The sequence below is a fragment of the Abrus precatorius genome, unplaced genomic scaffold (assembly GCF_003935025.1).
Source record: "Abrus precatorius isolate BTA unplaced genomic scaffold, Abrus_2018 Scaffold2, whole genome shotgun sequence".
NCBI lineage: Eukaryota > Viridiplantae > Streptophyta > Magnoliopsida > Fabales > Fabaceae > Abrus > Abrus precatorius.
The window spans coordinates 18,701,142-18,773,230 of NW_020874362.1; the positions used below are offsets into that span (position 1 = coordinate 18,701,142).

Sequence of the window (72,089 nt, forward strand, 5' to 3'; positions counted from 1 at the left end):
TCATTAACAATGTTCCAGCGTACTTGCCATACAAGTGTGTTCCATCGATCGAAATCAGTTTTTTGCAATATTTGAATACCTCTATGCACAGTGGATAGGTCCAGAAAAGACGCTGGTACATAAAGCTACCATAATCAACATCACCAACATAATATGGTCCTGTTTGCATTTGGACAATAGTACCTGGCATATACTGTAAGCCACCCAACCATCTAGGAAGTTTATTATACAATTATTCCTAATCTCCATATATCATATCATTAGCTTTATGTTTCGCATCTTTCTATATGTTGTCTTAAACTTCAACTTTGACTCCGCTGATGCTTGTAGAGATTTAATGGAGATTATCGAATTTGCTTGAATCATGGGGTATATTGGGCACATATAATATGATAATTCATCTGAATATGCTGATTCATAGACTTTGGAAAAATATATGTGTGTGGTCTTGTCAACTTTCGCACTTCCCAAAGCTGCAATTTTTGGCAGAAAATGACACGTATACTCTATTTACAGTCAATGCCAAACTTCGCACACTTGTAATGAACTTTAATGTGGTCAGACTCATAAACTTTATATTGAACGCCTCTTCGAATGTTGTAATGTTTAACAGTAAACGTCACTTTATCCTTGGTGCGAAAACTTGACCAAGTGCCAAATCATTCTCTCCCTATGCTCGAACTTGAACTAGACCCACCGATATTACAATGCATTGCATCTAAATCAACCATTAGGTAGTGACTAGGATATTGTCTTGATTGAGAATTATAATGAGATCGACATCAAATGTTCACCAAAGTCCTGCACATCAGAAAATTGTTCACCTTCTTCATGCTCAAGGTCCTCTCCTCTTCATCATTTTCAGCATTTTGTTGCCCCACAATAAAATCAAAATATCCAATCAAACAACCTTGTGTCATTTTCTGTGCATTTTGCAATAGTGGCTTTTCAATCTGTCTAACAAGGTCTTCAAAACTTGGAGAACGTACCTCAACATGTGAATTGTACACATCATGGCAGGATTCCTCAACTAATGGGGCTAGATTTGATGGAGAAGGTGATGGATTTGAGCTAAACCTCCAAAGCTAAAATGATCAAATTGTAGTTCAACAAATATCTCTATTGTATGAGCTTTAACAAATGAGTTAAAATAACTAAACATGTGATTAATGTGCTCATCTTTCCATAGTTGCCACTTTTTATATCGAATACCATTTGGTCCAATATCAATTGGCATCCTATAGAATATTTTTGAAACTTGTGTGTTGTTTCCCTCATACTTCTCCAATATTCGACTTTTCAATTGTAGCAAAGTAATCGATGGACGGATAACCAATCAAGCTTGATTGTCACTACAAAAATCTCTCCCTCCACCATGTTTACAATCTCACCATGATAATATATAAAGACATAAATATAACCCTTTGTCATCTCACTACAATTTTCAAACTCAATCTGAAATTTTGTCAAAAATAATTGTGCAAAGTCAAGAGTTGTATACATTGATTTATATCGAATGTATTAAAGTTGACATATGTTTAGGATAGAAATATATTAAAATCGACTTTTGTTTTAAGTAAAAATCTATTAAAATTGACTTCTGTTTTAAATAAAAATATATTAAAATCGACTTCTATTTATAAAAAAAGAAAAAAAAATATAAACAGAAGTCAATTACAATAGACTTCAACGTTACCGTACATCAAATTGTGAAGGAAAGTTGATTTGAATTGACTTCTTTGTATGCATAAATTTTAAAATGGTAGCAAGTTGATTCAAATCCTTTTATTTAAGTTACGTGCAAAAATTACAAGAAAATCGGTTAAAATTGATTTCTATTAAAACAAAATCAGGACATATATGTAAACAAATCCGAAAAGTGGCATTTATGTAATATTAGCCATAAATTAATTTATTTAAGTAAAAAAACCTAAATATGATTTCTTAAGGTATAAATATTTTATAAATATCATTATATTTTCATAAAAGTATATATAGTTAAATACGTCACAAATTATATAATTAATTAAGACTTTAACATAACATACTGTGGGAAGATATAATTTGAATCCTATGAATGTTGAGGAACACTATGCAATGAGTCTTGTGTGAGGCAAGCAAGGTCGTTTGGATGAGAAGGAATTGGAGTCTCATAACTTTATATTGCAAGACTGATAAGAGACGTAAAAGTTTATAAAGACTCGTAATAAACCATAAGAGACTTGGTATGAGTGGTTGAGACAGTCATTATTTGCATAGAAATAATGAGGTTGCGGAAACTACAATTTGGTTTAAAAAGTTATAATTTGGTACAAATGTCAGATGTTGAGTGTTCAGTTTCTACAATTTATCATAAACCCCTTTGCTCTTACTTAGTAATTTTAGTTTTCAGAGGTATTATGGTATATAATGTAACCATGGTCTTCATTGAAAGGTTACCAAAGTCAAATGGTAAGGACACCATTTGAGTGATATAGATAAGCTCAATTTATATGCACATTTCATTGCACTTGCTCATCCATTTTCAACTTCACTTCTAACCCAACGCTTCTTGAAAGAAATTTATAAACTTCATTAAGCCCCATCGAATATAATTAGTGATAAAAATTCATTGTTCACTAAGTAGGTTTTGATTAACTTTCCTACATTAGTTGAATGTTAGTTAAAACCTTTCCTCTACTTATCATCCTTAATTTGATGGGTAGAGTGAGGTCCTTAATTGATGCCTAGAACATTATTTAAGGTAAATGGTCCAATGACTTCCTTTAGCAGAATGTTGGTACATCCCCACCTTCCACTCTTTATATGGGCAGCCACAACCCTTGCACATTCCCTACATTCTACAATCTTGTTCAGTTGATACAATTGATAGAAGTTTTGCAGCCAGAGAAGGATAGATGCAAAAATTAAAATATCATTTGGAGAAGGCAATTCAACGCATGAAAACATTGACTGACAGAAGAAGAACAAATGAAGAATTAAAAAATTAGGAAACTAAGTCATGCTTAAGCTACAGTCATGTTGCCAACAGTATCAACACCTTAAAAGTTTTATAAAAATTAGCCCCATCGAATATAATTAGTGATAGAAATTCACTCATGTTTAAAAAAATTAGCCCCAAGATATTTTGGTCTATTTGAGGTTATTCAACTTGTTGGCAATGTTGCTTACACTCTTAGGCTGCCTCCAGAATGCAGAATTCATCCTACATTTCATGTCTCATTACGTAAACTGTATAAAGACCCCACCATCCCCCTTACATAATTGCCTGCTCAATGGGGTAGTTTAGAAATACCACGTGAGCCTAAGAAGATAGTGGATCACAGAACCGTACAAAGGGGTCAGAGCAATCACTAAAGTGCTCATATAATGACATGGAAAATGGCTAAAGAACCAGCTACATAGGAGGTCTGGTATGAATTACAAAGAAAGTTTCCAGAATTTGTTAAAACACAGCACCCTTGAGGACAAGGGTGATCTAAAGGGGGAGTGTTGATACATAGTTGTTTTAGAATAGGGGCATATATGAAAATAAGTGCATTACCAAAATCAGTTGGGGGTTTTGAAATGTATAAATAGATGTTTCTATAATTGAAGGTATCTCTTGTCTATTCTGAATCTTTTTCTCTTCTATCAATTCTTTCTATTCTTCTTAATTTCTCCATTCTAACAACTTACTTCGTTGTATATAATATTGAATATCTCAGACTAAGAGAAATGAAAAAGGGATATCATATCAGAGATAGTACAGATGTGTCAAATAATTATTTGTCATTGTATTGCCACTAAGTACACAGAATCTTTAAATATTGGTGACTAAAGATATTGCCACTAACACACAAGCTGAGTTACAAAGGCTCATTAGCTATCCACCTAGTGAACATGGCGAAACCTTCATCAGGCTTGTACTCGGGAGCTGTATGTCCTGAACCCTGCAATTAATTACAAAAGAATCAAATTTTGGCAACGCCCTAAAGAAAATATGTCACCATATTATGTATTTTCTTTAAAAAGAAAGAAAAGAGCACTACTGGTTAACAAATTGAATGCCCTTACCTTCACAGTTGCAAATGTCATTTTATTCGAGTAAGCCCTTGTGTATCTGCAAGGAAGGAAAATTATCACAAAGATTTGGATACATGCTGTCTTAGGATGTTCTTGTAAGGAAATGTGAGATATAAAAAATAAATAATGGTATAATAGGATTGAAAGTTTTGGATTTCTTCTTAGTTTATAGTGAGTGGAAAACAAGAATAAGGTGTATCTCCTTTTCTAATATTAATCTTTTCCCTGTACTATATAGAATATACTAATAAAGATTGTTTTCAAGGTATCCCTTACCCAATGATGTTTCCTCTATTTTCTCTATACACAGAAATCCTGGAATCAAGCTCATGGTCCCATATGCTTAAAGGGACCCAAACTTTTCCCACTAAGAACAGTATACATGATGGTGTAGAAGCAATGGTCGGATTCTGAGATTCTCTTTGGGGGTTTGACATGTAAAACAAGTTTTGTTTTCTTTTTCTGGATAAGCAAAAACATGTAAAACAAGTCAAATTAATTTATCAAAGCTATAAGTTTCATGCCTACCCTGCAACTTGGCCATTTAAAAACCATGGTCTCCAATCGTCCACAATGGAGTAGTTTAGAGCCCTTATCCATGCTTGAGTCGATGTGAAAGGAACAACAAGGTCATGATCCCCACTGTAATAAAACACCAATTCCCATAAAATTCACTGAAGATAAGTAAATAATAATAGCCTAAATCGAGTTAACTTTTCACAAAGAATAAAATGAATTAACCTTCTACCTTAAGTTAAATTTTACTTATACTCCATTTTTTCAGGTCATAATTTGATTTTAACTTATAAGGGAAATTTTATTCATTTTACCTCCTTATTTTCTTTTCTACAAGTGCTTATTTAAGAGTTTATTCAAATTGAGCTTAAATCTTCACCTGTATATTAAGGAACGATAGCCTTTTGCACTGAGATTTACATGAAACTCAAAGCTACTCTGGATCTGATGGTCAAAATCAGTAGTGTAACATCGTTCCCATTTGTCTATAGTTCCCTGCAGCACATTGAGCTAAGTACATTAATATGTATGATATCCACTAACTACTAAGGCTTCTTGGTCTATGTTTGACTCAAATTTAAAGTAGAACTATTTAGAACTAAACATAGACCTGATGTGAAGCCACATTAACCAATCCATGAAATAAAATGAAGTACATATTATATCAAACCTCTCGAATATGCAGCGCCTTGCGAACACTCTCATCATTGGCCCATTGAGTGGCAAGGAAAAAACTATAAATCTACAATAATGTAAAATGAGGAAAAATCAACTTGAAACATTATGGACAAAACATGTGACTGCCTACATGAGGTATGCAAAATTACTTGGCATTTTATGTCTGGTATTCTGAGATAAGAATTAAGAGAGGCCATCGACTTCTGAGTCAGAGATCTCCTCCACAAAGCCGAATCATCTTTGCAATAGATATCCAAAATGAAGAACTTATTAATTCCTGAAAGGCACTGAAGATAAGAAATAACAGTTTACCAATAAGGTGAGTATACTCAACGGATCTGAACAACAAGAGTAGAAGGGATTATCATAATAAAATTGGGATAGCCATTACTTGCCTCATCAAAGTAGTCGAGATCTCTAAGACAAATTTCATTTGAGGTATCTATATCTATATACTCTCCTTTACAATTTCTCTGTAGTAACTGTCCATAGATGGTAGATGATTAAGAATCGTTGTCTTTTCATTTTAAAATTGGTTTAAATGAACATCACATAAATTGCTGATATGATTCCACTGAAATATAAATAATAACCAAATATTTTCATGCAAAATTTGAATACCAACATATCAACATTATGTACTAACACAAGAAAATACAATGTAGTAGCTATTATGAAGTAAAAAAGTAATATTCTTACAGCATAGAGTTCATCAGAAATAAGTCCCATTCCATGAGCATAGGGGATTTGATAATTTTTTTCTCTCCGGGTTGTTATGGGGTTCCCTAGCAGATATCCCTGAATATATTAAAACCAATTAAGGCTTTATAGTCCATATAACAAGAGAGTACTTGTTAGCATTAAAATTTCTAAAAGTTGAAAAACCTTATTCGTTTTGGAGTTTTGAATATTGGACTCCAAAACCCACTTTCTTGATTTTTCTTTTGTCAGTAAGTATTGAAAGCATAGACAGAGAAATTGAATCAAACCTGGAGATTTATCCATGGTTGGAGACCTATTTCATTTCCTGTTAATCAAGGAAATTGAAGAATAACAGTTAGCTTTATCATAATTATGTGGATGTTAAACCTTTTATATGTTAGTTACGTGTAGAATGATCTAGTCTGTTTGATTCTATGAAAAAGTCTTGGAGAAACCAATGTTTAAATTTGAGAATTATATTTGATGCTTTTCTGATAGTTATTATATTTTAGAGGATGTGAGAAGAAATCAAATTTTCAGTTAAAACTGAAGATTAAGTTAAACATTAATTTATGGCAACATAGCTAAGTATGAAAAAGAAATAAAATTCTGAAAATCATTGTTTGATAATTAATATACAAGTGACTCACACACGTGAGGACATAAAAACATTAATGCAAAATTTATTAAATTAAAAGTAACGTAAAATTATTTTCTTTTACTATTTATCTGCAAAATGAATAGAATGAGGGAAGACAAAGGCACAAGTTCACAAGCTAATTGTAAGTTGTTAATCATTCGCTAATCCAAATATATGTAAACTATATACAAAAAATAATTTCCATGCATGTTCTTGCTTTTCAAACTTACAACAAGCAATTACTTTTGAAAGGAGTCAAATTTTGTAAGCTTAGGCAGTATGAACTAGTGTGAAAAGTCAATTTCGACTCCTTTTAGTTTTCTTTCTATTAAGTTTATAAGGGGAGAGAGAAAATCAGAAATGAAGATGAGGGAGTAATTAAGTAATTGATATGGATACAGTGAGTGAACAAGTTATATAAATACACGTAATCTCAATTGAAATTTTTGTTATGCTAATTTGCAGATATACTTAAAATGATCACAAAACAATGTTTGCTACATTGTCATGATAAATTATAAAGACATTAGTTATTACTTGAATACTTCATTCATCTTATAAATTGAGACAGTTAAAATTTCTTACCGATTGAAATTTCATGAGCAATAGCAGGGCCAGGAATGCCAGAGTATGAATCAGCTCCAACGTAAAATTCATTTGAAAGAAATTCTGGGTGATCAATCAGCCACTACAAAGATTATAAAATATGCAGCTTAATAACAAAATGATCAAATTTAAATAGCTTGTTTTAAGCTTTGGTTATGAGACAAAGAAATTAGAAAACTTGGCATGAAATATGATGACAGTGACGTGATCACATGCATAGTGCCTGTACCTTCCTAATAAATTGATAGGAATGGTGAACTAAATTCCAGTCATTTCTTTGAGCTCTGACATTTTTCGCATAGGAGAAGCCAGTTCCAAAAGGTAAATCTACAAAAATAATGCTACAAGCCTGACCAAAGAAATCAATAACATTAGTAGCACCACATCACCCTCCAACAACAAAATAATCAAAAGAAACATATAAAAAGAACAGGTATTACTAATTATAGAGTTATCTCAACACAAATTACACACATATAACAACCACACGCTTAATATAACTATTAATTAATTATAAATTTTGTGTTAACTTTAACAAATGAAATCAAAGTGAAATTCTAGAGGACAAATTCTATAATTAATACCTTGGTCCAGGACTGTGGCCTCAAGACCAAATTTGGCAAGCTCCCGTCATACTCCTCAATTTTAAATGCAAATGGACCTATTTACATCCAATTGATGACAAAAGTCATTTGGTGAAAGTTGTTGAGTGAATCACTTTCAGAAGGATCATCAGTAGTGAAAGGCTAAACCAAAAATAGAAAAATCACAACATTGGTGTCCACATTTTGCTGCAGAATGATTCTGCAAGAGGCAAATTTATGCCAAACTGGCTACAATATTGTTCTATCTTTTCAATTATTACCTTATCTCTACAACCTTCTTAAATATTTTACATACTTATCATTAATGAGAGAGAAATGATAATGGAGGTCACATTAAGAATAATCTTAATATAAGTAAGAATTTTAATTGCATTTCCTAATTTGAGTGCTATTTCTAATGGATAAAAATGAGTAGTATTCCTTTTTCTACCTTCCTACGAGAGCTTTAAGAATAAATTCCTGAAATTGACCTCATACGAGTAGTATACAGTTTGGTGTCATAGAAGGGAAATACAACCTAAATCTATTGCTTTTATAGAAACTATATTAGAAGCATAACTCCAAATCTTTCTACCCTTTTTTCCCCTATAATCTTCCTAATTATTAAATAAAAAACTATTAAATGTTTTTCATGTTTTCAAGATAATAGATTCATATACTTTTTCATGTAATATTTATTTTATTTAATAGCAGGAGGTCTGTTGAGAAGATAATAAATGCATATACTTTCTCAATAATATTCTCCTATAAATATAGCAGAATATTATTGAAAACTGAAAACAGAAAGTTGGTGCCTCAACATTACCTATTTGAAAAGCAAGGCCAGAAAATGAAGAGCAACCGGGGCCCCCAGTTAGCCAAAGCATAAGAGGGTCTTTCTCAGGGTCCTTCTCTGACTTAATAAAGTAGTAGAAGACTTGCATATCATCATCTGACTCTCCCAACCCCACATACCTGTGAAACATGCACATAACTTAATACAACAATAGTCCTCACAACACAACAGCATCTATCTCCTTCGCATGTCTCACTTAAAAAGTAACACATGACAAACAAAGGGTGAAGAACAAAAAACCTTAAGTTGCCCAACAAAATTCAAATCTTGAAACCAAAAGAGGGAAAATGCTGTTGCTTACCCAGTTTCAAGTTCAAAGGGAAGAGGCCCTTGTAAGCCAGGAAGCAGTTCTACCTTGTGAGAAGTTTCAAGCTGAGATGATATCTGTGGAAAAAGTGCAAGACCAAGTAGAAGAGGAAAGAAAACATAGCAACATAGATTAGAAAACATGTTCATCCTCGGAGACCGAAGTTTCTTCTTGTGAAGTTTCAGAAAGCGGTGAATTGTGATCTTTGAAAAATAATTGTATTTGATTGTCACTTTTCAGAATTAAGTTAATAAAGTTGCCTTTTCAGAGATAAAGAATGTAATTTCTATACTAAAGGGAGAATTTACATTAAAATTGTTTTCAACATAAATAATAGTATTACTTTAAATTTAATTTTAAGAAAACTAATTTTATAAATAAAAAAAATCAAGTGTTGAAATTACGGTTTATAAAAAAGCCATAATGATTGCACTTGTCAGCGGTTACGTAATGAACAAGCCTGGCCATGTGTTCCAGGCAGTAATAAGATATGACTGGAAATTTCAATCTGATATATATATAATAACGCGTGGATATGGTTATTAAAAATAAACAAATACTTTTATTTTGATTATAACTATGTATTTATTAGATCCAGTTAGATGGCACATTTAATTTATCTTTTAAACTCAATTGGAATATTATTTAATATAATCAATTATTACCTTTAAATTTTTATCGGTAAGTTAATTTAAATTGATTAACTAAGTTACTTAAAATCGATATCCTTAAAATTTAATTATATAAATAAATGCGAAAAATGTGAGCCAATAAGTTTGAGTGAATATCTATAACTTGTGTGGGATTCATAATTTATAAATATCCATTCTCAACTATATTTAAATTGACCAAAATAAAATGGAAAAAAATAGAATTAAGGACTTGTTTGTTTTTATTTTTATTTTTAAAAATTATATTTTAATATTATTTTCAAAATTATATTTTAATATTATTTTCAAAATTATATTTTAATATTATTTTCAAAATTATTTTTAAGAAGAACGTGAAATAAAACTTTTTTGTTAGTTTAGTTTTTAAAACCGTTTTTAAGATGAGAAAAAAAAAAAAAACTTGTTTGATAATTTTTTTAAAATAAGTTTTAAAAATAAAAAAATATGTTTAGTTTTATTTACTTTTTTATATTTGGAATTTTAAATTATATATATATATATATTTGATATTTACTTTTAGTATTTTTTTTATTTCTTTAAATATATTTTTTATATTTAAAATAAAATATTGAATTGAAAAATTATTAAAACATCAAAATTTAATTAATATTAAACTGAAAGTTATTCTTATTTATAAGATAATACTAATAATTTATACAAAGCTTAATAAATTACAAAATAAAAATTAATATTAAACTAAAAATAATGATTAATTTTAAAAATAAAATAATTTTTAATAAATAAATATAAATATTATTAATAGTTAATATTACAAAGAAAAACAAGTGAATAATACTGATATACTAAAATAAGTGAATATATCTATATATATATATATATATATATATATATATATATATATTAAATTTTTTTAATTATTTTAAAAATATATATAAAAATCAAACACAAAACACTTTAAAGGCTATTTTTATTTTAAAAAATGAAAATATTTTTTTAAAATAAATTTTAAAAACTTAAGTTGACAAATAATTTTTAATTATTTTCTATTATTAAAAATAAAAACTACCTTTAAAAAGGAAAATTAACGGATTTTAAGTTTAATAATTTTATTTTTTTTATTCTATTGAATATATTTATTTTTCTCATTTAAATTTGAAAACATGGATCGAACAACTTCTATAAAGATATGGATCTTAATACCATTTTTTTTTTTTACTTACTAACAGAATTGAAATATTATTATATATTATAAAATATTCAAGCAGAATGCAGATAGACGATAATTTTATGTTATTTTATTTCTTTTATTTTATTTTAACAACCATTCAATTCCAAAATTAAGGATAAAGTACATCCACTAAAACAAACTTTAAATTATGTTAAATTTATTATTGACAATTTTTTACATGACGCTCATTTACCTAATATTATTGTCATAGTTCAAAATTAGATTCATGTTATTTAGTTTGGCCACTTTATTTTAAAATAAACACACAAAATAATTAATTATTTTAAATAAATAATCTCATAAATCTATTAAAAATTTGATAAAAAATTTTCTATAATTTTATTACATCAGAAAATATTACAACTTGTTAAAATTTATTTGTAAAGTAACAATACTTAATGAGACTTAAAATCTATATAATATCAATATTAAAACATTTGTTATATAACCAAAATAAATAGATCTAACTCCTTAAAAATTATAGAAAGACTAAATTATAAGTAGTAAAAGATGTTTTAAGCATGGTAACATTCATAGTTTATTTTTTAATTTGTGTCATAAATCATAACAAAAGAAAGCAAATAGAGTAAATGTTTTTATTTTTATGATTTAAAAAATTAAGGAAAAGTCAAACTCACATTTCCATTATTTAATTTATGAAAGCTTGAACGTATTCAAATTTTTAAAGAAAATATTATCTTAGAATTTAAATTTGTAAATAGAGTGAAAACTAAAATTTTCATTTCAAGAATTTTACTTAATTCATGATATATACAAATGAACTTGCAACGCAACAACACTGTTTTCTATTAGGGTAAATTTCAAAGAAAATAGATGTAGTCTATAGTTAAATAATTAACTATCAATATTACAAATACACTTCAAATTAATATTTACAAACAGACTTGTCAAAGTATTATAAATTTAAATTTGTAAATATATATATATTTCTTACAGTCTCACTAAGAATATGCTTCTAGGTCTGGTCAATCATCTTTAATTTTTTTCAAAATTTATTTCCTGAAAATAGTTAGGAAGGGTGAATATTCTTCGCCCCACTAAATTTCTTATTTGACAAAATAATTAAATGATATTGAAAATATTATCTAATACAATTTAATATACATTAGTTAATAATAACTCAGATTATACAAATGATTATCACAATAAAGCACACACACTAAATCAATCAATTTGTAATATTCATAACATAAATTTTTACACTGATCAATATTTCATAATACATATATTATATATAATACATGTGTCCTAATCGCACTCGTCGATATATTACAACACATATATTGTAACATCCTAGATTTTCAGTTGCATATTTCTTATTTTCAAAATGAAGAGATTTCCAAAAAAAAAAAATCTTTAAAAAAATTACCTTTTAAAAAAAATCAGAGAGAATGTTCCTTTTAGCCCAGGAGAATATTCTTTTTAACTCAAGCAAAAATTTTTCGCTCAAGTGAGGATGGATCAAATTTTTCTAATTGTATTTTTGCTCAAGCAAAAATTCACAACAGAAAAGTGTAACTCTAGGGCTTGTTTTCGCTAAAGTGAAAATACTTTCGCTCAAGTGAAAGTATCAGCAGAAAAGTAGTAATCTTTGTCTGGTTTTCTCTTCTCAAGCAAGAATAGCCTCGCTCAAGCGAGAATTCGCGTGAAAAGTGAGTATTTAAGTGATTTTGGGCTTCTAAAACCCTATATCTCTAAGTAGGAAACCCTTCTCCTCTCTTTCTTTATTCTTCCACTTCTCTTTCTCAAATAAAACTCTCATAAACTTTGAATCTCTTCCGAATTTGAGCTCTAACGTTCTTTCTTCTTGATCCCAAGAAGAACTTAGTATTGGATGATACCTTCGTTAAAGCGCATTTTTCGCTAGATTTCGCGAAGAATGTAGTCTAAGAGACTCATTTCCAAGTAAGAGGAATTGATCCCAAACCCTAACTCCAATTTATACGTTTTGCTTAAAATTTAGATTCTCTTGCTTAGGATGGCAAATCCCTAATGTTTTCTTAACAATTACAGTGTAAAAATGGATTTCAAGTATGCAAACCCTAACTCCAATTTTTAAGAATGAGTTTTTAACAAGATTTTCATAAATGTGTTATTCAATATATATGAATATGTGTTGGGTAAAAGGGATAAACCTTAGGATAAATTATTTTTATAAAGATTGAGAGAGTGTAATTTTTGGTAATATATTTCTAAATTGATTTGTGTGTTGTGAAATTGATTGATGAATAGTGTTTGACTATTTTTGAATGATAAAATCTATTCTTAGTGAAAAGTAATGAAAGGAATTAGTGTGAACTTGATTGCATGTGAAAGGAAATTATTATCAAAGAGAATCAATGTAAATGATTGATTGATGATTTAACTGTGCATGAATGACATAGTATGGTAAATTTTTATTATGAAGAGAAAAAAAAAGAGTGAAAATTGTACTATCATGAGAAAAATGATGAAAAGAAATGAATATGAATATTTGAGAAGTGTTGAGGAAATATATGTCATGAAAAATGACTAAAATATGTATAGATAGTTACAGAGATACGTTAAGAGTATAGAATATGGAGACAATTTAGGAAATATGGGGGAAACATTGGATGATAAATGACATTCGCTTATGTATACTCAATTTATTGATTGCGAATGCATTACATGGCCTCACACTCGTTTTCTGATTAAACTCCTGACTATACTTTTGTTAAGAGGCCCTCTATTGTATATGTTGTATCCATATGCAAGGGCGGCTAACTGGCAACTAGCTATACTTATAAAAGACCTCAAAGGATCATAAAGGCAATGATTGTGAATTGTGAGATGTGTGATTATAATAGATGAGTCATAACGGATTGATTAGTGTGATTATAATACAGGTACTATAACACATCGATGATGTATCATAATTCATTGATTAACATGGTTATAACAAACTTATTATAATATGTTGATCTATGAAATGAATAAAGTGTTATGGAGTCAAGGATTGAATGATTGAATTTGATTATGTGTGAAATGTTGTGTATGGAGGTGATTGTTATGATCCTTGATATGTTGTAGGATCATTAATATAGTGCATGAGCTAGTACTATTTTGACATGTATTCTGTATTAAATAATGTTCTATGTATTACTTGACTCATTTATGAGATAAAGCATTTAGTGGGGCAGGAGATACTCACTCTTATGAATTATTTTACAGGAAATGAAATTGAAGAATAAATGAAGGTTGATCCGTTCTATGATCATATCCTCAGTGGAGTTATAGGGAAGACTGCTCTGCTAAGACTCAGATTAATTTTGAAAATTGTAACAATTCTAATTTAGTTTTCATTCAAAGTTGACAAGAATATGTAACCATTTTCATATTATTTAGTCTAAATTTATAATATTTTGATAACTTTTTGTTGTAAATGATAATTTGAAGTGTAATTGTAATTTTGATTGTTAGCTATTTTTTTTTTTAATTTATAGTTTTCATTCAATTTTAGATAGAAACTAACTTTGCCTAAAGATTGTGTTGTTCATTTATTTTTTTCCTTATATGCATGTAATACGAATTAAGTATAATGTCAAGTTGTGAATTTTAGTTTTTACTCTATTTATATATTTAAAATTTTGAAAACTATTTCTTGTAGTAGTTCAAATACCTTTGAGTTTTCATAAACTAAATAAAAGAAACATAAGTCTACTTTTTCTTCAATTCTTTAAGTTATAAATATAAAGAAATTCACTTCATTTCTCTTCTTCATTATAAATTATTATCTATATGGAATAAGAAATTAAGGATGTTACATATGTCGTAACAACACCAACGATATGTTACAACACATATATTATAATCACACAATTTCTACACTATATCACATCCATCACACTTTCACAATCATTACCCCTTGGGATTCCTTGAGATCTTCTATATGTATAGATAGTTGTTGGATAGCTGCTGCAACACAGATATAACGTGTGCCAACCTGATCCCTTTTAGCAAAAGTGTGCTAAAAAATTTAGGTCAGGAAATGAGAATGTGGCTTATGGTGCTTTTAATCTCATTAATTATGTTCAATCGAAAGCATTAACAACTCTCATTTTCTCCAGATTTCCAAAATCGCATATATCTTCCATACCCTAGTGTATCTTTGTGACTATCTATACATATTCTCAGTGTAACATCCTAAATTTTTAGTCTTAAACTACTTTTTCTATTTGTACAAACTTGGCATAAAATAAAAATTTTCGTATATGACAAGCTTTGTTAGATAAAAATATCTTTTTGCGAATGAGGTTATTTACAAAGTCTACAAACATGCGGTATTTATTAAATAGCAATGAATAAAAGTCATAATTAATCAAAAATAATTTTCTACAAATATTGGTGCAAAACTTGCATTTATACATATTTCATACAATAATTTACAAATTGTTTGTCAAAATATGTTAGACTCAAAATAATAATTACATAACCAAAATAGATAAAGTCTCAGAGCAGTCTCAAAATATATCTCAATACTAAGAACCTGATGCTAGTCATTCCATGCCAGCTTTGTATGTCCTCTAAATCCTTAGAATCAAGATCATCATTTGATCCAAGATATAAATCTCAAGTCGGCCGCAACCTCAACACCTCTAATTCGCTTAGCGGTAAATCGGGTCGGCCTTCCAAGATGATCGTGATTATAGTATGTAAATAGATATGTGAAAGCTGCAGGGGTCCTAATTGTGTCTCTATAGATATAAATACATAGAGTGTGATGTATTCTACTTACATGGAAATTAAGGGGAATATTATAAAATAGATCTATCTCTAACATAATAATGTTCCTAGGTACATCATCAACATGGACAACAAACTTAAAATAACAGATTCTCTGGTACTCATTAAATACATAATTAAGTCTATTATGTACAGAACTGTCTATTAGCCTAATCCTTTCCTGAGGCGTCGTCATCCCTATTTCTTGAAAATATTAGTAAGGATGAGCGTCTATTCTATCATTCAAAAATCATTACATCATACAAATCACAATTATAATACAAGGAAAACACATTCATTTCCACAACCAATTCACATTGCAAACATAAATACATGCACAATTCAATAATTTCCTTCTCCACTCATAAAATCATACTTAGTAAAACACTTCCAAACTAAATCCAACTTACTCAGACCTTTAGAATATAATTTCAATATATCACATCACTTATACCAACATCATACTTTATCACATTCACAATATGCTCTTATACATACCTCAACATATAATCTACTCATTTCAATTCATAAGTACATTATTATATTTCATCATAACATCTCATATAAACATGTTTCACATGATCACACTGCAGTCACTTAACATGTTCCATAACACTCCAGAATACCAAGAAATATCCATGAGAAATGAAAAATATGATAACTGATCAGAGAAAACAAATTTTTATCTAGAGAAACTTACTTCAACGTCCAAGTTCAGATTTGATGAGTTATTGGAGTTTGAAAGAGTTTTATCTAAGAGAAAGAAGTGAGAGTTCAGAGAAAACGGAAAGGGAATGTGAGGTTTGTAATGAAAATAAAATTTGTAACGCCCCAAGTTTTGTAAATTATGATTATTAGTATGAATATATGAGTTGCTATTTGAATGTGTATTTGATGTATATGATGATATGAAGATATGTGTATATGTGCGATGACGTGGACATGTATGAATATGTGTATATGAGCATGATGTGGTAGTTATTGGGTGATGTGGGTGATGAAATGATTTGATTGTGATTGGATTGTAATGGAAATTTGTGTGAAATGCAATGTAATTGATATTGAGTATGATGTGTGGTGAAATGGTAATAAAATTTGTATGGTTGGTTACAATGTGGTTGAAAATGTGTGAACATGCCATTGGTTGATAATGGATAATGTGAAATGATTGAAAATACGTATGAATGGCATAATGGTTGTTTTTGAGTATGTTAAAAAAACTATGAATGGTTCAGCGATATACTAGAGATGCAGAAGATGGGGCAGAAGAAATACCTTGGGGAAGAGAGAACTTAGGCACTTAGCCCATTTCAGCCCAACCAGTCATGCATACACACACACACACACACATACATATTTATAACATATATATAAAAGTACACACATGAATATACCTTTAGATTTATATAAATACAATAAATAATATTACCGAAATTTGGGACGTTACACCAATGTTGGATTATCAATACTGATTCGGATTGGTGGATTTGATGGAGTAATCTTACTTTAATTACTTGCTTCTCTTTCGATTGGTGGATTGGTGAACTTCTGCTTAGATTTTTTTCATAAATAGATAGGAAAAAAATAAAAATATATGTGTTTTTGTGCATGCAATAATGTTGGGCAATAGATTAGTGTTCGGACTTGAAAAGAAAAAAAATGATCTAGCAACTTTATATTCAACAAGAACATTTAAATCTGGATTCTTGAAAATCAATATACATATATATATATATATATATATATATATGTTCGTCAATTAAATTCTACCTATTTTCTATTATTAACATGACATAATTTTGTGTGTTTCAATTGAAACAATCTTTTGATTACAATAAAAATTCCTATTTTACAATACTATTGCGATGTTATTATTTTTTCCTTTTCTTTTTGTTATTAAAAATTTGTTAAAGAGATAAATATATATTGTATTAATAAGTTATCATGATTTTATAAAAAGATAAATAAATAAATTTTACTTCAAAAGTAAAAAAAAAATTAAATAAAAATATTGATTATAATCTTTTTAACGTTTGTTTTTTAAGAAGTAAAATGAATAAATAACTTTTTATGAAATAATTAATAATTACAATATATAGATCACTCTATCATTCGCATGTTATACAATTAAACACCTAAATCTTTTGTGATGAATAAACAAGTTTATTTCAAAATAGTTTTTTTTTTCAAATAAATGACTTCAATTTTCCTTATACTTTGGCACACTCTAATTCACACAACACTTCATATTACGATTTATAGACTACTCTATCATTCTTATGTTATATAGTCATAATGGTATCAATTTAGTTACATTATCTAACATCTTTCAAAGTTTTTTTTCTTTTAAGAATTATAATAATTTTTTGAATTTTCTTATTTTAAAATTAAAATGAATTTTTGGAAATCTATAAAGATAATGATTTATAATTTACTCTATCATTCACAAATTATATAATTATAAAACTAAAGTTGTTTATCCTATTTCTTTTTAAATAATATCTCTCTTTAAATCATTTTAACATCTTCAAAAAGGTCTTTCTCTTAATACCTTTTAAAAAGGACTTTTATTTCAGAACTACGTAGCTCTGATTTCCTTAGAGCGCTAAGGAATACGTACAAGTAGGGATCAAAATCTGTTGGGTCCAATTATTTTAATTTTTTTCTCTTCCCATTATTTAAAAAAAAACAAATAAAATATCAAATTTAGGATGAAAAGAAACTTTATTTTTATACAATTTAGGATAACTATTTTTACGGACGTTGCGGGATGCTAATACCTTCTACACACGTAATTAGACTCCCAAACTTAGATCTGGTTAGTAGACCCTCTTTTTTTAAAGTTTTCCAAGGTTCTTTAAAAATTCTGGTGACGACTCTTTCAATCTCTCTTTTTTCTCTCTACCATTTCCAATTTTTCCTTTCTTTCCCGTCGTGACCTCAGTTGCGACACATTTAATGGTCAGAGAAGTAATAAATTATAACTTGTTAGATGTAAGTTAAATGAAGGGATTAGATCGAGTGTAAGAGTTTTTAAACTTACACTAGTGTGAGAAGATCTTACCTCTATATATATATATGTGTGTGTGTGGATTGTAAGCAGTAGCATGGATTGAGGAAATACAACTAAGACTAATTATATATATATATATATATATATATATATATATATATATCAAGTAATTTGTGTATATTTATCTTATACTTATTATAAGAATGTATATTACTATGTTACTTATAATATTGTTCTAATATTTATAATACTCATTCATATTGTATTTTACATAGAAAATAACAATTACTATTTTATAATTCTAATAAAGACAATAGTAATAGTATAAACATTGACATTGAATTGCTTAGAAACAATGACGTTTCTGTTTTATGATTTTTTTTAAATTCACATTTTACTTCTATAACCATGATTGTTATTTCATAAGCTCACCATTGTCATTCTCTCTATGTACTGTAGCTACTTCTCATGCTGAAAGGTCTGACTGAGGAAGGCATAAACTTAAGTGCTTTTAGCTTTATTTATTTTGTTAGTTTAGGTCTTAGTAGTGGGTCTAGACTATTTAGCTACAATCTTTAATGATATAATTGTTATTCAAAAACTTGTACTTTTAGCTCATCGCAGAACAACTGTTGTATATATATATATATATATATATATATATATATATATATAAATTTTTGGATTATATGAAAATGTCCTTGGGCTTTGTTATTGTGTTGATTGAGATGTTGAAGTTCAAAATTTGAAAAATTATCTTCTCTATCCTATGCATGCATTATCCCATAAGTGAATAATTGAATTAGGAATGATTATGCAGGATGTTATTGATCCTTTACAAAAAAAGGGTCATGACATAAACACTAAGTGTTCAAAGTGAACACTCCAAAAGTGAAAATACAAGAGAAGCATGCACTTTAACACTTCAAGCGTTCAAAGTTAACACGCGCATCAAAGATAGCTGGATGTTGCCACTTTTAGCACATGAAGTGTTCACTTTAGAGAAGTTTTGGCTTAAGGAAGGTTGCGCGTGTACACTTTAAACGTTTAAAGTGTTAACGCGTATGACAAAACTTTGAAGAACCATTTTAAGAGGAAGGTTCCAAAAGCCTTCTACATGTACACTTTAACCATTCAAAGTGTACACGTCATAAAGGGTGGGAAAATAAATAAATATAAATGCAGTTTAGGAATTGAGGATCTTTTGCCATTTTTTCTTTTCCATTCATTTTCTAATCTTGAGAGAGTCAAAGAGAGAGATCGAGGACGAATACCAAGTTTCACATCTTGAGAAATCAAATTGAAGATTAGATTGAAGATGTTTCTTTGCTTATCTCCTTCTTTTTCTTTTTCTTTCTCTTCTCATGTTGTAATGACTTTCTAAACTTTTGTAGTTATGGATTTATGGATTTGAAAAGGAAGTATTGATTTGATTTTGGATCTGAACTTTGAGTATTTGATTGAATTGAGTAGTTAATTCTGTTAATAAAGTAGTTTTTGGACAAAAATTCAATTGACTAATCAAAGAGAAACTTTTACCAATATAAGTTGGATTTGTTTCTTAGATTTGAATTAACTACCAAGATTAGTGATTTCTTAAGGATAAGTCATCTCAATCTTGCAATCTTATAGTTTCTAATTCCTAATGCAACACTTAATTGAATTACACCTAAGGGATTAGGGTGATTAAGTTGAATGTTCGGGTCATTGAGTTAAGGAATTAACCTTTGACTAATAATTTGTAAAACTGATTGTCAACCAAATCAAATACTTAAATGTTCAAAAAATGATTGAGTTAATACTGAAATTTTGGTGAAGTAATTTCCTAACTCTAATCCATTCATACATCTCATCTCATTACAATTTTTGTAGTTTTGTTTTACTTCAAGTTTACATCTTTCTATACTTGTTATTTTTAATTTTTATATAATACAAACTCTCTAATCAATTGTATGGCTCAACAAAATATTGATTTGTGAAGTGATAATGGAAAAAACCAATTCCTAAAGATGATACTTGGGACTCAACTTTGATTCAAAAAATTTTATAAATTACTACAATCATACTAGTACATTTGTTAGTGAGATTACTTTAGTGCACATACTATGAAAGTAATAATTGTCCTCCTCATGTAACTCCTATTAGCTGCAAATGGGTATACAAAATCAAAAGGAAGGCAGATGGATCAGTGGAAAGGTATAAGGAACGCTTGGTAGCTAAGGGATTCACTCAAATTAAGGGCCTGGATTACATGGAAACTTTCTCTCCTGTGGTCAAGATGATAACAATCAGACTCATTCTTGCTTTGGCACCCATTAAACACTGCATGTTCATCAACTTGATGTTGACAATGTCTTCCTTCATGGTCATTTGAAAGAGGAAGTGTATATGTGTATACCCAAGGGAATATCTTCTTCAAAACCAAGAAAAGTTTGTAGATTGCTCAAGTTTCTCTATGGGCTCAAGCAGGCTAGTCATAGTTGGCATGAGAAACTTACTAAGTTCCTTACACAACTTAGGTTTGTTCAAATAGAATTTGACCATTCTTTGTTTAACAAACACTCTCCATCTTTCATGGCACTATTGGTATATGTAAATGATGTTATTCTAGTTGGAGATAACATTGATGCTTTTGATTCCATCAAGTCTAAACTTCATTAAGCTTTTGGAATCAAGGATTTAGGCATACTGAAATTTTTTCTTAGGCTTAAAATTCATCGCAATGATTAGGGAATCTCAATCAGTCAAAAAAATATTGCCTAGATCTCATAAAGGATGTAGGTCTCTGTGCTTGCAAACCTATCAAGGCCTCTCTAATCCATCATTATGAACCCTAGGCTTCATGCAAGGATCCTTTTTCTTCCATAGAGCCCTATTCAGATCCTCTAGCATATAGAAGACTGGTTGGCAGGTTGATATACCTTACCAATACTAGACCAGACATAATTGTTTCTACACAACAGCTTAGTCAATTTATGCATGCTCCTACATAGGGACACTATACAACTGCCACACAAGTGTTCAGATACCTTAAGCCTAGGCATATTTTTGCCTAGAGATTCATCATTGCAAATACTTGGATAGAATGATTCTAATTGGGCAAGGTATCCAAACAGTCGTAGGTCAGTGTCTAGGTATTGCTTTCAACTTGGGAAGTCTCTAACAAGCTGGAAATCGAAGAAACAGTTCACAGTTTCTAGATCTTCAACAGAAGTTAAATATAGGGGCCATAGGTGATGCTACTTCAGAGTTGCTTTGGCTCACCTGTATCTTACATGATCTCAACATCAAATGTGATAAATCTACTGCCTTATTCTGTGATAGCCAAAGTGCAAGATATTTGGCTACAAATCTAGTGTTCCATGATAGAACAAAGCATCTTGAGATAGATTGCTACTTCATAAGAGAGAAGTTTCTCAATGGTGTATGCAAATTGCTCCCTGTATCATCTAGCAACCAATTGGCTGATATCCTCACTAAGCCTTTGTCTCCTAATACTTTTTCCTCTGCATTATCCAAGCTTGGTATGGTTGATGTCTACCACCCATCAGCTTGTGGGAGGGTAATTGAACCAGCTACTAAGACAATTCAATGGCAAGACAGCTCAGTGCCATATGGAGAATGGTTAATTAGAAAATTAATTGTTCTAGTAATTTTGTTGTGAGTTTTATTTCCCTATGCTGTCTGTAATTAATAGTAACATTATATCAGGCTAGCTATATAAATTTCTGTTGTATTAGTTTCTATGATTTGATTTTTCAATAAACTTCAATCGAACAAGTATATTCAGTTTTCTCTCTGAATCTTTTAGATTGTTATTGAGTTAGAAAGAAAGAACTTTGTGCACAATATTCAGCATTATTGAATTGAAGCCAAAGCAAGGAAAATACCAACATCATGTTGTTTGGGATGGGTGAAAAAGTAAATAGAACACAGTGCACAATGGTACGAAGAAAATCAATTGAAAAGCTATGTTGCCAATTTCACAAAAAAAAAAAAAAAGATTTACTTGGTTATTCCTGAGGTACAAAAAGTCCTTCTGCAATTCTTCCCCAACTTCTATGTGTGATTTTGGAAGGAAAAATCCGTATGACGGAGCGAGTATGAGTGAATGGAAATAAGAAACCAACCTCTTCATGAAAAGGAGAATTTGACACTTTGAAAATGTGTATAAGAGACATGTGAATGTGGGTCAATGAAGGAAAATCAAGAAAGTGCAGGGATGATGAATGTGAAAGAAAAAGTGGGAATGTTTCATTGAGAAAATATTAGGTGCTATGAAATGTTTGTGTGTTGGTAGATGAGAATGTAGTACGTGAGTGAGAGAGAAAAGGGAAATGTGAGGTTGGTAACTTTGTTACGAAAAGACTGTGAACAGTAAATTTATGGGAATTTGAGAGGATTTGTCACCAACGGACAGAGAAAAAAAATTTGTTAGTTGGAAAAAATTGTTAGATCAAGATAACTTGCATAAAAAAGTTATTATATATTTTATAAACAAATTTAATTCTTTATTATTGAATTTTTTTAATCTTCTAGTTTAAAAGGTAATTTTTTATTCTATTTCTTAAATATTTTTATTAAAAAAAATTATATCTATTATGTTTATGTATATTTTATTTTAACCTAAAAATAGGTGCTTGTATTTAAATTGACTTGATTAATCATTTAAAAATTATTTTATATTAAATTAAAATATAACTACACAAAATTGAGATTTCATAATAGATATATTCTCAAGTCTTTTATTTATTTTAAAAGCATAATATTTTTAAGTCAAGAGAATAATTGTAAGTCAATAAAGTGCTTTATTTTAGTAAAAAGTTAATTTTAAAATTGTTGACTTATTAGCCAATCCTACTTTCAAATTGAATTTTTCACATAGCTCATACTTTCTCATGAAACTTCGCATGTTCATAGTTTTTAATATTATGGAATAATAAGTTCTTGATTAAGTGTATGTCAATAAAGTAAATTATTTTAGTCATGCAAAAGTAAATTTTGATATTTTTAATTAGATTCTAATAACATTTTCAATTTGAATTTTCAACATAACTCTTACATACTAATTTCAATAGTCTCTATTTTTTTTATAAGTAGAGTTTAGCAAATTATGCAATTGCTATAAAAATGTACTCCGTGTTATTTAATGTTTTTATTTTATTTCAAACATTTGCGTCAAGTTTGAATATTATAAACACATTAATATGACCTGGATAAAATTTTCTTAGAATATTATTTTATACAAATATAATAAATATTTCTAAAATTACATACGTGCTTTGTTTCTTTTACAAAAATAACTAATGTTTTCTCATTGTTTGTTCTATAATTTATTTTAGACAAAAAGATGTCTACGTTGACAAATCAATAGATTTTGAAGTGGAAGGACATAAAATATGTTAATATTAAGAAATATATTGTGTGTTGTAAATTTGGAAACAAGGGCATAGAATAGTTGTATTGACAAATAATTTTTAAGACAATGAATTTCTCAATCAAACATAAGCACATTCTTAGTGTTAATGAAAGTTTTTTTTTTTTTTTTTATAATAGTGATATTTTACTTATTATTCTATATGTGAATAATGTTATTTTTACTTGTAATAATATAATATTATTTGTTTTGTGAATTTGAGATGATAAATATGGAACTCATATTTTACTACTTAGGATTAAAACTAAAACACACACACAATAATATTTTTGTCTCACAAGTGAGGCATAAAAAAGAAGTATTGAAGAAGTTTAAAATATTTGAGTATATATTCATGAACATACTAATGAAAGTTAGGTTAAAGTTGTCAAAGTTTAATGATGGAGAGAAAATAGATCCTGTTTTCTTCAAGAGCCTAATAGAAAATTTAAGGCACTTAATAAGTACAAGGTTGGATAATGTGTATGCAGTTGAGGTAAGGTTGTGATTCACTTTAAGGAAACTCGAAGTTGAAAAGAGAACTCTTTGTTATTTAAAATGTTTAATTGACTTTGGATTACTTTATTATCTTTTTATTGACTTTAAGCTTGTGAGATTATGTAATAGTGATATTTTGGAAGATATTGATGATAGAAAAACATTACTAAATCTGTGTTTTTATTGATGATCGTGTGCCTTTTATTTAGAATTTTAAGAAACAACTTGGCCTCACTTTGTATTTGTAAGGTTGAGTATTTAACTAAAACTACTTGCTTATGTCATACTATTTACCTTTGTATTAAAAGATTGTTGAAGTAACTTTACTTGAACTAAAATGAGAGAGTACTATAATTTACATAGATAATAAATTTGGACAAAAGAGTACAAAATAATCTGATGTTTCATGAAAAAAAGTAAGTATATTGATACGATACATTATTTCATCAGAGAATGTGTTGTCAAGCAAAAAGTGCAACTAATTTATGTGAAGACTCAAGACTGAAGTTGCAAATATTTTTAGCAAGTCTCTCATGTTTGAAGATTTTAACAAGTTGTTAGAAAGACTTTAGAGTATAATTTTTGAGAATTTTCTAACTACCAAAGGATGTTAGACATTATAATTATAGAAAAAATTACATATATATCAGTTGTAAGTTAATGTGAATTAATGAAAAAACCATAATTTTTTAGTTAAAAATTATAATTTTTATTTTGTAATCATACATAGGCTTGTTGACAAAATTATATATATAGATATAGATAAGTCTCCTTACATGGGGACCAGCATCTACGCATTTGCCTTAAGTGGTGTTATTCGAAATTGATCCAACAAACCAAAGTGAGCTTGAAGAAGCCAAACATGAGAGATCAATTCGAGGCCTCTTCGAAGTTGCTGCGCATGCATGTCTACTCTACCATGAGCACCAGCATAGCTCAAAATCTCAACCCACAATTCTTCAATTAACTGCCACATTTTCTCTCTATTTCCTACACCAAGCTTTTTTGCAATCTCACAAGCTTGAAAGAGAACAGATGCACTTTGCTCCTTTGCGGATTCACCGTCTTTTGTTTCAGGAAGAAAGAGAATAGATAATATACTTTGCACTTCTAAGGGTTCATCAATTGTTGCTGTAGGTTTACCTTGTTGAAGCAATACATCGCAAACTTCAGCTAATTCATGTTCTTGTGGAACAAAAGGAAAATACTTCACGGTTTGGATAATCGCATCACGAATGGTGATCAACCCTGACCCCACTGGAAGCATATAACGTTGCTTAACCAAGAGGTAAAACATATAATCAGATATTTGTTTGCTATTCCTTGAATGAACACTTGAGTCGCCATCTTTTTGGTAATAAAATAGATTTGTAACAATGTGCCAGGTAATGATGGTTCTGTGAAATTCAAATTCACTTAGCAAAATTGACATATTTTTCCCCTTTGAACAATTCCCAGATCCAGGGTTGTCTGAAAAATTTGACTGCATGCTTCGTTCGGATTTGAGGTACAAGCTACTGAAGATTTTTTTCTTCAAATCTGAAGAGATTGAGCAGTGACTAACATGTAGGAGCTTTTCTAACTTGTTTATTGGAACGAAATTATCCATCGTGTTCCAATTTTGGCTGCAAATAAAAGTGAAGAAGTTAGACTGCCCAAAAGAAATTGGAGCTTTCTTCCCAAAGAAAGACGATGAATCACGCTCCACATTGTATTCGTACATATAAAGACTGTCTTCAAGACCTGAAACTGAGAAATAGTACCTTCTCCATTTGGAGGCAATGGACAATATGAATGCATATATTTCTGATATTAATGCTCCAGCCAGCAACAAGAATGTGATGATGTGATCCATAACTAAGTACTCATTGTTTTGACTTAATTTGGCATACAACACAAGCACAATTAAAGTGCCAGTTAAAGTGATTAAACGTGACATCAATCCCAAGAAGCCGTAATTTGCAAATGCTTTGGTGTAGAACACATCGTACATCAATTTAAGCTCAAAATCCACTTTGTTAAAAGCATGTTCCCAGCCTATGTTATTTAGAAATTCTTCTCTATCATGATCAATGTCTCGCGGGCTCAATACCAAATCCGCAAAAAGGCTTACAAAAATATAAATGAAGCGAAGAAAATTCCTTTGATATTGATCATGCCATTGTTCTTTATTCCAAGGATTCCCATTTGAACGAAGAAAAGAATCCCTAAGGTGTTTGATACTGCCACTATATAGAGACCAAGTCCTTTCCGCGTACTTGATAAACCCAACAACAAGCATCAAAATGCTGAGATGTGAAAGCCAATTGCCTTTCCATGACATAAGAATAATGTAGATAGTCAAAATTGTTTGACTAACCAAACCAACCAAGTGCCTAAGCCAAAGTTCATTGTCTTCTAAAGCATATGCTGTGATTGTGTCAGGGCCACCAAGATGCATTAGAAAAAAAGGAGCCCAAAATGCAATTAGTTGAGGATTAACCTTCTTTTTTTGACAAGTCACATTGTAATAGTCTCCAAGATTGCTAGAGATGACACCCATAGCAAGAGCTGCAACCCAGTCAGCTAACAAGTATGCAGACCACACAAGTGCTCTTGTACAAATATTGGGCTTGTAATTTGTACGGTTTCCCAATAGTGTCAATATGATTTGTGACACAAGACTAAGCAAAATTAGTCCTCGCAACTCCCATTTGTCCCACAATTCCTGCATTGGATCTGGGATCACTTGAAATAGCCTCCTGTGTCCTTCTATGGACATCCAAGTGCTTATGACTGAAATGTTATATTATTATGATGATCATAACGTCAAGAGAAGAAATAATCATTTTAGTTTAAGAAAACAAATAGTGGCAATGGGTAGTTTATAGAGCAAAGATGCGTAAGTGAGACACAAATGATTGACCTCAGACGTAAAAACTTGTGGTTTTCTTAAAAACTTACTAGGAAATAGCATGATTCTTGTTCCTCAATTCTCGTTTCGCCTATATGCTTTCACGTCTGTTAAGAACAAGAGGCGAGTTAATCGACGGTAAAAAATATCAAAACTATAACCTACTGCCAACAACAAATTTTAAAGAAATATAATCATGTCCCTCCAAAATTACTAACTCTTCATGAGTAACTGTAAAACAATTATCTGTTTAAAAACTCTATAAATATTAAATTTTGTTAATTCAACCAGGTTACGTGTTTATATTGATAATGTATATCAAATATTAGATATATTTAGGGGTTTATATATTTATAATTTTATAATCAACATCTACTTCATTTTCAAAATAAATTTATCTAATGAATTGTTCATTAAATTTTTATTTATTTGATTTTGTGTAAACACATAAGAAATTTAATATTATCAATAATTATATAAAATATATTTTGTTTGTTAATCTAACTGTTAATTGACAATTATATGTTACATTGATCATTTGTGTCAAATTGAATGACCATGATAACGCAGTCAAAGTATCATTCTTTTCACATATTTTAATAATATGTAGTACGTCAATTTTAATATATAAGAATAAGATATTAAATATTTATAAATTGATATAAAATTCTACAAATATATATATATATATATATATATATATATATATTAATATAATGATTAGTTTTAGAATAATGTTTTAATTTTACACACACTAATTTGAGTTATGTACGTGTCCATATTTAATCTATATAAGATACTTATATTAGAAAACATTTTTAAAAAAAAATTGTTTTAATTTTTTAAGTGAGAGATTCTCTAAAAATATGTATATATATGGAAGAATTCTTGGTTCAATTCTTTAATATCCCCATTTTCGTTAATTAGTAATCATGATATATTGGGTATTGTTGTTAGTTGAAAGGAAATTATGAGATCTCTTCAAAGACCAATAAAGTGACAATTACCCACTAGATAACAAGAACCTTAAGAAATATTAAATTAGAACTAAGCCAAGTAAGGCCTAAATTAGTGAAGCTTGCATAAGGTGTAATCAATTAAGTAACTTAGAAATTTTTATGGGCACAAATGAGACTTAGGTAACATGAAGTAAGGCTTTTAGACAAAGTTATTAGCTTACATAAAAAGGGGTCCTAAATTGTTAATCAAGAAATTTCAAGAACAAACCAAAAATCAATGTAATTGAGGTAAAAGCTTAAACAATGACACTTTATTTAAGGAATTAATTAAATTTATTGTAAAAGGTAAAGTTAGGACCTCACCAAGGGACAAATGATGCAATTATAAATTTTAAAAAACATTGTTTAATTAAAGTATCATTTATTAAAGTAATACAATCTGATTTTATGAAATTTGGAGTAAGAATGAGTTAAAAATTAAATTTTGACTGTAAGATTGGTATTTTCTAATAGTAAGATGAAAAAACAAGCATGTGAGGCAGATCCGGAAGCAGTTAATTCAATCTAATAATTCTGACTTAAAATGGAGAACTCCATTACTCTTCTTCCCTTGCCAACTCCATTATAAACCTAACACATTCATCTTCAACCCAACCCTCACCATCTCAAAACCCATTTCCTCCATCTTCTTCACAAAGCCCATAGCAGCATCCACACTTCCCTCATGACAATGTCCAAGATGCCTTGCAAGACCTCAAAACTCCTTCCAAGCTTTAGCATTTCATCGATGATGTGAAGTGTGTTTCTGTGTACTTTGTGGACTGGACATATCCTTTGGGGTAAGTGAGCACATGAATCACGACGGTTAGAAAAGTAAGTTGCAGGAATATATTTGGAGTAGGAAGCAAGCGAAGGTGATTACAGAAGTGCCAAAATCTCCATTTGGTTCACAAGTGCCAACCACTCTGATCAAATAAATCCAAACTCTGACTAAACAACCAACCCATAACACCGCAATTCCCCCAAAACATTGCAACATACACATTCAAGCCCATGAAAAAATTTCCACTTCCTACCCAAACAAAAAAACAGATTGTCAACGTGCATCCAATACAAAACAATCAACAAAATCCGCACCAGCGATCCCTCTCAAGGATCCATGAACGAACCTAAACCGACGACTCTTTTTTAGTTTTTTATTTGAAAAGGTTAGGTTTAAATTGAATGAGTGTACAGACACAAAGTACTGTGTTTTAATGATGGTGTTCTTTGTCTTTTTAAGTTGAGATCTACTTCGAATGCTTGCTGGAGATAGACTCCTATATTGTACTTGTGCTATTAATTAAAGGATTAAAAGTGTTGTTCTGAGGGGGACATCTTCGGCCCATCAGTCCTCGAGTGGGTGGCAACATGCAAGATACCCGACACTAACCTAACGATTTCAAGTAGCTGTAATGCGAATCTTCCACAATTGCGAAAGAAAAAAAGCAAAACATAAGTGAAAAACTGAAACTGTATCACAGAATTCAATTCACACAACATCTGTGGGTTCGGATTAAAAACGAAAAAACAGAGAAATTTGAGAAACAGTGAAGAAGAACGAGGAGAAGGAGAAGAAGAACGAACCTGTGGATGGACCATTGGACCTATTGAATGGGGGAAAACCGTTGAGATGTCAGAGAAAGAGATGGAGATTGGCTTTTCGAGGCTGAAAACCGTAAGGGGAGTTTGAGCTGAGGGGAGTGAAGGTGGAGCAGGAGAGGGAGAGGTTAAGGAAAAGACCAGGTGTAAGTGGAAGGGCTTGTTCGTAAATATTTATAATGTATAGGGACTGTTTATAAATATTAATTTTAAATAATAAAATATTAAAAAAGTTTAGAATTATAAGTACTTCTGTTAATAGATTATTAGGAATAGAAGGCCACCAATAGTTTACAAATGGAACCACCAAAGTTGCTCCTGATAATATGTCAAAGGATGTCTTGTTATATATTTCCAAGAGCATGAATGGAAAACATCAAAAGCAAAATGAAGCTATAAGTCAGAAATTAACATGCCTATGTAGAATGTATTTTAGGTTGTTTCAAAAGGGGAGTTTGTGTTCCTTTAAACTTTGTTTCATAGTGTACAATACCCACCTGGTCTTTGAGCTATTCTAATCCTTACCCTTCACAATATTTTGAAGCAAATTGGTTAGCTTTGGGTGACTATTGACCAGCTCAAATCAGCTGACTACCCTTTTTTTGTTCTTTTTAAACAAAACTCCCAAAGATTATTTATAAAAATTTTAACATGGTGTGGAATGACACTTGCTATGAAGTGCATTATATCATTAGACCTCTTGACTCTATTGAGTTATGTTCTTACATTTTAAAAATTTATATTGTTATCCGACGATTTGACCTTCAAATATGATTCGACAATCATCATTGTTAGTTTGGTTACATCATATAATACTCATTTTCATATAGTATTTTTTCTTCTCTGTCTGGCTTTTCTTGGCCTTCTCAATTTTTTGGTTTGGGTTATATGACTATGCTTTGCTTGACTTCTGAAAGCAATAATAGTATTTTTCTTAATCATGGAACCACTAGAGTGCAATATTGCGCATGGTTCTTTTATGGCATCTTGAATATGTAAGAACTTGGAAATATGACATGAGAACATTCATATGCTAGAACATTAGTTTTTGGGATAGTTAGTTCATGACATGACATCAGACTTGATATAGTTATGACATGATATCAGACTATCTATTATGATCAAGCATCTAGAACTCAATCCTTGCAGCTCTCATTCTTCTAATATAAAGTTGAATTTAAGTTAAAGATAGTGGGCTTGTGCATTATTCTTGCTTCCAGCCCAAAGGACTTTTTGTGTAAGGAGGCATGTCTGAAACATAATACAAAATCATTGACAAAAAAAAAATTAACAGAAACATAATACAGATTCATTCATTTGTTACTTATTTTCACTGTAGGCAATATGATGTGTGGCTTCTTTTGACTGATCAATTACACTCTGTTCCATGGTTTGAGAGTTGGATCCATTGTAAGTGAAGTGAATTCACTGTTTCATTGACTAGAGAAATTTTTTGGACTGTAAATATAGCAGTGTCATTGAACGAATTTCTTTTTATGATTGTATATATACTCTGATAATAGTTATCCTCTTAGACTTTTTAAGTTTTAGACCCAAAGTAATGACCAAATCATTGTGTAGATATCTGTGAGAAACGCGCATTTTGTGGATCCAAAGTTTTCTTCGACCAAAATTATCATTCTCAGGGCTGTGTCAAGGCTAGTGTTATTGTACAGTCCTTCTCCACTCTGGAAACTATGTATGTATTGCTTCAATAATCATGCTTGCTTCTATTCAATTTTGTGTCACATGAATGCTCAATGTAATATATGACAGTCGCAAAACCTTATGTGTTGCCAATGAAAAGTATTTTATTTTGTTCTATACCTGTTATTGCCCTTTCCTTTATATTTGGAAGATTGGACAAATGCCAACAATTGCATCTAAGTGAAGCCATGCAATGGTCATGTTTGGAATATGCTTTTCTCAGGGGTAATAATTGCTTGTTTTTCTAAAGTTCTCTCAAGAAGGTGACAAAAGAACGCAATTATTTCTTCAAATAAGCCAAACCAAACATGCAGAAATTGCTCCTTGAATGTTTCTAAGTTATTTGATGTCTAGCTTGCTATGCACTTACTTTGCAGATAAAGTGATAATTCAATTTATTATTGCAGATGTAATGTAGTTTTGCAATCTACAGGTATGCTTGGAAAGTTCATTCTGTCGTTACCATTTTCTGCAAGACTCTGGTGTTAAATAATTTGATTTCCTTTTATTGCTAACAATTTGGAACTTTGAATTCTAAAGCTTGTTGAAAATTATGACCCACACTTAGAGCCTTCTAACTTTCACGAGGTATAGTTTCTCTTCTTAAAAAGGAGTCAGAGTGTACAAAGAAAATATTGAAGTTATAAAAAAAGAAAAATGTGTGGATATTCAATTATATTATGCATGGACAAATTAAAAAAATAAAACATTAGTCAATTTTTTAGTAAATTTTCTCATGATGCATTTGTTTATATAAAAGTTGTTTGAACTCGTGAATAATTTTATTTAGGAGATTCAAAAAAAAAATACTGTGTAAATAGTTACCAACAATGGAAATAATTATGTATTATTTTATAAGAATTATTTTTAACTCTAAATAATACTATTTTAACGGTTTATATTTTTATTTTATTAGTTTTTAATTTTAGAGCATGCATTGAATCATAATAACTAAATCAAATGAAAACAAGGGTTCATGAAAATTTTGTCTTTTGATAATGAGTAGTGACAACCTCTAAGTGAGTAACATTTGAAATTCAAGAAAAGGTGAATGTGTTTGAAAGTACCGGTATTTAGTGCATGATTAAAGGAATCACTAAAAGTTAGACGATTATTACTTGAAAACTAAAACTTTCTGATATTTAGTGCAACCTGAAAGCTAAAATGAATGAATTCATGAACATACCTGAAAAACAGTATCCTCTGTATGTTTATATTAACCTTCTATTGATCCTTCATCCCTCTCCAATGTAGAGGCTCTGAATCCAAAGAATTCACTCCATAATCCGCACACTTCCAACTTTCGTCTACTCTAAATAGCACAAAAATAATCTTAAAATAACAATTCAGTTGTAATGATTAACAGACTTCAAAAGCTGCGTAGATCAATATTAAGTACATTCAAATACTCACTAGTCAGCACCACCAATCAGTTGTCGTCCTTGCAGAGCTCTCCAACTCAACGATGTAGATTTCTAGTGTTTAACGTTGGTTGGTATGTTACACACAACACAGTGAACAATGGAAACGCTGACTAAAAATTAATATAGAAGATAACCAAGAACTAATATAAACAAAACAAATAGAAGATTTAATATAAAAAAAGACTTTACCTAAAAGTGTGAATGGCATTGCCTAATATAAAAATGTCGTAAATGTGAACACGGAATCATAGATAAACAAAAGCCGTTGCTGTTCCTTAGCTGTTATTGTCTGTGCTAAATAAATATATAGTTTTTGAAGTTTGAGCCCTGAGAGTAGATCCTCGGTCGTTGCCTTGGCTCAATGGTAAAGTGACCAAGATCCTCAGTTTTTATTTTGAAAATTATTTTTATGTATTAATAAATTTAAAAAAAATGAAAACATGAATAGTTGTATGGTAAATAATGTTATCTTAGTAGGAATCAGAAAACATTTTCCACTACAAAAGCTTTTTTCAATCTTGTTATGTTTCTCTTTTCAATTTCTCATAAGAAAAAGCTTCATTTCTTCCTTTAATTTTTCTTCCCTTAAAGTCCTTACTCTTCCATCAATACATTATATTTTTATTTTCTTTTACATGGTAAAAATTTATATTAAAATTAAGAAAATAATAAATAGTAACGACGAAAATTTCTCAAAATTTTTACATTTATTCGGAAAAGATCATCCTAAAATATTTATAATTTTACTAAATTGAAAAATAAAATCTAATAACTTCAATAGCTCATGAAATGTTTTTGATATTTATCATAGATTGTGATATGTTGCCAATTTTACCTATTTATCCTTATATGTGTTACGTGAATCTTGTTATGATTGTGATTTGCAAGGGTTTAAAAATTAATTGACCTGTATTTAGAATTGAAATGATGAAGGATATTGAAATATATTTTGGCAAGAAAAGTCAAGATTGAACTAAAATAAAGGTATAGGAAAGCCTATATGAGAATCTTGACTCTCATTTTTTTTTTCTCATTCTTTTGAAGAGGTAGAAGAATGTGTTACAAAAAGAAGCCTTGAATTGTGACAATTAAATTTTCATCATTTAAATTCTTTAAAAGACTTGTTTGTGTCTATCTAAATATTATTGGAAGTTTTTTTATTTGCCTTTTTTTTTTTATAAATATGTGTTACTAAATTCTTTATGTTATGGGATAAGATTTAGATTGAATTTAAATTCGTATAATTTGATTTTCTCAAACTAATTAATGTAATTTTGGATAGATTGTATAATATTTCTTCTATACTTAAAGTTTCAATAGAATTGACCATTTAATTTTATGAGTTTATAATGTTTTATCATAATAAACACATTTGTTAGATTATTTTAATAATCTTATTATAGTGGCCTATGTAACTTATAGTATGACTATAATTAATAATTTAACGTGATGGTGGTTAAATATAAAATATAGAGTCATTAGGGTATAATTATAAATATAATTATAAGGAAACCCTCCCCTCTCCCTTCATATAAATAAAAGAGTGGTTACCAAATAGAGGTTACGGGGTTCCCTATTTTTTCTATCACTTTCACGGTCTCTAAGTGTGCTCACGGTAATTGCAAGAAAGACACTTTCTCTCAACCATCTGAGAGGAGCTAAAACAGGAAGAAAGAGGTCTAGGAGAAGATACAGAGGGATCAACGACATCAAAGAGAGAGGTAACATATAGAAACAATGGATTCAGGTTAGTAATCTTTAAACTCTTAATTGTATGAGAACCATGTATTGTGCTGTGAGAACAACGTAATTCAAGATCTAATGAGAAATGTTAATTTCATAATAGTCATTGCATAATAGAAATTACATAATGGATTAAGAAAATTCTAACAGTTAGTATTAGAGATAGGTTGTGAATTTCGTTGATTCTCCATAAGAGATTGGTTCTTCATTAAAGTTTTTCTCAAATTACATGAACCCTAGATACTTTATATGATGGATTGACATTATTTTGATGTTAAATAATTGTTTTGGATTCAATAATTGAAAATCCTAAGGTTTTGGAAGCTAGAAACGTTAGGGTTTGAATCTGTAATATGAGCAGGCCCATATATCAGTGAGCAGGGCCATGCATCAGGAACAAGCACGGCTTTGCATAATGGAAGCACGACCATGCATCAATCATAAGCATGGCCATGCTTCATGAAGCAGGGACATGCATCAGAAATGAGCATGGCCTTGCTTCGACTTGTATGATCACAATAGAAACCTCACAATTTAGTGCTTAATTTTAAGAGTAGCTTGTTAGTCACCAAAGTAGCCTTGCTTTAAAAGTTCTTTAAGCATTTAATTGTATGTTGTAAATTGTTCAAAATTATTTGATGCTATATGAAAACATAAAGAGTGAACAATTTAGCTCATTAATTATAACGCTCAGAGATCGCCCAAAGGTGGATCATTGCATATGATTAATGACATTAAGGAGACATGTAAGCACTTCATAATATGTTTGTATATCCAAAGATGACTTGCATATTGGTTTGAGTGACTGGTTGTCAATTAAAGTTGTTTATTAGTATCATTATAGATAAATTGTGTATTTAGGCGTTACCCAAAGGTAAACTTAGATGCATGATTGATGACGATTGGCTGTCTGAATCCATTAAGTTTATTCAAAGCATAAATGTTTAAGAATGTGTTAAATATTTCAGTCCCTATGAATATGTATGGCATGAGCAATGGCGTAGTCAAGTTCAATGGGCTCAATTATGATGATTGGGTTGAACAAGTTCGATTCCAGCTAGGTGTTATGGACTTAGATCTAACAATCATTATGGAACAAGAGCTTGCAGCCATCACAGAGACTAGTACTGAAGAGGAAAAGACTCTTCGTGAAGCTTGGGAAAGGTCGAACAGGTTGAGCTTGAGCTTCCTGAAAATGACTATGGCTGAAAATGTGAAGCTATCGATGCCAAAGACTAAAAATGCTAAGGAATTTATGGCAAAGGAAAAAGAGTATGCACAATCGGACATTACTGACAAGTCCGTTTCAAATACCATGTTGATTGAGCTGACTATTAAGAAGTCTGATTGGTCACAGCTCATTCATGACCATGTGACGAACATGATCAATCAAGCGGCAAAGTTGATATCAATGGGCGTGGAGGTAAAGGAATTCTTTCTAGTATAGTTCATTTTGAACTCATTTCCTCCTGAGTTTTGTCAGTTTCAAGTAAATTACAACACCATTAAAGATAAATGGAACATACAGGAGATTAAGGTCATGTTGTTTTAGGAGGAAGAAAGGTTGAAGAAGATGAAAGAACACTCCGTTCATCTCACATTTCATGAAGGGGCTAGTAGTAGCAAGGCTAAGCCAGGTAAAAAGGACAAGAAGGACAAGGCCTTATTAGAGGTTCCTGAAGGCTGAATCCAGACGGGCCAGAGATGCTTCTTCTGCAAGAAGGCTGGCCACTTCAAGAAAGATTATCCAAAGAGAAAGGTTTGGTTCGAAAGGAAGGGTATATATTATGTTTCAGTATGCTTCGAATCAAATCTTATTGAGGTACCTAAAAACACCTGATGGTTAGATTCTGGTGCAACTACTCATGTGTCACATGTAATGTAGGGATTTCTTTCGATCCAGCTCATAAGCGGAACTGAAAAGTTCTTATACATGGGGAACAGAATGAAGGCACGAATAGAAGAAATACGGACTTACAGATTGATCTTGCATACTAGTTGTTGCATAGATCTAGAAAAGTATCTTTATGTTCTTGAATGTGCTAGAAATTTGGTTTCTGTTGTAAAGTTGGACGAATTTGGTTTTAATTTTAAGATTGGGAACGATACCTTTTCTTTGTATAAACACTCGTACTATTTTGGATCTGGTATATTAATTGATGATTTATATCGTTTCAATCTTAATGTTAAATTTGTTGAATCTCTGTTTCATGTTGAGAATGTTGTTAGTAGTAATTTGAATATGCGTAATAAATGTTCTAATTTCTTGTGGCATCAAAGGTTAGGTCACATATCCAAAGAAAGGATGATGAGTTTAATGAAAAGTAAAATTTTACCTCAGTTGGATTTTGTTGACTGGGATGTATGTGTGGATTGTATTAAACGAAAACAAACCAAACACACATCAAAGAATCCAGCCATAAGAAGTAGTCAACTTTTAGAGTTGATACACACTGATATTTATGATCCGTTTGATATCCCATCTTGGGGTGGTGAAAGATATTTTATTAACTTTATTGATGACTACTCACGGTATTGTTATCTGTATATGTTGCATGAAAAATCTCAATCAGTGGATGTCTTACAGGTGTTCATTGATGAGGTGGAAAGACAACTAGATAGAAAGGTAAAGGTTGTGAGGTCAAATAGAGGTGGTGAATATTATGAAAAATCTGATGAAAGTGGACAATGTCTAGGTCCATTTGCGAAACTTCTAGAAAGTTGAGGCATATGTGCACAGTATACTATGTCTAGCACACCACAACAAAATGGTGTGGCTGAAAGGCAGAATCGTACTATCATGGAAATAGTTAGGAGTATGTTGAGTTACAGTTTTGTACCTATGTCTTTGTGGATATACGCATTAAAGACCGCTGCATATCTGCTTAACAGAGTTCCTAGTAAGGCAGTTCCAAAAACTCTTTATGAACTGTGGACAGGAAAGAAACTCAGTTTAAGATATCTTCATGTTTGGGGTTGTCCAGCAGAAGTAAGAGTGTATAATCCACATGAAAAGAAGCTTGATGTTAGAACCATTAGTGGTTATTTTATCAGCTATCCTGAGAAATCAAAGAGGTACAGATTCTACTGTCCTAACTATAGTATGAGAATAGTTGAGCCTGATTGAAAATGGTCAGTTTAGTGGAAGTGGTGAAACAGGAAAGGTGAAAATTATAGAGACATATGCGGAAACTCCTGTAGTTGGTGTCTCTTCTCAAGTTGTTGTTCCCCTTATTATATCACGTTCACACAACATAAAGAGACAACAAATTAATGTTCTAAACCCACAAGAACAACATATAGAGGATGAACCAACTGATGATGCGCAAGTCACAAATGAGCAAGAGGAAGGTGAATCACAAGAGTTAATGTTAAGGAGGTCTGTAAGGCAGAAAAGACCTGTCATTTCAAATAATTATATGGTTTACTCACTTAAGCATGAATGTGACTTGAGTATTAATGAGGATCCAGTCTCATTTAAGCAAGCCATGGAATGTTACAATTATGAAAAGTGGTTAAATGCCATGAAAGAAGAGTTAAAATCAATGAGTGACAACAAGGTATGAGATCTAGTCGAGTTGCCTGAAGGTTCAAAACGAGTCAGTTGCAAGTAGGTCTTCAAGACCAAACGTGACTCAAAAGGCAACGTTGAGAGATACAAGGCTAGACTTGTTGGTAAAGGATATACTCAAAAGGATGGCATAGATTATAAAAAAAACCTTCTCTCCGGTTTCAAAGAATGACTCTTTAAGAATTGTTATGGCTTTAGTGGCTCATTATGACTTAGAGCTTCACCAAATGGATTTAAAGACCGCCTTTCTGAATGGTTACTTGGAAGAGGAAGTTTATATGGATCAACCAGATAGCTTCTTGACCGTAAGTAAAGAAAGTCTAGTGTGTAAGTTAAAGAAATCAATATATAGGTTGAAACAAGCTTACAGACAATGGTATCTTAAGTTCAATGATACCATCACATCATATGATTTTGTATCGTTGACCAGTGTATCTATATGAAGGTCAGTGGGAGAAAGTTCATCATTTTAGTCCTGTATGTTGATGACATTCTTCTTGCTACTAATGATATTGGGTTGTTGCATGATGTAAAGGAGTTTCTCTCTAAGAACTTTAAGATGAAAGATATAGGTGAGACTTCCTATGTGATTGGAATAAAAATATTCCGTAATAGATCACAAGGATTATTGGGATTGTCTCAGAAAGGCTACATCAACAAAGTATTAGAGAGATTCAAAATGGAAAAGTGCTCATCAAGGGTAGTTCTAATTCAAAAGGGAGACAAGTTTAGTGAAATGCAGTGTCCCAAGAATGAGTTGGAGCAGAAAGCAATGGAATCTATTCCCTATGCATTAGTGGTCGGGAGTTTAATGTATGCTCAGACATGCACTCGACCTGATATCAGTTTTCCTGTTGGAATGTTAGGCCGATATCAAAGTAATCCCAGAATGGACCACTGGAAGGCTGCAAAGAAAGTCCTTAGGTATTTACAAGGCACCAAGGACTACATGCTTACTTATAGGAGATCTAGTCACCTGGAAGTGGTTGACTACTCAGATTCAGACTATGCTGAATGTGTAGAGTTAAGGAAATCGACCTTTGGCTACATCTTCTTGTTGGCTGGAGGTGCAATTTCATGGAAGAGCGAAAAGGAGTCCATTATTGCTATGTCTACCATGGAAGCAGAATTTGTGGCATGCTTTGAGGCCACTATTCATGCCTTGTGGCTGCGAAACTTTGTCTTAAGGCTTGATATTGTTGATAGTATAGAAAAGCCGCTAAGAATGTACTGTGATAATTCTGCAACTCTCTTCTTCTCTAAGAATGATAAGTATTCAAAGAGAGCAAAACATATGGACTTAAAATACTTATCAGTGAAAGAAGAAGTGCAGAAACAGAAACTGTCTATTGAGTATATTGGTACTAATTTAATGATAGCGGATTCGCTAACTAAGGAATTGCCCCCTGAAATATTTTCTGGCCATGCTGGTAGAATGGGCATTATAAACAAGTCCTTGTTAGCATAATTGTGTGATTCACATATATGAGTATAGATTGTTTTGCTCATATTATTGTAGACATTTTGAGAATTCAATAAAAGTATTGTTTATGGTTTGAGTTTGATAACAAGTTGAGTATTAAAAACACATCAGAGTTACAGTCTGTAGTATGACTGATTAAAGCTATTTTGATTTGGGTTGATTATGTGATACGTGGAAGGAATCATGTCGTCAAATGACTTTGTGACCGCCATGATCCGATCAACTTAAATTATTAAAATATGATGACTTGATATTATCAATGATATGCGCACTTACAATTCATTGAATCTTCAAGTTGTCACATAGGCCAAGTGGGAGATTGTTAAATTATTTTAATAATCTTATTATAGTGGCCTATGTAACTTATAGCATGACTCTAATTAATGATTTAACATGATGGTGGTTAAATATAAAATATAGAGTCATTGAGAGTATAATTGTAAATACAATTATAAGGAGACCCTCCCCTCTCCCTTCATATAAATAAAAGAGCGGTTACCAAATAGAGGTTACAGGGTTCTCTATTTTTTCTATCACTTTCACAGTCTCTAAGTATGCTCACGGTAATCGCAAGAAAGACATTTCTTCTCAACTATCCGAGAGGAGCTAAAAGAGAAAGGAAAAGTTAGAGAAGATACAAAGAGATCAACGACATCAAAGAAAGAGGTAACATCTAGAAACAATAGATTCAAGTTAGTGCTCTGTAAATCCTTAATTGTATGAGAACCATGTCTTATGTTGTGAGAACAACATAATTCAAGATCTAATAGGAAATGGTAATTTCATAATAGTCATTACATAATGGAAATTACATAATGGATTAAGAAAATTCTAACAACATTAATTTAAACATTTAAATTTGAGATAAATTACATTAATTTCTTCTAATTGTCTAAAAATAAGAATTGGGAGAGAAGTAAATAAGATCACTTGAGTTCTTAATCTTCATAATTATTTTAGTTGAATTTTATTGAGATAATGAGTTTTTTTAGCTAAATTTTTTTGGATATTACATAAGACATCTGATTTATCATGCTAGAGAATTAAATCATACAATTTCATCTTAAACTTAAATTAAAAAGCCCTATTCTTATACAGAAGTAAAAATTCTAGTGATATCTCAATTTCAATCCTAACTATTCTTAAAACTATTATTTCAATTTTACTTTACAATTTTTTTTTTATATTCTTACAATTTCATTTATATTTTTATTACTTTGGAATCCTTATCTGAATTTTCTTGTTATTCTACGCTATTAATCTTTTAAAAGTTTGAATCACCTTTTTCTAAAACTCATTATTATTGGTGGGTGACAAAAAATTTTAAAAGGACGTTGAATTGTTTTTCTTTTATTCTATATCAATTATTGATAACTTTTTTATACTTTTTAAAACAATTTATGTACTTACCAAATTTGTTTTATCAAACTTAACATAATAAACATCACTAAACAATAAAAAAAAAACTTTCATATCTATTATTTCTTGACAAAATCATTGGTTAAAAAACTTTCAAATGAAACAACATTATCTTTCATGATAAATTGTTCACAAAATACTTAAACAAGTAAAATTAGTATTTTAGTAAACTTAATTTCATAAAACAATTTGAGTAAGCATGCATAAAGTAAGTTAAGCATGTTGACAGCTAAATATTGAAAACCTAAATAAAAAATATATATTGTCACATTAAAAATGTTTTCTATCATAAAATGAATAAAGAATTTTTAACGAGTGTCTTACAAGAAATTTCACCTTTATTCACAGACACAGTTTGTCACTAGACATTAAACTTTCGTAGATAAATGCTAATTTTACATGGACCATCAAGTAGAGTATTTGTATATTATGTATGCGGTGTATAACAATGGCCAAGTATTAATTAAGATAGCATCTACAGTTACACATTTTTACGTGACTGTAAGTAAAAATATTCACAATCAAACGATTAACCTTTAGGAAAGTGACTTGATATCGCTTAAAGAAAGTCTCAAGTTCAAGTTATTATTTTAATATTTAGTTTTATTATAAAATTAATTTATAATTTTTTTATTTTTTTTAATTTGTGGACCTTATTATATAAAACTTTAAATGGATCCTAGCAATGATCTTGAATAACCAAGTTTTCATTACATTTCCTTTGAGTTTTAGGAAGAGAGTGAACTTTCAATGGTACCATTCAAATGATCTTTTACATAGGATTTATCTCTTACCGGTTCACTAATTTATAGCTTTCATGCAGATGACTTTCGTACAATGATAATTGAGTTGTTCATTTTAGAGATACTGTTCATTTCATTGTTCTTCTTCAGTATTTCAGTGGAATGCAATAGTAAGTTAGTAAACATGGTTTGTTATATAGATAAGTAGGATTTGGTGTGTTAAATCTTTCCAACCATCATTGTAATAATTTTAAAAATGTGAGTTCTAGTTTTATTCATTATTGTGTGACTATTTATTTAGAAAAGTTAAATATAAAAAATAAGATAAAGTCCTAATTCAAATAAATAATTAAATAAAACATTAAGATAAAGTTAGGCATTTCATTTAAGTGGTATAAGAGCAATTACAAAATAATAAAAATAGGTATGCTTTAACCATGTTTTAGTACATCATAATTTGAGAGTTTTTTCATAAGCTTTTGTTACATTAGTCTAGTATTGATTCATATAATTGTTGTTTAGTGAATATGTTATTATGGATATACAATCATATTATAATGTTGCTACTCATGAAGCTATAAGGGACATGGTTGCAATAGTGCATGAGATACGCCAAGTAAATATTAGGATTGAAGTAAACATGAATATTTACCATTATGAATTGCACTAATATAAAAGAACTTAAACTTTTTTTACTTCATAGTATAAGGAGAGGTTTAAAATTAGTGGAAAGAAACCTCATATTTTTCATATAAGTAACATCATTGTAAGTCTAATTATTCTCTCTTTCTCTTGGATTATGTCCATATTCAACATCCTAATATGTTATCCAAGATCACATTAAAAATAAAAATGTAGCAGGTCCAAATTATAAATAAAAAGAAAAACCAGGTCACTTAGGCCTACGATAATAAAACAATCATAGAAAAATAAAGACAAGTTCAAACAATAAAAAAAAAATGACTTAATGTCTTTAAATTACCAACTCAAGCTAAAAAAAATTCAAGTCACATTTAAGTTAAAGTTAGTTAAAAAGGCAACTTTAAATATAAATTATGAAAGGCATTTTAAACAGATAAATCCCTCGAGTTTAAGTATAATTAATCTGATTTCCACGTTCAAAATCTTAACACACGAAAACTTGAACTCAAAATTTTCCATTTTTGAGCAGAGTTAATGGGTCAATATTATCATTAAATAAAAACTGAAAAACTGGCCCTATTTGGCCTAGCCCAAATCCCACCATTTTTTACCCAGCAAGAAAAGTAAAAAAGAGAGTAAGAGTGCCCTGTAATCGATGTTGCTAGCTATTGGCGATGGATTGATGGTACTTTATAGAGTTACTCTCTTGTATAACGATGCTTCAGGTTTCTACATTCATTCATTTCTTCTTTTGTCTTTAATTGCTATAGCTGCAGCATGTTTTCCCTGGTTAACAATTCTCACTCCTCTTCTTGTATAAATATTCACGTATATTAAATAAAAGATTTTCATTAACTTCGACCATAATATAAGTCGTTAATAATAGTAAAATTTTATTAAAAAAGTATTTATTATATTTTGATAACTTAAATACAATAAATATGTATTTTTTTTATAAATTTTTTATTTATGAATGTTTAAACTCAACTCTTAAGACTGAAGTTAACAAAACTTTTTTGTATGTAAGTACATTTATCAATATTTAAATTACATAAATATATAGATATATTAATATCTAAATTATAAGATTAAAATAAATCACACTTTTTATTTTATACTCTTTACAATTTGTTTTTAATTACAAAATATTTTAATATAAATTTATTATTTTTAACCAATCCTTTAAGATGAATAATAGTGATTATGATATTGTATTTATTGTAATTTAATATATTTTGAGCAATCCTTTCAGCAATGCATTTTGAGCCAGTAGTGGGCTTTTGGCATCCTCTTCTGAATATAAATGTGATTACGGGGCAGCAACATACGATACGCTGTTTTGATTGCAAATCACATGACAGCATTATATGTTGTAGAGTCGTGATGCCATTATGCTTTCGCTTGTCTTGCTTGATGACAATTCATATGAAGAAAATTGCCACACATCCAATAATTACACGAGCCTGTTTCTGAAAAGTAATTGATGTTAACCTTGACGTCTCAATGTGATTCAAAAGGGTTAAAATAACCCTTACCTCTATCTAGATTTATATCTATTCCATATATTTAAAATAAAATTTATTATTGTTAAAATTCAAAAAATTTAGAATCATTTTTATACATAAATAATAAAATTATATATTATTGTATATTTATAAAAAAAATTTAAATATTAAATTTTAAAATATTTAAAATTATTATTAATATTATTGATGATATGAATGTTATCTAGAAAACAAAAAAATATAAATAAATTCATTTAATTTCATTTAATCAAAATTTATTGAATTTAATTATAATATTTTACATAATTTAATAATTAAAATTATAATTGATTCATATTTATTATTTTAAAATTGTATTTAAATAAAATTTAGTAGAATTGATTGCTTATAAAAACTTTACATTGATAATTATATAATATTAAATATGGTAATAACAAATTTGCTATAAATGAAATTTAATAAAAAAATTAAATGTATTGTGAAATATTAAAAATAAAAGAATATTAATTAAATTATATAAAAATAACTATGCAAAAATTTAATAAAGTTTTTAATTTACTTGTTAGTTGAAAATAAAATCATATCGTTGATTTAAGATGTATATAACTTTAAATGATATAATTTAAATTATTTTATTACTTAGTTTAATATATTTTATATATAAAAATATAGAATAAAAATTAAAATGTACCACAAATAAAAAATTACACTTACAATATTATTATATTATATATTTTTAAATTATATTTCTAATAAAAAGATAAATAAATTATAATACAAAAGAAATCATAACTTTTATTATATTAATATTTTATGCTTTGACTCTTTATACATCACTAGAGAGAACTTCATCTATAAATAATATTTACGTAATATTTATATAACTTTTAAAAACTTGTCTAAGTTTTTTCTATCATCTTATTTTGTGTTTGTATTTTGTAAGTATATTAACTATTAAGAGTTATCTATCCAATTAAGTGCATATATTTTTTAAGTTGATATTCTTTTATTTTGTTTCTCTAAATTATGTTCATATATTTCATTTTAATTAGTAAGCATAAAATTGCATTATTTTTAAGTGATATTATGAATATTAATTAAATTGTATCAAATCTATCAATATCTTCTTAACTAATCCAACTTACAATAGTATAAATTTAGATTATCTGAAATTATGTCATTGAATTGATATATATGTTCATATTTTGAATTTTTTAAATAAATTTATTTATAAATATAGTCAAAAAATAATTATAAAATCCTAAATACAATAAAATTTTATTATATATATATATATATATGTGTGTGTAAAATTGATTTCACTTACTTATTAGTATATGTATTTACAACAAAATTTATTATTATTAACAATTAAAATGTTTAGAGTTACTTTTTTTTATGTTGCATATATTTATTATTCTGTATTTAAACCAAATTTATTATTCATAAAATCCAGAATGTTTAGAGTCACTAATATTGCTAGTGATATGAATGTTATCTAGAAAATATAAACTATAACAAATTTCACTCAATTGCATTTAATAAAAAAAATTAAAATTAATTATAATATTTTACATAATTTAAGGATTAAAATTATAATTGATTCACATTTATTGTTCGGAGGGCAAGTATACCCATCGAGAAGTAATAAAGGGTTTTCAATTAAGTTTCCGAAAAATCGTCCCACAAGGATTGTTTATCAACTACTAAGAGTTTTCCTAATTTAATTGTTTGAGCTTCAAATATGCGAGATTAATCAAGACGAGAATTTATAAAATCAATTGTAAAAACTAAGAGTAAGAGACACAAAGCACGTTTTGGTTAAACTTTATCGGCGAGGAACCTAGGGCATATGGGTGTTCTCATTCAATCCTTTATGATATTCTTCTATGTAAATATAAATCTGAATTCCTAGTGATCACTAATCATTCATACTAATACTATTAATACCCAATGGTCATGCAATATTAATATTCTTTTCTCTAAGTTAATATCCCCAATGGTCATGCAGATTATTAATTTAGAAAAAGCCTAAGGAGCCTATGAATTTGTTAATTCAATAACGATTAGAAGATGAAGATTGGTCTGGTCTACCTAATCTTTCCTCTAGTTTTATCCTATAGATCTATTAATTATCCGAGGTATGATCGCCTGACGATGTAATTAATTGGGGTTAAGAATGAGAAACGATAAGATAAATCCTAATCACGAAGTGGAAATCATATTTAGATTCAAATATCAAAATCCCATAAAGTCATAAACAATAATTCCCATAGCCCTAGCTATAGATTTAGCTACTCATGTAGAAAGAAAGAATTAAAACAATCAATAACATATCCATAACGAAGCAGTAAAGCAAACTAGAATAGGAAATGAATCCTCAGTCTTCAAGTATGGTCACTTGAAGCTCTAAGTTCTGCCAAGGGTGTGCCAACGATCCTACGAGAAGGGTGGAAATGATCCGAATTCTCGAAGAAAAGGTTTTGTGTAAATCTGTGCTCAGCAAAGGGTCCCTTTCATGATGCTTTCTCCCCTCTATTTATAGAATTTAAACTCCTTTGAACTTGGTAAGTTTGGCTAACGCAAACAAGAACAGCCATGCATGATGATGCAGCATGGTCGTGCATATCATCGAAGCACCCCCCGTGCTTCACTGGGCATGCTTGTTGCTGTGAGGCTTTGAAGCCCATTCATTTGGGCCCAAAATGTACCCAAAATCTACTCGTGGTCTCTTTATATCAAACTGCGCAATTAACAACTAAATTAGTGTAAAACCCAATTCAAAAAAATGTCAAATGTGAATAATTGGGCTATAAAAGAGGGCCTAATTATAGACTTATCAACTCCTCCATACTTATCTGTTTGCTTGTCCTCAAGCAAAGTGCTAGTTAAGAGAATAACATAATAACTTAAAACATAATACTACACAAGGAACTCAAGATAAAGAAGATAAAGAGAGCAACAAAAGTAATATCACTGAGAATAAGCAATCAAAAGGATTCCCAATTAGAATCTTATATTTCCATACTTTTCACTCAAACATCAAACTAAGGTACTCTACTTTCCTCTCTTACTAAGGGACAAAATGAGATATCACTCAGTTCTCCTAAAGAAAAGTGTACTACCATAGGCTTGACTATAAACCAACTCTCCACTAAATAAAATAAATGCAAGTAAAAATCATGAGGTCTTTTTCAGGTTATAATGTACTCAAGGGGTTATAATAATTGAGGTAAGATAAATGAAAGAAAGGGATTATACAAAGGGGTAATAAATTATAACAATTATAAACATCCCCTAAGTTTACAAATGAAGCTCTTAGAGTAATTTTTATATTTTTGTATATAAACACTATATTTACTCCTCTCTCCTCTAACTCTTTTTCTTTTCTTTTGTTTTCTATTTTTTTTTTCATTTTCATTTTCTTTTTCATACTTTCTTTCTTTCTTTTTGCACATGAGAGATATAGAGGAGAATTTATCAAGCAATTCGACAACTCAATTACTCCATTCATAAACTCAAGGTCATCAAAATATTTTATAAATTTAATGTAAGGGACCAAGAAAATCAATAAAGCTCAAAGTGGGCAACTAGTTGTATCTCAAACATGTTGAAGACCAAGAATAAAAATCTTATTATACCTCAATCATATTAAAAACATGCAATTAAAAAGAGAAGTCTTAAGTCAGTTACAAGTCAAGTTCTAGAGCACAAAATCTAAGGAGATAATCACACAAAACAATGAGCAAAGGGGTACAATTAATTAAATTAAGACAGAAATCCCCTTTAAGGCTCAAAACTCACATCTGTGGGTTAAAGTTTAATGTAGAGTATAAAAGTAAGGAATCTAGCTAATTATTAGTTTCCTAATGAAAGTATAATACCAATAACAATTACTCAACATGCTCTTCTATCTGGAAGAATTGGGTTCCATAAGGGAAAAAGTTTTAATTTATTTTAATTTATTACAAAGATAGCATATACACTTCACTTAAAAACATGCAATATCAATCACATAACTAAGTGCTACTCCCCCATACTTAGAACAAAACATGGTCCTCTATGTTTAAAATAAATAAATAAATAAATAAAAGAAAATAAAGATAAGAGAAAAAGGAAAAATACTGCTTGGTGGAATCGGGCGTTTGATAATGCTCATAGTGTTGACCTCTGAATATTTGCAATGATGGAGACAAAATATCCAGGTAGTAGACCAGCTTACAGTAGCAAATATATAAAGAAACTAGAGTTCAAGTACATGAATTAAAATAAAATTAAAAAAAAACAGATGTTAAACTAAAAGAAAAGACATAAAAGAAATAATGAAACTTTATAAGTTACTGGGGAGGGTGGAAATGATGCTGGAACAAGCGGAGTAGCTCTACAATCTAGGTCTCCTGCTGGTCAAGGTGCTGATGGACTGATGCAAAATACTCAGCCAGCTGAGTCTCGTACCTATCCATCCTCTCATCAATATGCTGGTGCAATTGCTGTAGATCTGGATGGTGAGCAGGAGCAGGAGATGAGGGTGGCTCCATTGGAGCGTCATGAAACTCACCATCCTCGTCAGCAAGAGGAGGCTCAGGCTGCTGCTCAGGAACGACTGGCTCCTCTCTGGCGGGTGCATAGGGTGGGGCCAGTATAAACTCCCCATTTCCTGCTCGGACTAATATGCCCATCCGGTAAAATGTGTCCGTAGTCAGTGGGGTCATCTCAGTAATCCTCGTGTCTCTCTAGTGTACTCGCTGAAGGTTGAGGGCGAGGCGAGAGATGAAGGACCCAACACAGATGTAGCCAGTCTTCGCGGTGCTCAGACGTGCTCCTAGGCCTATGCGTGATAGTAAAAGAAATCGCCCCACATTGACGCGGCGTTGGTGAAGCATGCACCATAAAATGAACAGGTGATGAGAGCTAATATTACCTGTGCTCTGGCTGCGTGCAAAAATAGAATGCACAAGCCACCTGTGGACTACCCGTAAAGCTGGGTCTCGAATGGCTGTGCTATTCGCAAGTCAAGCCCTGTAGACATCACAGGTGCCAGTAATCTCCTACCATGCTATGTCCTCAGAATAGCCTGGGGGAATCTCAACCAATGCTTCTCTATATGCCTGTGTCTGGACTGATTCCTCTGTCTCGAATCTTCAGTGGACGTTGAATTGTGCCAACCTCATATCGCGTTGGGTGGTCATGTGGAAACGCACCTGCAAGTCGTCGGTGTATGTGACCAAGCTCAGGAACTCCAAGACTGGCTCCCTGTATGCTAGTGCTTGCACAGCCTGGACGCCCTCCCATCCTATGGCTGCAATGTATCTGGAGACGTCCTCCCATAGACCATGTTCTTGAAGAACATTCTCGTCCAGATAGCATGTAGAGAGGAACTCGAATCTTAATAACGTGTCCAAGCGCTTGCGGTATCCTTCTACTGCACCAGACTCACCTCGAAATTGGATCTTGTACGTTATTGGCGCAGTGGAGGTGCCTTCACAAGCTCTCTTAGCAGGCATTCTCTGCATAAAACAGTTAATAATAGAGAGGTTGTCAGTCTGGTGCACATGCACGACCGTTCTCTTCAATCAGCACGGTCGTACTTGTAATTCAAGCACGCCCATGCATATGATAAGCATTACCGTGTTGAAACCCTAGTTCATATGCACAGCCGTGTGGTTCATATGAACGGCCGTGCTTATCACACAGAAGCATAAAATTCAAAGGCAAAGCACAGGGAGAGGGATTCGTACCAAAACAACATCAAATATAAATAGTTAATAAGAATAAACACATACATGGATATGAATGCAATCCAAAATTATAGAATGGGAGCAAAAATGAGAAGAGTGTGCGAGAGTTTTCTGTTTAGGGGAGAAAGGGCGTGCACTAACTGTGCACCCCTTCCCCTTTTTTTTTTTTTTTTTCAAATCCCACACATATGCATGGCCGTGCATAACTGACGCACGGTCGTGCTTCGCTAATGAAAGCACGCCCAAAACAACCCTTTCTAACATGGGCGTGTTTAAGGGAGGCACGCCCATGTTCCCATTATGCACGGGCATGCTCTTTGAAAGGGCGGTCGTGCATGTGTCGTTTACCCACTTCATTATAAATAAATGAAAACTTAAAATAAAATAAAATAAAAATAAATAAATAAATAAAATAATAAAGAAACATAACGCAGGGTGCCTCATGGAAGCGCTTGTTTAATGTCGCGAGCCTGACATCTTGCCTGTGCTAGTCAAGTGTTATCGTGTGACCAGGAGGGGTCACATTCTCTATGTACAACTTCGTTCTCAGCCCATTGATACGGAAAGGTTCTTCTCCATGCTTGGACACTTCTAGTACTCCATATGGGAGAACTTTGACCACATTGTAGGGGCCATACCATCTGGATTTCAGTTTTCCAGGAAATAGTCGCAACCAAGAGTTGTAGATCAGAATCCTATCACCTGCCTGGAAACTCCTATGATAAATGTGTTTATCATGCCACTTCTTAGTGCGCTCCTTGTATAACTTGGCATTTTCAAATGCTTCAAAATGCAATTCATCCAATTCATTGAGCTGTAACAATCTCTTCTCACCTGTGACCTGTGAATCAAAGTTTAAGAACTTCAAGGCCGAGTAGGCCTTGTGTTCAAACTCAACTGGTAAGTGACATGCTTTACCAAAAACCAAACGATAAGGGGACATACCAATAGGGGTTTTGAAAGCAGTGCGATAAGCCCAGAGTGCATCATCCAATTTCAAAGACCAATCTTTCCTGGAGTTTTTAACAGTGCGCTCTAAAATTCTTTTCAATTCCTTATTAGATATCTCAACTTGCCCACTAGTTTGGGGATGATTAGGAGTGGTCACCTTATGGGTGACACCATATTTTGTTAAAAGAGCTTCAAATTGTTTATTACAAAAATGGGTGCCACCATCACTAATAATAGCCCTAGGTTCCAAATCTACTGAAAATATTTTTCTTTAAAAATTTAATCACAACTCTAGTATTATTGGTGGGTAATGCTACAACTTCTACCCATTTGGAAACATAATCAACAGCTACTAATATATATTCATTATGCATGGATTTGGGAAAAGGCCCCATGAAGTCTATGCCCCAGACATCAAATAATTCACAAATCAAGATATTACTAAGAGACATTTCATGTTTCCTAGATATATTTTCACTTCTTTGACACCTATCACATGACTTAAACATATAAATGAGCATCTTTAAACAAAGTAGGACAAGAAAAATCACACTGCAGGACCTTATGAGGGGTTTTCGACGGGCCACAATGACCTCCCACCTCCCTAGAATGGCAATGGTTAAGAATCTCATTAACCTCACTCTCTGAAACGCACCTCCTAATCATATTGTCCCCACAAATCTTAAAAAGATAAGGTTCATCCCAAATATAATGCTTCACATCAGACCAAAACTTTCTAAGCCTATGCTTGTCAGGTAGTTTAGGAGTTACATTACCTGCCAGATAATTTACAAAATGTACATACCAAGGTGCCTTAGAGATTGCAAGGAGCCTATCATCAGGAAAAGAATCCTTGATCTCCTTCACTGTGGGTTCCCTCACTAAAGCATCCAGTTGAGACAAATGATCTGCTACGACATTCTCACTCCCTTTCTTGTCTCTAATCTCTACATCAAACTCTTGGAGGAGAAGGATCCACCGTATAATCCTTGGTTTAGCGTCCTGTTTTGACAACAAATACTTGATGGCAGAATGGTCAGTAAAGACAACAACTTTGGACATTATCAAATAAGAACGAAATTTATCAAATGCAAAAATAACAGCAAGTAATTCCTTCTCTGTAACGGTGTAATTACGCTGAGCGTCATCTAAGGTTTTACTTGCATAGTAAATAGCCTAAAACACCTTATCTTGCCTTTGCCCTAGAACTGCTCCCACAGCTGCATCACTAGCATCACACATTAGCTCAAAAGGTAAAGACCAGTCAAGAGCTACAATCACAGGAGCAATTGTAAATTTCTCTTTTAATTTCATGAAGGAAAATAAACATGCTTCATCAAATTTAAATTCTACATCTTTAGCCAACAATTCAGAAAGAGGTTTTGCTATTTTTGAGAAGTTTTGTATAAACCTCCTATAGAACCCAGCATGCCCTAGAAAACTTCTGACTGCCTTAACACTTGTAGGGGGAGGTAGTTTAGAAATAACCTTAATCTTGGCAGGGTCTACTTCAATACCTTTTCCTGACACCTTGTGCCCCAAAACAATGCATTCATCAACCATAAACTGGCACTTCTCCCAATTTAAAATCAAATTAGCCTTCCTGCATCTCTATAAAACTAAATTCAAGTTATATACGCAACTATCAAATGTGGTGCCATATACAGAAAAATCATCCATAAAGATCTCAATACAATGTTCTAACAAATCTGAAAATAAAGCCATCATACACCTTTGAAAGGTGGCAGGAGCATTACATAATCCAAACGACATTCGTTTATATGCAAATGTACCATAGGGGCAAGTAAAAGTAGTTTTTTCTTGATCTTGAAGAGCTATGGGTATTTGCATATAACCAGAATAGCCATCTAAACAACAGTAATATTCATGCCTAGCTAACTTCTCTAACATCTTATCAATAAAGGTTAGAGGGAAGTGATCCTTCCTGGTGGCTTCATTAAGCTTCCTGTAGTCAATACACATCCTCCATCCGGTTACCTTTCTGACGGCATTCGTTTAGCGTCCTGTTTTGACAACAAGTACTTGATGGCAGAATGGTCAGTAAAGACAACAACTTTGGACATTATCAAATAAGAACGAAATTTATCAAATGCAAAAATAACAGCAAGTAATTTCTTCTCTGTAACGGTTTAATTACGCTGAGCGTCATCTAAGGTTTTACTTGCATAGTAAATAGCCCGAAACACCTTATCTCGCCTTTGCCCTAGAACTGCTCCCACAGCTGCATCACTAGCATCACACATTAGCTCAAAAAGTAAAGACCAGTCAGGAGCTACAATCACAGGAGCAATTGTTAATTTCTCTTTTAATTTCATAAAGACAGATAAACATGTTTCATCAAATTTTAATTTTATATTGTATATTATTAAATTATATTTTTAATGAAAAGATAAATAAATTATAATAGAGATGAAAAGCTAATTTCTATTACATTAATTTTTCATTTTCTTACTATTTATATATCACTAAATAAGACTTATCTTCACTTATATAACTAATGTTCACATTGCTTTTGAAAACTTGTTGAATGTTATTTGTATTATCTTACTTTGTTTTTGCATTTTGTAATCATGTCAACTGCAAAGGTTACCTATCTAAGTAAGTATTTATATATTTTTCAGCTTGATATTTTTTTTTATTTTGTTTCAATAAAGGATATTCATATATTTTATTTTAGTTTGTTAAATAAGCTTATAAAACTTTATTATTTTTAAATGATATTATGCATACTAATTAAATTGTATCATATCTATTAATATCTTTTTAATTAATACAAACTACAATAGAATAAATTTAGATTCTCTAAAATTATATCACAGAGTTGATGTATCATTTGTTTTTATATTTTAAATTTTGTAAATAAAAATAAAAATATATTTAAAAAATGATTACGAAAAATGATAAAATCTCATGTTTTACAATATATATATATATATATAAAGGATATTTTAAACATATTGATAAAAATAAAATATAATTAATAAAAAATTAAGATTATTAAATTTTGATAAGTTTTATAATACCCGTAATATATTTTAATTAACATATCTAAATTAATTTTTATTTTTTTTATCATATTCATATGTTGGTTCAATTTTTATTTATTATAAATAACTCTTTTCTTTTATATTTTGCATAACTTTTCAAGGAAATGACAACTTCTAATAAAGATCAATGAATTTTTGTTAATAGTCTAAATTTCACAACATATTATTAAAAAAAATATAAATATAAATATCACAATTGTGGAACACTCAAAATATATGAGATAAGAGTTAATTAATATTTACATGGTACTAATTGATGAAAAGATATTAATCTTTTTATTTTTTATTAAATTTGATTAATTATTTTGTCTTTATATTAACTAACTTTTGATTGATTTTTATAAAAAATAATAACTGATTAATTATTTTCTCTTTTAATGCAATTACATATATGCTTCAATAAAAAAGGATATTACTCATATGTACAATAATATATTAAAGGAAAAAAAATACTCCATCTAAAAATTTTGATGTTAAAAAACAAAGATAGATTTGTTGTGATTAAAAACTATCCTTTCATGTTGTAATTCTATGTCATAACTATTGTGAATGAATTAGACCATGATGATAATAGAATTCATTCTTATATCTTTGAGTTTAGGAACTTTAAAGATTTGAAAATTAATGTGAAAGTAATGTTTTAACATGTATTTTGTCATAAAACTATATTAAAATTTGTTATATAATTTGAATTTAATTTATCAAATAGTTTTTTAAATTTATTTATTTTATGAATAGATGTGAATTGAGTAGTCATGCATATAAGTCTCATGGAAGAAAAGATAATTGTGCAAGAGAAGGTTAATTCACACTTCAATTACAAGATATAAGGTAGAAACAACTATTTTAAAATTAAAAAATATTATTTATATGAAAATATTTTAATTTTGTTCAAAATATTTATAAGGAAAATAAAGTGAAAGTAACACAATGAAATGATTATATTGCATTTAGAGATGGAAACAGGTCAGGTCAGGTTTTACTCTAAATAGGCTCGACCTGTAAAATAATTGTTAAGCCTGAGCCTGACCTGTTACCTGTTAAAAACTTTATTTTCAGTTTGATTTGACCTATTTAAGTGGTCTGACCTGACCTGAAGTCTGTTTACAAAACTTGTTACAATTTTTTTTTAATATTAATAAAAATATAAATATCTTATTATTAAATTAGTTTATATATTTTTCTAATTTCCATCTATGTTATTAATAATTATTAAATAATTATAATAATATTTATATAATTTTATAAATAATTTTTAAAATATTAGTTAAGCATTAATTATAAATATTTTATATTAATAAGATTTATATTTATATTTTTCTTAATTTATTTTTTAAAAATTATTTAAATATTAAAAATTTTAGTTTTATTTTAGAACCATATTTTATTTGTTTAAAGATATCTTATATTTAACAAATAAAGTTATAGTGAACACATAAAATTGATCACAAAAAATAACATTCACACAATTTGTTGAATCAATTAAAAAATATTATTATGTTTTAAAAAATAAATAAATTTAAACTTAATACAATATATATATATATATATATATATATATAATGACAATAATAATAACTATTAAATTAAAAAATAATTATAAAATATGTAATTTTATTTATTTCATTAATTTGTTATTTTAAATTAACAAATAAACATAAATTAACTATACTATAACATTAACGTAATATAAAAACTATTACTGATATAATAAATTAAAAAAACATACTTATATATTACATATAAGTTGATAAATTAACTAATAATTTAATTAAAAGACGTGCAAGTTACAAAAATATATATTATTATAATTTATTTATAATTATATTATTTATATTATTTGCTACATGGTCTGATTATATATATATATATATATATATATATATATATATATATATATATAGATAATAAAGGAAAGACCATTATTAATAATAATGAGCAACTTCCTGATGCTGTGTATACACTTTTATATACTATAGCTCAACACATCTTAGGAGATCCTTTAGTCTGGAGAGACAGATCTGCTGAGCTTTTATCAAATCTTAAGTGTAATACATGATTATAAGTGGTATCAAAATACTTTCTTAACTAGGGTCTACACTAGAGAAGATAGCCAGCAACCCTTTTTGAAAAGAAATTTTTTTAGTTGATCTTCCTAAATCTTTCGAAGATATTGTTAGTAGAAAGATTTAGGATCTTCCTGTGAACAATTCGGTCTACCCCCTTGTTCAACCAAAAAGAAGAAACAAACTTCTAAGAAAGAAGTTGTAGAACCCAATAAGAAACCTTACAATAGGAAGTATAATAGAAAACCTTCTAAGAAAAACAGGGAAAACGTTATCCCTAAGAATGTTCCTAGAAAACCAAGGACAGGTGTAACTTGTTACAACTATAGCAAACCCGGCCATATCAGTAAATATTGTAGGCTCAAAAAGAAAATTAGCAATCTCAATCTTGATCCTTCTATAGAGGATCAAATTAATAATCTTTTCATTGAATCTTCTGAGGATGATTCTACTAAAGAATCAAGTGAAGATATTAATCAAATCTAGTAAGATGACCAAATGTCTTCTTCTAACAGTGATGATATCCCTGAAATCAATGTTTTAACAAAAGAACAAGATTTTCTTTTTGAAGTTATCAATTCTATTTCTGATTCTCAAGAAAGAAAAAACTTTCTTAGTAAGTTCAAAGATATTTTGGAAACCAAACAAAAACCAAAAGAACTTGTTACAGCAAACAAATTTGATATAACTAATATTTTTAAAAGGTTAGAAAATAATTCTAATATAAAACCAACCACTATACAGGATCTTCAGATTGAGATTAACAATCTCAAAAAAGAGATTTAAGAGATTAAAGAACAACAACAAATTCATCAAGTTATTCTTTCGCAACTTAAAGATGATGATGAATCTGAAGTTGCAGAAGAACAACTTTTTGAGAATTATGGTTTTAAGCTATTTTTGAAAATTATCTAAAGCTATTTTTGAAAATCATGGTTTTAAGCTCCTCGTAAAAAATTTAAAAAATGAAGTTATTTTGGGAACACCTTTTATTAAAGCTCTTTTCCCGCTCTAAATTTCAAAAGAAGGAATTTCAACTTATCATTTAGGTAAGCAAATAATGTTTAAATTTTGTAGCAAACCTTTTGCTAGAAATATTAACTTTATTCAAAACAAAATTAATCAAATTAATTTTCTGAAAGAAGAAGTTTATAATCAGTTGAAAAACTCATCACTTCAAAAAAGAATTCAATCTCTTTTAAAATCCATCCAATCATCTATTTGTTCTGACCTTTCTAATGCTTTCTAGAATAGAAAGAACCATATTGTTAGCCTTCCTTATGAGGTAGATTTCAAAGATAGTCAGATTCCTACTAAGGCAAGACCTATTCAAATTAATGAAGAACTCCTTCAATATTGTCAAAAAGAGATTAAAGATCTCTTAGACAAAAAAATCATTAGGAAAAGTAAGAGTTCATGGTCTTGTTCTGCATTTTATGTTAATAAACAAGCAGAATTAGAAAGAGACACTCTTAGACTAGTTATTAACTACAAACCTCTCAACCAAGCTCTTTAATGGATTAGGTACCCTATTCCTAATAAAACCGTGCATAGGGTCGATGCACCTCGTGCTTGTTGAAAGAGTCTAGGCATGCTGAATACTACGAAGCTTTAATCTTCCATCAATTTGGGCCCAGACTGCACCAAAAATCCACTTGCGACCTCTTTATACCAAACTGCACAATTAATATATAAATTAGTGTAAAACTCAAATAAAATAAAGGTAAAATATGAATATATGAGCTATAAAAGAGGGCCTAATTACAGACTTATCACACTTCTCTCCCTCATTCTCTTCTCCATCTTTCTCTTTTTCTTACCTCCATAAAATTTTCTCTTAAGCTTACCCACACTTGCAAATTAGAAACATCTTTGGAATCAAATTGGTGCTCAAAGGAGGTAGGGTTCTATCTTTGTTATTATGCTTATAAGGATATATGTGGCTACCTAGCTAATGTTTTAAATATCTTAATCAATGATTTATGTGTGTTTTTATTATGTATAGCTGGATTAATGGTGGGTTGGGTGAGTTTGAAGGTAGATCAAGTAGAAAAACAAAGAAGAGAAAGAAAACAGCAAGTTTGAAAATAGAATTTTCTAGGGTTTCTGTACAAATATACTATGTCGACCAATTATTTAACCATTTAAATATTATGAAAATATTTTTCACTTAAACTAGACATCCAAAGAGCTTTCTATACATATAAATTATTAAGCAATTGGATTAGTATAAAATTAGTTATGAATTTTTGAAGTTTGCTTTAAGTTTCAGATTTTGATTTTGGGCAGGTAAGCTTGCGTAAGACATAACTCGTTTCACATAACTTGAATTGAGGTGAAAAAAATTTGTTAAAAATATAAGATCTATTAGTTTATAGCATAAAAATTTTAGAGTCCAATTCAATTTGAGCAATTCCCAAAAATTTTCTAAAGTTACCCCTAGTGCTGTTGAGTCAGAAACAGAGTAACCTATAACAACCAAATTTAGAACTTTATAGCTTGAGTTCTATTTAACCAAATGAAATGAAACTTTTTGGATATTAAAATTTCATTCCTTAACTTTAAAATGACATGAATTTAATAGTCATACACTTAGAATTCAAATTTGGTAAATTTTAACATTTTGAGTGTTGTTTTGGCTAATCACAGGACAAGTCATAGTAAAAAGTTAAAATCTTGAGTTGTAGTTGTCAAAATTGAATGGGAACAATTAGGTTAGCAAATAGATAAATAGGGCTTCAACATATAAAAAATTCAGGTCTATTGAAGTCATATAGAAATAAATGTAGTAAAAATAAAATAGGGTAAAATTTATCCCTTTAAGGAAAGGATCATGAATTTTAAGGTTTTATTTATTATTTATTTATTTATTTGCTATGATATATCTGAATATATATTTGTTAGCTGGCACTATTTATGGAAAAGCAAATATGATCTATTATGCTGTATAGATTTTGTAAGAATTATGGATAAATTGTAAAATTTCAAAGAGATATGTGAGATACAATATGAAAGTTATGAAAATCTAAGATGATTGAAAGTTATAAGAAAGTCCTATATCACTTGGGCTATGTAATACCTTAAGTTTAATTTCAATTAAATAATAATTTTGTAAATTTGAATAACCAAAGTTTCATAAGATGATTCGAAATGCGAGAAGGGTTACAAATTAATATCAAATAACTGCTACAGAACTAGTTCAGTTACAACATTTCAAAATAAAAGCTAAGTCCTATAGCAGTCCATCCGTCCCTTCACTGAGTCTGGTGCTGATCGTTTTGATTACCTAAAAAATAGATGTAAGAATGAGTACTCTACACTACTCAGTACACAACAAGCATAAAGTCTCACTGTGCATATACTTTACACAAGATAAATATAAACAATATTTTCACACAATTCAATACAATTCATTACCGATGCACTTATGGCACCAATAGTTATACATATTCACGTGCTCATGGCACACCGCCATGCTCATTGTGGTACTGTGATCACAGATTTCCACTATGAATGGTCGCTGGTTACCCCCACCTCATGGATACCACGTGGGCAATCACGGGTCGGTCAGAAAAGGTAATGGTCAGAGGTCTAGTCAGGAAGAGAGTGTGTGGCCTGTGGTGCACCTGTTCCACAGTCGGTGTCACCACCACCCTCTCTTCCCAAGGTATTTCTATCGTCCTCATCTTCCACACCCTCAGTGTATTGCTGAACCATTCACAGCACATTACAACGGCGCTACGCACCCCATTCACATATATTTCATTCATACACGCAATATTCATGCTTGCACACGGCACACAACCTATATTCAATTCACATTACACAACACATAACCTACATTTTATCTAAAATATACGGCACATAGCCTTCATTTATTCACAATAATATTAATTTATCAATCAATGGCATTCTATCACACACAAACACCACCACGGGGCCTAACTATTCCAGCACACATCACATTGCACACCAATTTCCATCAAACACACAATTCTTACTCTCTATTTCAGCCACATTGCATTATTCATTGAAACACACAGAATTTCAATACATTGAGATAGGGTAGAGTCCCCCTTTACCTTGGATTAAAGACTCACACTCATATTCGACCACGGACGTGCTCCCTACACAGATTTCAGCCTAAAACACATGAAAGAACTCCATGAGAACCTAAGGAAACCAAGAAATAGAGAAAAAGGGATGAGAAACGGAACCCTAACCATTAAAACTCACCCCAAGCATTCCCCACACAGATTCAACTTTCAATCAAGCTCCCGAACAACTTTGAAGGCAATTAATCGGTGGAATAGGGCTTTGGGTCGAGAGGATTGAAGAGATTTAGGATGGAATTTGAGAAATGAATCTCAAATCCCTAAACCTTTTTTAAAACCCCTCAGATCGTGACACTCTTGCTACAGCGAGAATTTCTTGCTACAGCAGGGCATCTCTCGCTGCAGCGACGCCCTCTGTCGTCACAGCAAAAATCTCAAACAAAACTGCACCCTGGTTTCTGCAGAATCTCTCTACAGTGAGACTGCACCCAGAAATGCACCCCAAACTGTCGCTCTGTCGCTACAGCGAAAAGGTGACAATTTCGATCCTTCCTCCTAAGGTCGTCTTGCTACAGTGAGAATTCTCTCGCTGCAGCGAGGACAACCCAGTATTACACCCTTAACCTATTTTCAGCATCAGAAGATCCAATCCAATCAATCATACACTCACGCATACATATATACACATATTAATACTCATTACACACAAAACATCATCATTACGCATTCAATGTAAATTTTCAACATCTATTTACACTTATACGCACATATATATGCATTGATACTTATATAAATAATAATAATTAATATCACAAAATTCAGGGCGTTACAGGTCAGCCCTAGATAAAAAGTTAAGGGGAATAAGTCAGTGGGAGCATTAGGAAAAGTAAACCTAATAAATCCTGTATAGGAACAAGCTCAATCCTGATAAGTAGACTATTACCCAGGAGTCTTATGGCCAAAAACTCCAAGGGGACCAAGGATAGGAACATATATGAGAATTAAGCACATTATTATGTGATTGAAAGTATTTTAATTAATATTAATTTATTTCTATGTTGCTTTCAATTACAACTGTAAGTATTATTATGTCACATGTATGATTCATGTTGAATCTTTTGATTATTTATTTAATTTCTTGTATATGTGTATCATAATCATTATGATCTTTGTGTATTATAAATGTTAGACATAAAATTTACTTTGCTTCGGACCATGTTTTTAATAATCACAATTGAAAGATTTTCTTATTGGTTTAGCAACCCTTTATTTAAATAAAAACCAAAGCAACTGAGAATGAAAGGGATGTCAACATAGAAGTACATAGCCCTGCTGAGAATTTTAGAAATTCTCACCGTACTTAGTTTTCTGTTTCATTCTCAGATTTGCATGATGGACGCAACAACAATGATCTACATTGAGTTCTTGGATGTGCAGTGGGCCACGATAGTAGTTGTAGGATACTAAGCTTAGTTATAAATTGTCCGGTGAGGACTTGTTAGAACTGCACTTTGATGACATGAGCCACTGATCTTTTTGTATGTAGTGGTCCTTATATGTATTCCTGACTATATGTAAATAACATGGTCTCCTATATATATAAATATGTCTAGTTATCTTTCTGTAAAATGTATGAGTCAATTTAATTACTATGTTTATTTAGGTTATTCCATATTCAATTTTCTTTTATTTTGTTTTTATAACGTCTCACTCTTTTATGCATTTGATAATTACTACTAAATCAACATGAAATGAATGAGCGGAATAAACACAAAAAAATTTATTACTGTAATACAACTACTGTATTTAGTAATTATGACTTAAGCATAAACTAAATATAGTAGGGTGTTACACATACAAGGGCCACAAAATTGAGGGAGTTACACCTTGAGGTCTTCCTTAGCATAGATAGTTGTTGGATAGCCATAACTACATGGATACAACGTGTGCCGACTTGGCTCCTTTTAGCAAAAATATGGTCAGGAGTTTAAGTTAGGAGATAAGTGTGATGCATATGATGCTCTTACTATCAGTTGTTATACGCAAGTCAAGAAGCGCAGCCACCACCCTTATTTTCCCAAAATTTCTCAAATCGCCTCCATCTTCTACACTCTTAATGTATCTTTGAACTATCCATACTTATCCTTATCATTTTTCTTTCTTATTCCATTTATCGTTTCATAATTCTCATCTCATTTCCATATTTTTCATCATGGCTCTACTCCTCTCATTAGTCATCATAGCCTGAACTCATTATCTTTATATTAACATATTAGTCATCCTTTTCTCTTTTATATTTTGTTCAAGTTCATTAACTATCACACATATCAAGCAATCAGTCCACAACATACTTACATACATGCTTATAACATATGTCATTTAGATCATTAAGGCAGAGAGAACATATTTCCATCCAATATACATTTACAATCATATATCGCACCACAACATTTTTATGAGTATAAACACAATAAGTTTTCAGCAATGAGACAAAACTCTCCTTACTTTAGAATGAAAGTTTAGAAAAGGGATTCGTGAAGGATCTTGCTTAAAAGTTGAGTTCTTTCTAAACATCACAAGATATTCTTTTTAGAGGTGAGAAACAAGAATCAACCAAGGAAATGGAGAACCAAACTTCAAGAACTTACCAAATAGCAAGAGGAGTGAACTTCCAAGCTTGGATCAAAGGAAGATTGGGGTTTATCATGGGTTTTTTTGAGAGAAAAGGATTAGAGAAGTCAAAGGAAACTAACAATGATTCGTAACTTGGATTATAATCCAAGTTTCTTAACTTAAAAACCCTTAAATACCCTCAACTTGCGACATTCTTGCTACAACGAGTCATTTTTTTGCTGCAATGAAAAAATCAGGTATCTTTTTCCCCTTGTATCTTTTTTTTTTACTACAACAAGAGCTTCTCACTACATTGAGAGCTCTTTGTTGTAGCGGGAGATTTTTCACTACAGTAAGAATGTTATTGGGTCATCATTATCCACTTCTTGCTACAACGAGACACATCTCGTTACAGCAAAAAATCTTTTCTCTTTGCTTGATTCTAGATGACTTTTCTTGTTGCAGCGAGACACATCTCGTTACAGCGAAAAATCTTACTACTCACACATATAAAACTCTCCTAATTTTAAGCAACATGCATTAACAATTATCATACAATACAAATTAATAAATAACAAAAATGGAGATGTTACATAACTCGAGAACTTTAATAGATTTTTGTAAGGTTATTTTTGTACAATTTAATTAATATTTCTTTCCTATTTTCAACATTTCATAGTGAACTTTTCTAATTTTTTTATATATAATAACTTTTAATAATTTTTTATTAAATATCATTTACAGCAAATTTGTTATTGTTGTTTTTGACATTGTATAACTATCCATGTAAAGCTTTTATATACAATCAATTTTAATAAATTTTCTTTAAATACAATTTAAAATTAATAAGTATGAATTAATTATAATTTTAATTCTTAAGTTATGCAAAATGTTATTATTAATTTCAATAAATTTTGATTAAATAGAATTTAATGAATTTGTTTAAATTTTATATTTTATAGATAAAGTTCATATCACCAACATTATAAGTGATATTAAACATTTTAAACTTTGATAATAATAAATTTTATTATAAATACATAAAGTAATATATAAATTTATTATTTATATATAAAAATGACTCTAAATATTATAAATTTTAATAATCATAAATTTTGTTATAAATATACAGAAAAATAAGTAGTTATAGTAAATTTTGCACACATGTATTTCAATATTTTTATATTTATCTCTGTATCAATCCATAGGTTCCGATAGTTGAGATAAGTTTTTCTTAAAAGAAGAAAATTAATAAAAATTGTTACAAAGATTTAGACAAATTTATAATCTAATAGTGTTAAAGGCTAGCATTGATCAACATATATAATAGTCCTGGTGGTAAGTCCTAGGATCCCGATATATGAAACATCAATGGAAAGATAAAATTGTTTAAATTAGAGAAATCCTTTAGCGGTTTAAGTTTTAAAATAAAAACTTTTCAGGTAAAAAAAAGAACAGCTAATTTAGAGGTAAAAACTTCTGAAAATAAATCAATAAGTGAAATTAAACAATCTCTACAAAATTGGTCAATACCCATCATACGAGAACCTCATGTATGCTAAAGGAGTACAACATAGTTCTCTAAGCCAAATGAACAAATTTCATAAGTGTGAATATTCTTGTCCAGAAACTGGAAATAATAGAGAAATCCAATTATTAGAACAATCAAAATTAGATAAACACATAAAAGACAGATTTAGTTATATTCATTTAGGATTAATCCAGTAGCAGTCAAATCAAACTATAAAATAAGAGTAGATCTTATTATTTTAGTTTTATTAAGAGACATGAGATTAAAAAGTTTAGATAATAATAACTAACTCAGAATAATTTTACCTATATACGAAGATACACGTGAAAATAGTACTCGAGAAAAACTTTTTAAAATAGATTAAAAAAATGAATTCAAGAGGATATAGATGCAAAATACAATTATAAAAAAATAGGTTTGTCTATCCAGGCACTTCGCATCGTGCCAATAGATGAAAATTTTACTAGTGAGTACTTGCGTTACTAAAGGTGCCGAAGGATTTTCTGCGTAGACTCAAATCAATGAATATTAATCTCCTTATACAATATGGGTTTATGCTCTTCATCAATGAGATCTTCCAAACCACCCACATCAAAAAGAAATCTAGCGATTATGTTGATAAGCGTTCTCGCTAAACTATGGTCATTAAGGGAATTTCAGTTTATATTTATTTAACAATATTCAATTAATTTTATTTAACAACAATTATTAATAAATTTTGAAACAAGATTGTCCTAGTCTATGGCAACCTCAAACCAAGTTAGTACTTGATCCTTTCAGTTGCAACTAGAGATGAGAATGAGCCGCCATTGACTTGGACTCATTCTCTAATTTTGTGAAGTAAATAGGCTGGCCATTCGTATCCTAATTGCAACAAGTGACAAGTTGGAAGACAAGAAAGTGAATATATGTAACATTGGCAACCTTGGTTGCCATCGCAGAGTCCCTCGATTATGATACAAGTCGCATGTTCCTTTTACTGTAGGCCCGATTTGAATAGTCAAACTTTAGGCGCACGTTGCGATCTCAAAATAAAGGAATCAACTGCTATTGGAGATTTTATAGCAATTTTTGTACCACCACCACCTCATCATGATTACGATAGTGGTTGCTCCAGCGATCATTATTCAATTTTTATATTGTAATCGAAATTTTGAATATTAAATTATTAAATTTTATATTACAAACGAGAGTTTATCATACTAGAAGTAGAAGTAAAACATTCATCAGAAATACTATCTATCACAATTTGTCACATACACATATTAGATCTTTGAGATAAAATTATATATTAATTATTTTATAATATACTTATTATTTTATAAATCTTAAAACCTATTTTGGAGATAAAAACAAACTCACAAATATATTTTATTGTATAATTTTAATATTTTTATTTTTTTAATATATAATTTACTTTTAAAAATCATCTCTCTTAAATTTATAATTATTAATTTCGTCTTCTAATTTTTTTATTTTAATTCTTTAACTTTTAAATTTTTTTTAAATAAGTCTTTTTATGTAATAATTTTTTTTTTTTTGCCATTTGTATTGTTTTGCATTATTCATTGCCCTCAACCTCAAGTTTGTATGTAACACCTTAAATTTAATTTCAATTAAATAATAATTGTGCAAATCGGATAACCAAATTTTTATAAAAGATTTCGAAATAAGTGAAGGGTTACAAATTAATATCAAATAACTGCTACAAGACTAATTCAGTTACAACAATTTTAAAATAAAAGTTAAGTCCTATAGTAGTCCATCCATCCCTTCACTGAGTCTGGTGTTGATCATCTTTGATTACCTAAAAAATGAATGTAAGGGTGAGTATTCTACACTACCCAAAAACACAATCAACGTAGAGTCTCACCTCCAAAACATTTCCAATACATTAAAAAAAAACACAATCACAAGCAGCATTATCACACAGCTCATGTCAATTTAACACTGATGCACTCACAGTATCGGCAGTATTTCACATCCCTAAGTACCATACATAAACCCATGCTAGTTACCCCTGCCTCACGAATACCACATGGGCAGTCACGGGTCGCTCAGTAAAGGTAATAGTCGAAGGTCTAGTTAGGAAGAGAGTGTGTGGCCCGTGGTTCACCTGTTCCACAGTCGGTGTCACCACCACTCTCTCCTCCCCAAGGTATTTGTACCGTCCTCATCCCCACATCCCCAGTGTATCGCTGAACCATTCACAGCACATTACAACGGTGCTAACAAGCCTCATTCACACACATTTCATTCACACACGCAATATTTATGCTTGTACACAACACACAACCTATATTCAATTCACAGCACATACCACACAGCCTACAATTATCGTTCATATTACACGGCCCTTGGGCCTACATTTTCATAATATTCATTCATATATACGGCACAAGTGCCCATACTCATTCTATCACACAACATTTACATATAATCAAAATCCATAAATTTCGGATCAACACACATAATGTTTACATATCACGGCATATGGTTCATATTACATTTCTCAGCAATTTCCTACCCATTAAGTCAGCCACAACACAATATTCAACAAAATATCAACAATTCATACACAAAAGAGTAGGATAGAGTCCCCCCTTACCTTGAATTGAAGACCCACACCCGGATTTGACCACGGACGTGCTCCTTACACAGATTGTGGCCGAAACACATGGAAGAATTCCATGAGAACTCTAAGAAACCGAGAAACAGAGAAAAGGGGATGAGAAACGGAACCCTAACCATTAAAACTCACCTCCAAGCGTTCCTCACATGAATTCAACCTTCAATCAAGCTTCCGAACAGCTTTGGAGGCAATTTAATTGGTGGAAAAGGGTTCTGGGTTGAGGGATTCGAAGGGACTTTTGATAAATAACTTCTCAAATCCTAAACCCTCTTTAAATCCTTTTCTGGTCGCGACCTCGCTGCAGCGAAAATATCAAACAAAACTGCACCCTGGTTTCTGCAGAATCTTGCTACAATGAGACTGCACCTAGAAATACATCCCAAACTATCGCTCTGTCGCTACAACGAGATGTCTCTCGCTATAGTGAGAAGGCGACAATTTTGGTTCTTCCTCCCAGGGCCCTCTCGCTGCAGCGAGAATAGCCATTATCTCGCCCTATACTTAGGCACTTAGTCCATTTCAGGCCTAACCAGTCATGCATTCACATATACATACATATATATACATTTAGATTTATATAAATAACAATAATTAATATTACAAAATTTGGAGCGTTACATTGTTTAGTGTTCTTCCTTCTCAAATCTTCAATTTTTCTTTTTTTTGCTCATACTAATTTTCATTGAGAAGCTTCTAAAATTGTTTTAAAACATATTTTAAACATGCAAAAATAGACTAGCTCCAACTCCTTTTCTAGTGCTATTACAATTTTCACGTTGTCCAAGCTATCCAAACTTTAATCTTTCTGGAAATGGGCATTTGGAGTAACTTAAGGGGTATAAGAAAATGTTATCTTCCATGCTTACAATTTACAAAAAAAGCTGCATCATCAAATAGATTTTGAAAAGTAAAAGAAATCTAATCTTTTCGATGATTTGCTTGTTTAAAAAATATTTCAAAAATAAATTTGGAAGCTTATGAATGAAATATCTAACTATTTGAACGTCTTCTCGCTTAAGTGAGAATGACTCTTGCTCAAGCCAGAATTGTAGAAAAAACTTGAAACCACTGTTTGTTTTTCTTGCCAGGTGAGAAAGGCTTGTCTATGTAAGAATGGTCTCGCTCAAGCGAGAGCCTACTTGCTCAAGTGAGAACGCACGAGAATTCATGTGTATTTAAGAAAGTTCAGCCCAAAAATTTGCATTACAATCCAAGAAACATTTCCTAATTCTTTTTCTTTGAACTCTCTCTTCCCTCCTCCAGAGAAAAGCCTTAAAAACTCTGAAGTTACTCTAGATCCGAGCTTGAACATCAACTCTAGAAAATCGTTGATGAGTATTTTAGAGCTTAACTCTTCATTCTCATCTCTATTTTCTATGTTTTCTCTCTTCTCAAAGAGTACTCTTCTCTATAATATATAGTAAAATCTTAGCTTGTTGAACCACCTTTTCCACTAACTTCACCATTTAACTTGTCCACTGAAGTAACGAGGGCTCTGTCTCATTGCTGAAAACATGAAATTTTTGTACTCATGAAAATGTGTGGTGATGTGTGATTGTGAATATATATTATATTGAAATGTGTTTTCTATACATTGATGATCTGAATGACATATGTTTTGAGAATATATGTATGTATATTATGGATTGAGTCCGGAGGTGACCAACTTCTGGTAATGAATGATTGATATATGATAAAGTTAAAGAAAAGTATGAATAGTTCAGAGATACACTAAGAGTGTGAAAAATGGAGATAATTTTAGAAATCTTAGAAAAATGAGGGTGGTAGATGTTCTTCTTGAATTGCGCATACAAATAAGAGTAAGAGCACCACATCCTTTATGCTCATTTCCTGACCTAAACTTCTGACCAATGTTTTGCTAAAAGGAGTTAGGTCGACGCACGTTGTGTTTGTGTAGATGCGGCTATCCAACAACTATCTATGCTAAGGAAGACTTCAAGGGATCCCAGGAACAGTGAAAGTTTAAAAAGAGAAATTCAAGAATTAATAGAAAAGAAATGTGATAAGTCGAATAACTAATAATTATTATATGCATATGAACATGAATTGTATTGTCTGATGGATTAATGTTTTATCCTTGTTTATATTGTTTGATTGAATTGTGAATTCATGTTTGGTAATGAGAAAAAAGGCTCATCCTTACAAAACATTTCAAGGAATAAGTTGACAGATCCCTAGAGACTTGTGAGATTTTTGGAGTCGCTTATTAGTAGTAGACCAGATCAAGTATGTAGGGAATGACAATAGTTGTGCCATTGTAGCTTTATTGTAAATAGTAATGATAACTCAGGTATTATATTTACCTTAGAAATGATAATAGGATACAATGTACCTTTTGATTACCCTAGCAGTGGTAGGAACCGCCATACATTGTGCCTTTCTCTCTATATGAGAGAGAGAGAGGTTTGGTCAAACCGTCGAATGCATGGAATTATGTTTATAGTTTTTTGGATCATAACCAATATGGAAGACCAAGTTATTTTATCGTAAAGCGAATCACAGGCATTGAAGTAGTAGCGGATGTGGGTGATCTTGGTGAAGATTGTAACACTCCTAATTTTGTAATATTAATTATTGTTAATTATATAAATCTAAATGTATACATATGTGTGTATTTTTGGATATATGTTGTGAATATGTATATATATATATATATATATATATATATATGTATATGTATGCATGATTAGTTGGGCTGAAAATAGGCGGAGTGCCTAAGTGCAGGGTGTAATTCTGGGCTATTCTCGTTGCAGCGAGAGAATTCTCGCTGTAGTGAGAGGGCCTTGGGAGGAAGAACTGAAACTGTTACCTTCTTGCTGTAGCGAGAGAACGACAGTTTGAGATGCATTTCTGGGTACAGTCTCGTTGTAGCGAGAGGGTCTCAACTAGAAGGGATTTAAAGGGTGTAGTTTTATTTGAGATTTTCGCTGCAGCGAGAATATATCGCTGTAGCGAGAGTGTCGCGACTAGAAGGGATTTAAAGGGGTTAGGGTTCGGGGAGATTTCGTTTCTCCCTTCTCCTTCAAAATTCCTTTGATCCCTTCACTCCCAAACCTTATTCTACTGATTACATTGTCTCCAAAGCCGTTCGGGAGCTTGATTGAAGGTTAAATTCGTGTGAAAAACGCTTGGAGGTGAGTTTTAATGGTTAGGGTTTTAGTTTTTCATCCCTTTTCTCTGTTTTGTGGTTTCCCTGGGTTCTCATGGAGTTTCTCCATGTGTTTAGGACGAAATCCGTGAAGGGGAGCACTTCTTGGTGGATGTAGCGTGTGGGACGTCGATCTGAGGTAAGGGGGGACTCTATCCTACTCTTTTATGCATAAATTGTTATTATTTTGCTGAATATTGTGTTGTGGCTGAGTTAGTGGGTTAGAAATTTCTGAGAAATGTAATGTGGGCCATGTGCCGTGATGTGTGAACATTATGTGTGTTGACCCGAAATTGATGGATTGTATGTAAATGTTGTATGGTAGAATGAGGGCATGTATGCCGAGTGCTGTGAATGGGTATGGGCACTTGTGCCGTATATTTGAATGAATATTGTGAAAATGTGGGCCCAAGGGCCGTGTAATATGAACGATCATTGTAGGCTATGTGTCGTGTGTTGTGAAATGGAATGTGGGCTATGTGCCGTGTGTAAGCATAATTACTGCATGCGTGAATAAAATATGTGTGAATGAGCGTATTAGCGCCATTGTAATGTGCTGTGAATGGTTCAGCGATACACTAGTGGTGTGGAAGATGAGGACGGTAGAAATACCTTGGGGAAAAAGGAGTGGTGGTGACACCGACTGCGGAACAGGTGCACCACGAGCCACACACTATCTTCTTGACTAGACCTCTGACCATTATCTTTGCTGAGCGACCCGTGACTACCCACGTAATATCCGTGAGGCGGGGGTAACCGGCGGCCATTCATAGTGTAAATCAATGATCACAGTGCCACAATGAGTGTGGCTGATGTGCGTATGCACGAGGTTTGTGTATTGTACTTATGGATGTGAAATGTTGTCGATGCCGCCGAGCTGTGTGATAATGCTGTCTGTGATAGTATTTGTTTAATCTATTGGAAATGTGCTGGAGGTGAGACTCTATGTTGACTGTGTGTTTTTGGGTAGTGTAGAGTACTCACCCTTACATTCATTTTTCAGATAATCAAGACGATCAGCACCGGACCCAGTGAAAGGGTAGATGGAACTGCTATAGGACTTAGGATATTATTTTGAAAACTGTTGTTTTTAAATAAGTCCTGTAGCAACTGTTTGATGTAAATTGTAACCCCTTTGTTTATTTGAAATGTTTGATGAAATTTGGATTAAAAATGGAAGTTTCATTATTTCAAAAATTTGCGAAATTTCTTATTTATTGAAATTAAATTTAAGGTGCTACAAAAATGAAGATCTATCCCTAGAGGAATTAGCAGAGATAGATGGGTGGTTTGGAGATGATGATTAATATCGTCTTTAGTCTTTTTGGTGGATATACTACTTATTAGGACTTGTTGTATTTTGTATTTTGTAAATGATGTAGATGAGTCCTAATGTATTTTGAAATTATATTTTATAAATATTAAACTCTTGTACATTAACGAAAACAATGCATGTGAATGTTTTTTTTCAGCTTTTCACTTAAATTTATTTATTTTAATTGCTTTATTAATGAAAAATTTTACCAATATGAGTAATTTAAATGAAAGTTTTACATTTTTTGCACTTTGCATTATGAATGCAAGCAAGCTTTAATTTAATTTTCTCTTTTCAATGTAAACTTATTTCCTTAACTTCATAAATAAATAAGGATCTTGCAATAAACTTATAATTTTTAACTGTAAAACTAGTTGAAACTTATAGATATATAAGTAGTTTATAAAATTAATTTGTTTAATAAATTATTTAAACAATTGATTGATTTATGTTAAATAATTTAAAAAGACATATAACATTAAAATTAGACATAATTTATTTTAATACATCTTATTAATAAAATTGACATTATTGATTCAAACAAAAACTTGAATTTATTTTTAAAATTATTAATTTAAACATATTATATCAATAAGGATTACATAAATTAATTTAAATTATTTATTTTTATAATTTATTTTTAAATTTTAAATATTATTATTTACTTAATTTATTTTTATTTAATAAAATATACTATTAATTATTAATAATAAAAA

At 30.6% G+C, this 72,089-nt stretch overlaps 2 protein-coding genes across 4 annotated transcripts; both read right to left on the bottom strand.

Moving 5' to 3' along the window:
• Positions 1-3,666: 3,666 nt before the first annotated feature.
• On the bottom strand, positions 3,667-9,233 carry LOC113859228 (serine carboxypeptidase-like 11). Of its 3 annotated transcripts, none has more exons than XM_027492041.1 (14): positions 8,949-9,198; positions 8,618-8,766; positions 7,792-7,868; positions 7,437-7,556; positions 7,187-7,289; positions 6,249-6,286; positions 5,959-6,057; positions 5,655-5,741; positions 5,409-5,546; positions 5,252-5,323; positions 4,961-5,076; positions 4,594-4,707; positions 4,057-4,102; positions 3,667-3,932 (listed from the first exon to the last, which is right to left on the bottom strand). In XM_027492041.1, the coding sequence occupies exons 1-14, from the start codon at positions 9,101-9,103 to the stop codon at positions 3,849-3,851; spliced, it is 1,398 nt and encodes a 465-aa protein (XP_027347842.1). In that variant the 5' UTR covers positions 9,104-9,198; the 3' UTR covers positions 3,667-3,848. The 3 variants fall into 3 exon arrangements, 2 of the variants coding, with proteins under 2 accessions (XP_027347842.1, XP_027347843.1); XR_003503525.1 differs by having other exon boundaries at positions 3,687-3,932; positions 4,057-4,707; positions 8,949-9,152; positions 9,186-9,233; XM_027492042.1 differs by having other exon boundaries at positions 3,711-3,932; positions 8,618-8,785; positions 8,949-9,066.
• Positions 9,234-25,092: 15,859 nt separating this feature from the next.
• Positions 25,093-30,146, bottom strand: LOC113860084. The gene is made up of 3 exons (XM_027492709.1): positions 29,984-30,146; positions 27,449-27,505; positions 25,093-27,280 (listed from the first exon to the last, which is right to left on the bottom strand). The coding sequence occupies exons 2-3, from the start codon at positions 27,459-27,461 to the stop codon at positions 25,296-25,298; spliced, it is 1,998 nt and encodes a 665-aa protein (XP_027348510.1). The 5' UTR covers positions 27,462-27,505; positions 29,984-30,146; the 3' UTR covers positions 25,093-25,295.
• Positions 30,147-72,089: the final 41,943 nt, after the last annotated feature.

What these genes read in the sequence shown, in the direction of transcription:
- LOC113859228 (XM_027492041.1), bottom strand. Translation starts at nt 9,103, where the DNA reads ATGAACATGTTTTCTAATCTATGTTGCTATGTTTTCTTTCCTCTTCTA. An exon ending in TGGCCTTGCTTTTCAAATAG is followed by an intron (nt 7,869 to 8,617) that starts GTAATGTTGAGG and finishes GGATGTAAATAG; the next exon opens with GTCCATTTGCATTTAAAATT. An exon ending in TACCAGACATAAAATGCCAA is followed by an intron (nt 5,324 to 5,408) that starts GTAATTTTGCAT and finishes ACATTATTGTAG; the next exon opens with ATTTATAGTTTTTTCCTTGC.